Source organism: Gobio gobio (assembly GCF_949357685.1).
Source record: "Gobio gobio genome assembly, chromosome: 16".
NCBI classification, from domain to species: domain Eukaryota; kingdom Metazoa; phylum Chordata; class Actinopteri; order Cypriniformes; family Gobionidae; genus Gobio; species Gobio gobio.
The window spans coordinates 3,192,971-3,265,059 of record NC_137109.1 but is presented as its reverse complement, the minus strand read 5'-3'; the positions used below and the strand labels follow the sequence as shown (position 1 = coordinate 3,265,059).

The following is a 72,089-nucleotide window of genomic DNA, read 5'->3' as shown; positions in this document are numbered from 1 at the left end:
TTGCATAGCGCCGTCCTATAGCCTAAAAAAGCCCGAAGCCTGGCCCGCGTCTGAGGTAGGCTATGACTGGAAAATTGGCCCGAAGCCCGGCCCTAGGGCGTAAAAAAGTCGGGGCCCGTCGGGCTCGGGCAGAAATGTAGGGCTCTACTTTGAGTAAGGCTGAAAGCGTCTTTCTTTTTAATACATTTCTTGAATGTCTCAATTACAGTAGGCCTAGCCTATAGATAATTATGCTATTTGTGGCTGCACCGGGGTCCGTCATTACGCTAAATCATGAGCGGTCCATGGCACCTGCTACCCATGGCTGTTAACAACTGTATAGGCTACATCAATCCATTACAACAATTTCGTGTTATGGGCACTGCCACTGATACAGGCAGCGGAAGAGCCTATTTTACGGAGCTTGCTTCTGCTTTTCAAACGTTTTTACAACAAAAGATGTCGTTAAAACGACATAAGATCTCGTTATTATGAGAAAAGATGTAGTTAAAACGACATAAGATATCGTTATTACGACACAATTGAGTGGAAAAAATTATATGTGTGTATCAGCAATGCTTCACCGCAAAATTGAACTCGAGGTTTAAAAAAAAAAAAAAAAAAAAGTGGTGGGTACAAAAGGACTCATGACGAAATCTGGTGGGTACGCGTCCCCCCCGCCCCCCCCCCGAAATCGACGCCTATGAGCTTAGCATACATCATTGATTCTGATCAGTCCATTAGCATCTCATTCAAAAAATGACCAAAGACACTTTCAATATTTTTCCTATTTAAAACGTGACTCTTCTACAGTTACATCATGTGCTAAGACCAACTGAAAATGAAAAGTTGTGATTTTCTACACCTGTATGGCTAGAACTACTTTCTCATTCCTGCGTAATAGTGGCGGATCTTCACGGCCGTACCATTGCAATGATATTACAGCGCCTGAAAGTAGCCCAGCTAGGGAACTTTCAATGTGACCGGCACTAAGTTCGTGTAGTTGCAGAGAAAGTTTCAGGCTTGTAGCCGACAAATTGTGTTGTGTATTTAGCTGTGTGATTAGCCATGGTTCTGTGTGTTGTAAAGGGCTGTGATAGTAAGTCGAAGGTGTTACTACCACCATGTTTCACAGAATACCAACCAATCATTGCACCGCTGCAGCCATGGTACGGCCGCGAAGATCCGCGACTATTACGCAGGAATGAGAAAGTAGTTCCTAGCCATATCGGTGTAGAAAATCACAACTTTTCATTTTCAGTTGGTCTTAGCACACGATGTAACTGTAGAAGAGTCAAGTTTTAAATAGGAAAAATATTGAAAGTGTCTTTGGTCATTTTTTGAATGTGTCTTTGGTCATTTTTTGAATGAGATGCTAATGGCCTGATCAGAATCAATGATGTATGCTAAGCTATGCTAAAAGTGCTACAGCCAGATACAAAGATCGGCTGAATGGATTCAAAAATGGTAAAACTCAACTATTTAACTCTAGGGGACTTGTAAAATGAGCCTATTTTCAAAAAAAGCGGAGTGTTCCTTTAAGTGCCACAGTCGTACTGACGGAAACACATTCACTTTCTATAGTCGCGGACACAATTAGATTAGAAAAAAATCTATGAGTTTTAACTCAAAGTGATGATATGGTTGTCTGTAGCTTACAGTGGGCAAACACAACTACAGCTGTAATCTCAGGAGAATGCGATGCCTGGCAAGGGTTAATGTTGATTGAATAGCTTGTGACATCAACTGGACATTTCGTGACCTTTGCTTCCTTGTATGTGATTGGTTTAAGCCTTTTCTGTTGCTGCGAGTGTTAAAAAAAATCGACATTGAAACTAAACAAATAAGCGTTGTTTTTTTCGCCGCAGCACATTCGCGTTCCGTGTGGAAGCTCTCATTACACAAACAGCTGATCAAAAAATAAAACCAATTTGCGCGTCAAAATCGCGTCCAGTGTGAAAGGACCTTAACGCTTCATTCGCATCTGGTGTGAACGCACAATAAAAAGTCCCACAATGCACCGTGAGAACCAGGGAGATGTTTTTAAAAATACAAACCATTATTTTATTAATTTCATTATTTCATTATTTTAAGCCTTTCTCAGCATCAGCTTTACACTAAAATATCTTCATTTGTGTTCCGAATATGAACGGAGGTCTTACGGGTGTCCAACGACATGAGGGTGAGTAATTAATGACAGAATTTTCATTTTTGGGTGAACTAACCCTTTAATCTCAAATTCACATGGATCCCATTAAATCTTCTGATGCTTAAGCCCTGTTTAGAACACATGGCTTCATTCCAGTGGTGTTCAAAAGCCGAATTCTCGGGAATAACAGCATTGAGTAGCATCTGAGTGGGAGGGGAATTACCATCAGTCCTTTGTCTTCAGGAAGGGCCGCACATTACATATGTAAAACTGGTGTAGGACAGCTCTCCCTCAGAGAAATGGGAAACCGCCAGATGCCGTTCCACCAAGGATGTCATGTGTTATTTATGCTGGTTCCCACGTTAACCGCCCTTTGACCTCAAGAGATCAGATGCCGTGGTTTGGGCATGTTGTTGTTGGTGTCTCGCTGGAAAAGCAAGTCAAGTGGAAACATCCAAGGACGTAGACACTTGAGTGAACGTAAACAGTTGGGGGAATATCGGATGTGTATCAGTGTGTAGGATTTGTGCATTCTGCCTTAAAGGGACAGCAGCTTTGTAAAAAGCTTTGTAACTTTTAAGTATTTAAATGAGTTCAAGGTAGTCGTATGCTAGCATGTCGGATGGAGCATCACTGAAGGGCTTAAACCACCATGGCATAGCGTGCATTTATACAACAATGCAACAATAATAAAATAATGCATTGACATAAAAAAGGAAATTTACTTTTGATACTTAAGTACTTTTAAAAGCAAGTACTTCTGTACTTTTACTTAAGTAAAAATTGTTTTTAACAACTTTCACTTGTAACAGAGTAATATTTGACTAGCAGTACTTTTACTTTCACTCAAGTAATGGAGTTGTGTACTTTGTCCACCTCTGATCACAGCAAGCGTTCAGATCTGTGTTCTGATCCAAACAGTCTTTTAAAGCACACCGTATCATTATTTCTGACTTACAATCATTCATATCATCACAGAAGTACTGGAATAAAAGTAGTTTGGATGTAGTAGCAATCAAAATAGAGTAAATCAATTTTGAAAGGAACTTGAAGCATCAAATAAAGATTGTATCAATTACATCGTTACACCAGTAAGTGGAGACAATGTCATTGAATCATTCATTCAAGAGATTCGTTCAAAAACACTGATTCATCCAGTAATGAAACAAGTGAAGTCTTTATGAGTGAGTCATTGAATCATTCACTCTAGAGATTCGTTCAAAAACACTGATTCATCCATTAATGAAACAAGTGAAGTCTTTATGAGTGAGTCATTGAATCATTCACTCTAGAGATTCGTTCAAAAACACTGATTCATCTATTAATGAAACAAGTGAAGTCTTTATGAGTGAGTCATTGAATCATTCACTCAACAGATTTGTTCAAAAACACTGATTCATCCATTAATGAAACAAGTGAAGTCTTTATGAGTGAGTCATTGAATCATTCACTCAAGTGATTCGTTCAAAAACACTGATTCATCCAGTAATGAAACAAGTGAAGTCTTTATGAGTGAGTCATTGAATCATTCACTCAAGAGATTCGTTCAAAAACACTGATTCATCCAGTAATGAAACAAGTGAAGTCTTTATGAGTGAGTCATTGAATCATTCACTCAAGAGATTCGTTCAAAAACACTGATTCATCCAGTAATGAAACAAGTGAAGTCTTTATGAGTGAGTCATTGAATCATTCATTCAATTCATAAATATTTTTAAATATACTGCAGCAACTAACATTTCGTAAGAACCTCATCCAATCAGCTTTCAGAGTCTGGTTACTATAGGACAATTATAAACTGAGCAATGATCTTCACCATCACTAGGTGGTCTGCCACACTTAGACTGTTCTTCCAGGTTGGGGTCAGTTATGTGTTCTCTGCATGGAAAAAGACCTCTTTAGGTGCGTGATTAAAATATTCCTTTGGTATTTGACCCCTGTTGACCTCAGGGGTTTGTCAGGCAGGTCGACCTCTGTTGTCAAGGTTCACACTGTCTTCTGTCCGTTTATGTGTTGCGGCACTTTAGAGAACATGACACTCCAATGAAACCTCTGATACTCTACAAACTCGTAACTTGAAATGCAAGACCTCAAGGACTGAATTTTGGGCATATTTGGGTAAATGCCCGTTTTGCCCATCTGGATATGTAAAGCAGTTTCCCAGCGGATATCCATTGGACATCCATTCATCATGGCGTTCTGAGTTAAAAAGGTACGAGCACTTCCTGCATTTCAGTTTAGATCTCAAATATTGAGCTTTGTTTTTCTAATCGTGTATTGGCTTTTGAAACTCATTTGAACAGAAGTACTGTATTTTTCTACAGTAGGCCAAACTGTGTAATTAGCTATAATCTTATGGAGAGCTTGAGTGTCCAAATACAAGAATGATGACCGTCATTATTTGTAAAATAAGGTGAGATCAGTTAAAAGTGATCTATAGGGCGGGGGAAACTGAAGTGGCCCTGTCTTAACCTCAACATCACGGCATCTTGAGAACTTGTGATTCATTTAAAGGGCATATTCTGAGAGTCTGAATAGTCCCCAAATAAGGCTGTAAATGTTAATGACATGGCTAAAAGACTTGTTTGATGTTAACCACTAAACCAACCCCGCCACAATACTGCTATATTATAGTTAAACGATGGGTTTTGAATAGACTTCAGTAGATCAGAATAAGAATTGATATCCAGTCCAGAAATGGCCTCCAGTCAGTCTTGTCTTAGCTTTAGCAGCAGAACCATTGGGAAGTTGGTCATCTTGTTTATGTTTCTATCGATGACTGCTTTCATTGACAAAGTTATATATAATATAGTATATCCATAATGATGCATTGGATTTTTCTTCATTGTTTTACTGTTCATTTCCACTCCAGAGAAACTTCTCACACTGCAACTCTAGCCTGAGAGCAGATGCCCTACATGTTCTTTAACGCAAGGATAAGAATCAGCTGTGAGAACTGACATCTTTATTCTAATGTGACCGCATTTATTCATCTTCTACAAAGTCTTAAAGGTGTTAGGGATAGCAGTTATTATGCAGATATATTTGACCTCAGAACGCCCCCGCTTGACCAGTCATAATCAACTATGCCAGGAAATCATGCAATAAATAAAGGCCCCACCCCCCATGAGACAGAACTGAAGTTTTTTTTATAACCGGGTTTTTCAGTTTATGAGTAAAATAAGGTCTGTGGTAAGTGCTATGTAGGTCAGTAAGAGCTGTGTGTGTAAACCTCACTCCCCTGATCTCAAGGGGTGCATTAGCGACTGATGCTAGCGGCTGTGGTCTTTAGCATCCTTGTTAGTGCAGCCTTTTCCTATGCCAGAGACCCCAGTTTGAATCCCGCTCGGAGCAGGTTGAGTAGGACCGGTTATATTTGGTGCCGTGACCCGGATGGGAGTGAGTGTAACGGACGACCAGTAAGAGCTGTGTGTGTAAACCTCACTCCCCTGATCTCAAGGGGTGCGTTAACGACCGACGCTAATGGCTGTGGTCCTTAGTGTCCTTGTTAGTGCAGCTTTTTCCCACGCCAGAGACCCCGGTTCGAAACCCGCTCAGAGCAGGTTTAGTAGGACCGGTTACATAAGTATACATTGACGATACTTGGATGTTTTGTTCTACAACGTAAACTACACACACTCACACTTCTTATTTAGTTACTTATTAGAAACATACGTTTTTTTAAAATAAGCATAACAGCTTCAAAATGAGCATTTTCAATATGGTTGTGTGTAATTTACATTGTAGAACAAAACGTCCAAGTATTGTCAAGTTATGTTTACCACAGGCTTTATTTTTCTCATAAATTGAATAAACCCATTATAAAACCCATAGGCAAATCACGGCATTTGGTGCCGTGACCTGGATGGGAGTGAGATCTCAAGAGGCGCTAGCAAATGATGTTAGAACATTTGAGGGAACCAGTGGCGAATCCATGCTGTGGCATAACAGCTCAGCCAAGGCAACAGCAGTTGCATGATTTTTTTATCATGTGTTATTTAGGGGTGCTCCGATTGATCGTCTACCAATCGCTATCGGTCGATAATCGCATTGGGATGATTGATCGTCTACCGATCGCTATCGGTCGATAATCGCTCACTAATGGTCGATAATTGCTCACTATCGGTCGATAATCGCGTTGGGATGATTGATCGTCTACCGATCGCTATTGGCCGATAATCGCATTGGGATGATTGATCGGGTACCAATTGCTATCGGCCGATAATCGCATTGGGATGATTGATCGGTACCGATCGCTATCGGCCGATAATGGCTTTGGGATGATTGATCGGCTACCGATCGCTATCGGCTGATAATCGCGTTGGGATGATTGATCGGTACCGATCGCTATCGGCCGATAATGGCTTTGGGATGATTGATCGGTACCGATCGCTATCGGCCGATAATGGCTTTGGGATGATTGATCGGTACCGATCGCTATCGGCCGATAATGGCTTTGGGATGATTGATCGGGTACAGATCGCTATCGGCCGATAATGGCGTTGGGATGAATGATCGGCTACCGATCGCTATCGGCTGATAATGGCGTTGGGATGAATGATCGGCTACCGATCGCTATCGGCTGATAATCGCGTTGGGATGATTGATCGGCTACCGATCGCTATCGGCTGATAATCGCGTTGGGATGATTGATCGGGTACAGATCGCTATCGGCCGATAATCGCATTGGGATGATTGATCGGGTACCGATCGCTATCGGCCGATAATCGCATTGGGATGATTGATCGGGTACCGATCGCTATCGGCTGATAATCGCATTGGGATGATTGATCGGCTACCGATCGCTATCGGCTGATAATCGCGTTGGGATGATTGATCGGCTACCGATCGCTATCGGCTGATAATCGCGTTGGGATGATTGATCGGGTACCGATCGCTATCGGCCGATAATCGCGTTGGGATGATTGATCGGGTACAGATCGCTATCGGCTGATAATCGCGTTGGGATGATTGATCGGGTACCGATCGCTATCGGCCGATAATCGCATTGGGATGATTGATCGGGTACCGATCGCTATCGGCTGATAATCGCGTTGGGATGATTGATCGGGTACCGATCGCTATCGGCCGATAATCGCATTGGGATGATTGATCGGGTACCGATCGCTATCGGCTGATAATCGCATTGGGATGATTGATCGGCTACCGATCGCTATCGGCTGATAATCGCGTTGGGATGATTGATCGGGTACAGATCGCTATCGGCCGATAATCGCGTTGGGATGATTGATCGGGTACAGATCGCTATCGGCTGATAATCGCGTTGGGATGATTGATCGGGTACAGATCGCTATCGGCTGATAATCGCGTTGGGATGATTGATCGGGTACCGATCGCTATCGGCTGATAATCGCATTGGGATGATTGATCGGGTACCGATCGCTATCGGCCGATAATCGCATTGGGATGATTGATTGGTACCGATCGCTATCGGCCGATAATCGCGTTGGGATGATTGATTGGCGGTCTCTATAAAGGCCGATCTTATAAACCGTTCTCATGCTGACGTCTCATAAAGACATAAAGACTGAAGATTTTGCATTTCTCCTAAAGTCTCGCCCGTGTTTAAACCACTCAGAGTCACAAGAGTCACTTCATTTTCAGAAATGAAATTCGGGCCCTGAATGAATGTCTTTATAGATCCTGATCGGAGCATCCCTATAAATAATTCTTCATGATAAATGAAGGCATCAGCAGATACTGTGATCGATGAGCGGCTCCACAGATCCTGATCGGAGCACCCTCAGTGTTATTGTATTATAAACCGTGGCTGTTGTGTTTGGCCCCTGTGCTTAATGAAAGCGTTCTGCCACTTAGACAGTGGTTGTGACTCATGCCATTAGATCTGTGAGTTTGGCTTTGGACAGATTCCCCTGCTGCTCAGACAACCACATGCAGTCCTCCCAGTCGGCCATCTGCTTAACATTTCTGCCGCGTCTTTGAAACCTGCCGGGAACACTGCTAATGCAACACTTCACAATCCACGGACTACTCACTCCACCGCATGCCAGCAGTGTGACTGCATCCTCTCCTGAAGAACATCATGCTTACACTTTTATAATGCTTACACTTCCATCATGCTTACACTTTTATAATGCTTACACTTCCATCATGCTTACACTTCCATCATGCTTACACTTTTACAATGCGTACACTTTTATAATGCTTACACTTCCATCATGCTTACACTTTTATAATGCTTACACTTCCATCATGCTTACACTTCCATCATGCTTACACTTTTACAATGCGTACACTTTTATAATGCTTACACTTCCATCATGCTTACACTTTTACAATGCGTACACTTTTATAATGCTTACACTTCCATCATGCTTACACTTTCATAATGCGTACACTTTTATAATGCGTACACTTTCATAATGCGTACACTTTTATAATGCGTACACTTTTACGCGCCATTTTCCTGCACACTTAAAGGGCCAGGCCAAATCGAATGTGCCTTGATCTGTTGATATATAAGATGTCTTGGAACCATTATAACACCCTGCGAGTTTCAAGGCTCGTTTTGACACACAAGCAAACACATTTGCATATGCCCCGCCTCCAGAGCAAGACATCGACCAATAGTTATGCAAGATCACACCATAGGCCCCGCCCACTGGTGTTCAGTCGCTTAATGGCTGATATTTGCCAACACTGGATGTGTGTCGCGTCTAAAGCAATCAGAAGCCATTATAATGACTGACGCTGTCTACACTGATACAGTGTGTGTGTGTGTGTTCAGTTTCTGATGGACTCCACGTGCTTGAGTCTGCCGACAACAGGATAAATGGACGAGTGAGAGAGTTCACTTTGATCGTCCAGTTTAAACAGCTCAGTCGGAAACATGTGATGGGTTATTTAATGCCGTCCCGGATTGCGTGGGAGGATTATATGTTTGTTCGGAGCATTTTGTAATGGAGAGTTCTCAAAACTTTTGTTTTGAGAACAAAAAAAAGATTTTGTGTGAGTGTGTGTGTGTGTGTGTGTGTGTGTTCCTCCAGAAGCGTCTCACATGATTGAGTTCCCAAACACCAGCATGTGATGTGTGTGATGTGTGTGAGCTGTTCCTTCAGCCTGACAGATGTGTGTGAGCCGTTCCCTCAGCCTGACAGATGTGTGTGAGCTGTTCCTTCAGCCTGACAGATGTGTGTGAGCTGTTCCCTCAGCCTGACAGATGTGTGTGAGCTGTTCCCTCAGCCTGACAGATGTGTGTGAGCTGTTCCCTCAGCCTGACAGATGTGTGTGAGCTGTTCTCTCGGCCTGACAGATGTGTGTGAGCTGTTCCCTCAGCCTGACAGATGTGTGTGAGCTGTTCCCTCAGCCTGACAGATGTGTGTGAGCTGTTCTCTCGGCCTGACAGATGTGTGTGAGCTGTTCCTTCAGCCTGACAGATGTGTGTGAGCCGTTCCCTCAGCCTGACAGATGTGTGTGAGCTGTTCCCTCAGCCTGACAGATGTGTGTGAGCCGTTCCCTCAGCCTGACAGATGTGTGTGAGCTGTTCCCTCAGCCTGACAGATGTGTGTGAGCTGTTCCCTCAGCCTGACAGATGTGTGTGAGCTGTTCCCTCAGCCTGACAGATGTGTGTGAGCCGTTCCCTCAGCCTGACAGATGTGTGTGAGCCGTTCCCTCAGCCTGACAGATGTGTGTGAGCTGTTCCCTCAGCCTGACAGATGTGTGTGAGCTGTTCCCTCAGCCTGACAGATGTGTGTGAGCTGTTCCCTCAGCCTGACAGATGTGTGTGAGCTGTTCCCTCAGCCTGACAGATGTGTGTGAGCTGTTCCCTCAGCCTGACAGATGTGTGTGAGCTGTTCCCTCAGCCTGACAGATGTGTGTGAGCTGTTCCCTCAGCCTGACAGATGTGTGTGAGCTGTTCCCTCAGCCTGACAGATGTGTGTGAGCCGTTCCCTCAGCCTGACAGATGTGTGTGAGCCGTTCCCTCAGCCTGACAGATGTGTGTGAGCTGTTCCCTCAGCCTGACAGATGTGTGTGAGCTGTTCCCTCAGCCTGACAGATGTGTGTGAGCTGTTCCCTCAGCCTGACAGATGTGTGTGAGCTGTTCCCTCAGCCTGACAGATGTGTGTGAGCTGTTCCCTCAGCCTGACAGATGTGTGTGAGCTGTTCCCTCAGCCTGACAGATGTGTGCGAGCTGTTCCCTCAGCCTGACAGATGTGTGTGAGCTGTTCCCTCAGCCTGACAGATGTGTGTGAGCTGTTCCCTCAGCCTGACAGATGTGTGTGAGCTGTTCCCTCAGCCTGACAGATGTGTGTGAGCTGTTCCCTCAGCCTGACAGATGTGTGTGAGCTGTTGCCTCAGCCTGACAGATGTGTGTGAGCTGTTCCCTCAGCCTGACAGATGTGTGTGAGCTGTTCCCTCAGCCTGACAGATGTGTGTGAGCTGTTCCCTCAGCCTGACAGATGTGTGTGAGCTGTTCTCTCGGCCTGACAGATGTGTGTGAGCCGTTCCCTCGGCCTGACAGATGTGTGTGAGCCGTTCCCTCAGCCTGACAGATGTGTGTGAGCTGTTCCCTCAGCCTGACAGATGTGTGTGAGCTGTTCCCTCAGCCTGACAGATGTGTGTGAGCTGTTCCCTCAGCCTGACAGATGTGTGTGAGCTGTTCCCTCAGCCTGACAGATGTGCGTGAGCTGCTCCCTCAGCCTGACAGATGTGTGTGAGCTGTTCCCTCAGCCTGACAGATGTGTGTGAGCTGTTCCCTCAGCCTGACAGATGTGTGTGAGCTGTTCCCTCAGCCTGACAGATGTGTGTGAGCTGTTCTCTCAGCCTGACAGATGTGTGTGAGCTGTTCCCTCAGCCTGACAGATGTGTGTGAGCTGTTCCCTCAGCCTGACAGATGTGTGTGAGCTGTTCCCTCAGCCTGACAGATGTGTGTGAGCCGTTCCCTCAGCCTGACAGATGTGTGTGAGCCGTTCCCTCAGCCTGACAGATGTGTGTGAGCTGTTCCCTCAGCCTGACAGTTGTGTGTGAGCTGTTCCCTCAGCCTGACAGATGTGTGTGAGCTGTTCCCTCAGCCTGACAGATGTGTGTGAGCTGTTCCCTCAGCCTGACAGATGTGCGTGAGCTGTTCCCTCAGCCTGACAGATGTGCGTGAGCTGCTCCCTCAGCCTGACAGATGTGTGTGAGCTGTTCCCTCAGCCTGACAGATGTGTGTGAGCTGTTCCCTCAGCCTGACAGATGTGTGTGAGCTGTTCTCTCAGCCTGACAGATGTGTGTGAGCTGTTCCCTCAGCCTGACAGATGTGTGTGAGCTGTTCCCTCAGCCTGACAGATGTGTGTGAGCTGTTCCCTCAGCCTGACAGATGTGTGTGAGCTGTTCCCTCAGCCTGACAGATGTGTGTGAGCTGTTCCCTCAGCCTGACAGATGTGTGTGAGCTGTTCCCTCAGCCTGACAGATGTGTGTGAGCCGTTCTCTCAGCCTGACAGATGTGTGTGAGCTGTTCCCTCAGCCTGACAGATGTGTGTGAGCTGTTCCCTCAGCCTGACAGATGTGTGTGAGCTGTTCCCTCAGCCTGACAGATGTGTGTGAGCTGTTCTCTCGGCCTGACAGATGTGTGTGAGCTGTTCTCTCAGCCTGACAGATGTGTGTGAGCTGTTCCCTCAGCCTGACAGATGTGTGTGAGCTGTTCCCTCAGCCTGACAGATGTGTGTGAGCTGTTCCCTCAGCCTGACAGATGTGTGTGAGCTGTTCCCTCAGCCTGACAGATGTGTGTGAGCTGTTCCTTCAGCCTGACAGATGTGTGTGAGCCGTTCCCTCAGCCTGACAGATGTGTGTGAGCTGTTCCCTCAGCCTGACAGATGTGTGTGAGCTGTTCCCTCAGCCTGACAGATGTGTGTGAGCTGTTCCCTCAGCCTGACAGATGTGTGTGAGCTGTTCCCTCAGCCTGACAGATGTGTGTGAGCTGTTCCCTCAGCCTGACAGATGTGTGTGAGCTGTTCCCTCAGCCTGACAGATGTGTGTGAGCTGTTCTCTCGGCCTGACAGATGTGTGTGAGCTGTTCCCTCAGCCTGACAGATGTGTGTGAGCTGTTCCCTCAGCCTGACAGATGTGTGTGAGCTGTTCTCTCAGCCTGACAGATGTGTGTGAGCTGTTCTCTCAGCCTGACAGATGTGTGTGAGCTGTTCCCTCAGCCTGACAGATGTGTGTGAGCTGTTCCCTCAGCCTGACAGATGTGTGTGAGCCGTTCCCTCAGCCTGACAGATGTGTGTGAGCTTTTCCCTCAGCCTGACAGATGTGTGTGAGCTGTTCCCTCAGCCTGACAGATGTGTGTGAGCTGTTCCCTCAGCCTGACAGATGTGTGTGAGCTGTTCCTTCAGCCTGACAGATGTGTGTGAGCTGTTCCCTCAGCCTGACAGATGTGTGTGAGCTGTTCTCTCAGCCTGACAGATGTGTGTGAGCTGTTCCCTCAGCCTGACAGATGTGTGTGAGCTGTTCCCTCAGCCTGACAGATGTGTGTGAGCAGTTCCCTCAGCCTGACAGATGTGTGTGAGCTGTTCCCTCAGCCTGACAGATGTGTGTGAGCTGTTCCCTCAGCCTGACAGATGTGTGTGAGCTGTTCCCTCAGCCTGACAGATGTGTGTGAGCTGTTCTCTCAGCCTGACAGATGTGTGTGAGCCGTTCCCTCAGCCTGACAGATGTGTGTGAGCTGTTCCCTCAGCCTGACAGATGTGTGTGAGCTGTTCCCTCAGCCTGACAGATGTGTGTGAGCTGTTCCCTCAGCCTGACAGATGTGTGTGAGCTGTTCCCTCAGCCTGACAGATGTGTGTGAGCTGTTCCCTCAGCCTGACAGATGTGTGTGAGCTGTTCCCTCAGCCTGACAGATGTGTGTGAGCCGTTCCCTCAGCCTGACAGATGTGTGTGAGCTGTTCCCCTCAGCCTGACAGATGTGTGTGAGCAGTTCCCCTCAGCCTGACAGATGTGTGTGAGCAGTTCCCTCAGCCTGACAGATGTGTGTGAGCTGTTCCCTCAGCCTGACAGATGTGTGTGAGCTGTTCTCTCAGCCTGACAGATGTGTGTGAGCTGTTCTCTCAGCCTGACAGATGTGTGTGAGCTGTTCCCTCAGCCTGACAGATGTGTGTGAGCTGTTCCCTCAGCCTGACAGATGTGTGTGAGCTGTTCTCTCAGCCTGACAGATGTGTGTGAGCCGTTCCCTCAGCCTGACAGATGTGTGTGAGCTGTTCCCTCAGCCTGACAGATGTGTGTGAGCTGTTCCCTCAGCCTGACAGATGTGTGTGAGCTGTTCCCTCAGCCTGACAGATGTGTGTGAGCTGTTCCCCTCAGCCTGACAGATGTGTGTGAGCTGTTCTCTCAGCCTGACAGATGTGTGTGAGCTGTTCTCTCGGCCTGACAGATGTGTGTGAGCTGTTCCCTCAGCCTGACAGATGTGTGTGAGCTGTTCCCTCAGCCTGACAGATGTGTGTGAGCTGTTCCCTCAGCCTGACAGATGTGTGTGAGCTGTTCCCTCAGCCTGACAGATGTGTGTGAGCTGTTCCCTCAGCCTGACAGATGTGTGTGAGCCGTTCCCTCAGCCTGACAGATGTGTGTGAGCTGTTCCCCTCAGCCTGACAGATGTGTGTGAGCAGTTCCCTCAGCCTGACAGATGTGTGTGAGCTGTTCCCTCAGCCTGACAGATGTGTGTGAGCTGTTCTCTCAGCCTGACAGATGTGTGTGAGCTGTTCTCTCAGCCTGACAGATGTGTGTGAGCTGTTCCCTCAGCCTGACAGATGTGTGTGAGCTGTTCCCTCAGCCTGACAGATGTGTGTGAGCTGTTCTCTCAGCCTGACAGATGTGTGTGAGCCGTTCCCTCAGCCTGACAGATGTGTGTGAGCTGTTCCCTCAGCCTGACAGATGTGTGTGAGCTGTTCCCTCAGCCTGACAGATGTGTGTGAGCTGTTCCCTCAGCCTGACAGATGTGTGTGAGCTGTTCCCTCAGCCTGACAGATGTGTGTGAGCTGTTCCCCTCAGCCTGACAGATGTGTGTGAGCTGTTCCCTCAGCCTGACAGATGTGTGTGAGCTGTTCCCTCAGCCTGACAGATGTGTGTGAGCTGCTCCCTCAGCCTGACAGATGTGTGTGAGCTGTTCCCCTCAGCCTGACAGATGTGTGTGAGCTGTTCCCTCAGCCTGACAGATGTGTGTGAGCTGTTCCCCTCAGCCTGACAGATGTGTGTGAGCTGTTCCCTCAGCCTGACAGATGTGTGTGAGCTGTTCCCTCAGCCTGACAGATGTGTGTGAGCTGTTCTCTCAGCCTGACAGATGTGTGTGAGCTGTTCCCTCAGCCTGACAGATGTGCGTGAGCTGCTCCCTCAGCCTGACAGATGTGTGTGAGCTGTTCCCTCAGCCTGACAGATGTGTGTGAGCTGTTCACTCAGCCTGACAGATGTGTGTGAGCTGTTCCCTCAGCCTGACAGATGTGTGTGAGCTGCTCCCTCGGCCTGACAGATGTGTGTGAGCTGTTCTCTCGGCCTGACAGATGTGTGTGAGCTGTTCCCTCAGCCTGACAGATGTGTGTGAGCTGTTCCCTCAGCCTGACAGATGTGTGTGAGCTGTTCTCTCGGCCTGACAGATGTGTGTGAGCTGTTCCCTCAGCCTGACAGATGTGTGTGAGCTGTTCCCTCAGCCTGACAGATGTGTGTGAGCTGTTCCTTCAGCCTGACAGATGTGTGTGAGCTGTTCCCTCAGCCTGACAGATGTGTGTGAGCTGTTCTCTCAGCCTGACAGATGTGTGTGAGCTGTTCCCTCAGCCTGACAGATGTGTGTGAGCTGTTCCCTCAGCCTGACAGATGTGTGTGAGCTGTTCCCTCAGCCTGACAGATGTGTGTGAGCCGTTCTCTCAGCCTGACAGATGTGTGTGAGCTGTTCTCTCAGCCTGACAGATGTGTGTGAGCTGTTCCCTCAGCCTGACAGATGTGTGTGAGCCGTTCTCTCAGCCTGACAGATGTGTGTGAGCTGTTCTCTCAGCCTGACAGATGTGTGTGAGCTGTTCTCTCAGCCTGACAGATGTGTGTGAGCTGTTCCCTCAGCCTGACAGATGTGTGTGAGCTGTTCCCTCAGCCTGACAGATGTGTGTGAGCTGTTCCCTCAGCCTGACAGATGTGTGTGAGCTGTTCTCTCGGCCTGACAGATGTGTGTGAGCTGTTCTCTCAGCCTGACAGATGTGTGTGAGCTGTTCCCTCAGCCTGACAGATGTGTGTGAGCTGTTCCCTCAGCCTGACAGATGTGTGTGAGCTGTTCCCTCAGCCTGACAGATGTGTGTGAGCTGTTCCCTCAGCCTGACAGATGTGTGTGAGCTGTTCCTTCAGCCTGACAGATGTGTGTGAGCCGTTCCCTCAGCCTGACAGATGTGTGTGAGCTGTTCCCCTCAGCCTGACAGATGTGTGTGAGCTGTTCCCTCAGCCTGACAGATGTGTGTGAGCTGTTCCCTCAGCCTGACAGATGTGTGTGAGCTGTTCCCTCAGCCTGACAGATGTGTGTGAGCTGTTCCCTCAGCCTGACAGATGTGTGTGAGCTGTTCCCTCAGCCTGACAGATGTGTGTGAGCTGTTCCCCTCAGCCTGACAGATGTGTGTGAGCTGTTCCCTCAGCCTGACAGATGTGTGTGAGCTGTTCCCTCAGCCTGACAGATGTGTGTGAGCTGTTCCCTCAGCCTGACAGATGTGTGTGAGCTGTTCCCTCAGCCTGACAGATGTGTGTGAGCTGTTCCCTCAGCCTGACAGATGTGTGTGAGCTGTTCCCTCAGCCTGACAGATGTGTGTGAGCTGTTCCCTCAGCCTGACAGATGTGTGTGAGCTGTTCCCTCAGCCTGACAGATGTGTGTGAGCTGTTCCCTCAGCCTGACAGATGTGTGTGAGCTGTTCCCTCAGCCTGACAGATGTGTGTGAGCTGTTCCCTCAGCCTGACAGATGTGTGTGAGCTGTTCCCTCAGCCTGACAGATGTGTGTGAGCTGTTCCCTCAGCCTGACAGATGTGTGTGAGCCGTTCCCTCAGCCTGACAGACGTGTTTGAGCTGTTCCTTCAGCCTGACAGATGTGTGTGAGCTGTTCCCTCAGCCTGACAGATGTGTGTGAGCCGTTCCCTCAGCCTGACAGATGTGTGTGAGCTGTTCCCTCAGCCTGACAGATGTGTGTGAGCTGTTCCCTCAGCCTGACAGATGTGTGTGAGCCGTTCTCTCAGCCTGACAGATGTGTGTGAGCTGTTCCCTCAGCCTGACAGATGTGTGTGAGCTGTTCCCTCAGCCTGACAGATGTGTGTGATGCCATCACACCGTCTCTCACTGAGATGAACTCATAAATGAGGGCATGAACGTGACCAAAGGTTAGAGTAATGTCATTCCTAAAATAATGGAATATAGTATTTGCAACAGGAGCATCCCATTACAAATGATCGTTCTATCCTGAACAAAGCGCCTCTGTGCTGTTGCTCATGTGATGTTTAGTGTTCACTGGCCTCAGACGCTCCTCCTGTGTGATCAGTTATTGCCGGCTGTCCTTCTGGAAGCGTCTCAGATGTTTCATGAGCATGTCATCGTGCATTACTGAATAAATCCCTCGATGCGCAACAATAAACTCAGATGACTTCTCCTCAGCAGAGGCTGTGATTGGATGACTGGACTATCCAGTGGACCAATGGCGTCGCAGCATCTCAAATGTTGTTTTGGTGTCTCCGCCTGTGATCAAAATGATTTTGTTTAATTCCTCCAGAAGTGTTTAGTGTTTAGTGTGTGTGTGTGTGTGTGTGTGTGTGTGTGTGGGCATGTTTTTGTGAAATATCAGGACACAAATGTGTATAATGACATGGGTATTACAAAAAGAGGGTGAAATATGAGGACGTTCCCCATGTCCTCACTTTTCAAAATGCTTATAAATCACACAGAACAAGTTTTTTTTCACAGAAAGTGAACTGCACAGTCTCCTGTGAGGGCTAGGTTTAGGGGCAGGGGCAGTGTGTGTGTGTGTGTGTGTGTGTGTGTGTGTGTGTGTGTGTGTGTGTGTGTGTGTGTGTGTGTGTGTGTGTGTGTGTGTGTGTGTGTGTGTGTGTGTGTGTGTGATGGGTAGGTTTAGGGTCAGTGTAAGGGGATAGAAAATACGGTTTGTACGGTATAAAAACCATTACGCCTATGGAATGTCCTCACATTTCACAAAAACAAACGTGTGTGTGTGTGTGTGTGTGTGTGTGTGTGTGTGTGTGTGTGTGTGTGTGAGAGAGAGTGTGTGTTTCGTCTGCCACCCCTAACCCTCATATGATGGGAAAGTGCCTGATTGAGTAACTCAGTTTATCTCTGATATTTTGAGCCAGTTCCCAGGAAGTGATGATTGTGTTCTTGAACACATGGTGTGTGTGTGTGTGTGTGTGTGTGTTCTGCAGTGTTTTAATGCTGTGCATGAGCTACATGTGCAACTCTGAATGGAAACGGCCATTGTCAGGTCCACTGGTCTCATCCACTGCTGTACTTTCTGTCCCAAATGGACCAGATCACAGAGCGTAGCTGAAGCTCTGCAGGCAGGGGCTTTATGAGCTGATTCCTCATGAGTCTGGAGAGAGTGTGTCTCTGGTGCTGTGGCCACTCCAGGTGTCACACACACACACACCAGCCTCTCCTGAGGAGATCTGGGCCAGATCTGACCACAATCATGGGCTGGGTCTGTTTGGACAAGCCTCCTCAGAGACAGCTACAGCTCACAAGACAGGAAGCAGCTTGCACAGATCCCAGCGGTCAAGGTTGAGGAGATGGGAGAGAGAGAGAGAGAGAGAGAGAGAGAGAGAGAGAGAGAGAGAGAGAGAGAGAGAGAGAGAGAGAGAGAGAGAGAGAGAGAGAGAGAGAGAGAGAGAGAGAGAGAGAGAGAGAGAGAGAGAGAGAGAGAGAGAGAGAGAGAGAGAGAGAGAGGGGATTTCCTCATTTCCTCATTTCCAGAAAATACCCACAATTATTCTGTAGCCACGGAATATTTAGCCACTAATCTCTTCTTCATCTCGTTTTTTTGTATTTGAAGTTGATTTGGCGGGAATGAAAAATCCAATGTTTAAAAAAATCATTTAATATCCATTTCTGGATAAAAGGGAAATTATAAAAATGCATGACATTCAGACAAAAACATGTTTAATTCTTAAGAGCCTGGTGATGTAGATAAAGCAAGTCATCTTCTCAGAGCTTGTGTATACATTAGTTTATTTATTTATCTGAATTAAATAAGCTTGACCTGCATCTTTAGATATATATTTAGTCACTCACCAACAGGGTTGCCAGATCTGCGTTACTAAACCCATTCCAAATATCACAACTCAAAATATGCCATTCAGTGTTTGCCAAGATCATAATGGAAACCACTATAGTGATCATAACACAGCTCAAAGGCCCGACTTCACCGACATCAGCATCTAGCACAGCTTTATCATTTGTAGAGTACAAACATTTCCTTTAATTTAAAGGTGCAGTGTGTAAGTTTAGCGGCATCTGGTGGTGAGGTTGTGAATTGCTACCAATTGCCAATTGAGAAGCTACGGTGGCCCACACAGGACAAAGATGTGGTCATCTGAGACAGCAGAGAGTAGCTAGCGCTCTGTAGAGAACTTTGTCCCTTTAGGGCTACTGTAGAAACATGGCGGCACAAAATGGCGGCTTCACTGTAAGTGTGTGTAGATAGAAGCGGCTCATTCTGAGGTAATAAACACATAACGGTCTTTAAACTCCACTGAAAACAGAGTTATGTGTATTATATTGCATTTCTGTCAATAGATCCTCATAAATATTACACACTGCACCTTTAAAGGCACAATATGTAATTTTGATGACGCCTTGATTTGGTGTCGTCTTCACCTCTACAGCCGGTGGAAAATAATCAGACGGGACTCGGGCAGAAATCATATTCATGGATGAGCTCATGTATTACAGATTTATTAACGTTTTATGTGTGTGTGTGTGTGTGTGTGTGTGTAACGCAGCGCTGTTTGATCCTCTCACACACACGTGAGTGTGTTAAAGTGATGTTGTAATGCTACTATGAGACTCTTGTTCACACTGCAGTGAGTGAGATCATATGAGGCGGTAAAACATGGCTCATCAACAGCAGCAGATTTACACAATCAGACTAACTGTGTTGAGCTGGAGAACAATGAGGAGTTTCTGTCCATCAATGATCCAAACAGTGGCTAATAAAACACATCAGATATTAAAGCGGCGCTAGTGTTGCCATGGTTACCACACAATAACACCGGCGGGTGAATTTAAACATCCTTTGAAACATTTGGGATAATATACACAAGACAACACAATATTTAACACTGATCTAGTGGCTTCTGGATATGTCAAACCAAACATCTTACATATTGTGCCTTTAAATGCAATATGTCAAACATTTAATAGTAGCACAATTCGCGGGAAAACAGTGGACTTGGCAACCCGGATAAAAAATACAATAGCCTACCATGATTTTTGGACATGCATAATGATGGTATATATGTCATTCTTTGACCATATCATGAAATATAATAAGTAGCACACCAATATTATTTATATATTTAGTGAGTTTTCTTGTATTCCCCATACGTAGGAAGTGACAAATTACGCTCCCTTAATAAAAAAAAGAAGAAAAAAGCACACAATTCTAGTTTGTTGCACTGTGGTGTGTTTGTTGATTAACGCGTCTCCGGCCCTTGCGTCGCGTCTCGCGCCATGAGCGTCGCGTGTATCAAGTTATTAATAGTTCATGTTGAAAAAGCCCCGCATTCACAGCTGTTCTGAACACCACCGCGCGTCACGTGCGAGCGTCCTCGCTTTAAGCGCGGGGGGTCGGAGAAGAGATAGGCGTGTTGTTATCAGCGTTGCGTTTTAAGGCGCGTGGCAAGTGAAAAAATGTGTCTTGAGATCGCCGCGTTCGCACCTCCGTCCCTTTTATTATAACGCGAGAACGCGCCAGGCTTTACGAACCGACGCCGCGCGCTAGCGATGCCAGTTCCGCGGCTCTAACGCGAGCGTCCAGTGGACATGATGAGGCGTGGGCAGGGTTTGACTGACCAATGCGCCAATGGCTTGAAAAGCCGCTTCTGTGCGTGTGTGTATGTGTGTGTGAAGACGCCGTGACTCTCGGACGCGTTGAGATCTCACACAGATGTGATTGCGAATAAAATCCCTATATCTGATCATAAATGGACGGACCGGGCGCGATCCACTTGTCATCGAGGGAAAGCAATTACTGGGAATAATGGGGAATACAACACCCAAACCACTGATAGGTAAGATTGGTTGGCATGTCTTGCAACAGAAGATTTTAATGCGAGATGTTGAATATCTTGGTTTCTCGGGCGAATGTCAATGCATGCCAGCTTCTGAACTAAATTTGGGATGGCAGTGTGAGCTGCGTAGGAGTGAGAAGATGATGTTCAAGTTATTCATTGCATAAAGCAATCTCTACTTCTCTGAGTATTGCGCTCAACAAAGAAGATGATTATATCTCTAATAACAGACATTAGGTAATAACAGAGAGAAGACGAGAAGCTGAATTCATCTCTTCTACACACTCCTCCATCTCCCAGATTGACACCATATAGACACACAGTTTCCGTTTTAAACCTAGAGTTACCCTACTAGATCTGTGCAAATAACCCATTTCCATACCTTCAAATATATGCTGTTTACACATTGACAATATCGAACATATGCTAAAAAAAAAAAAAGATAGTATTGGAAGAAATAATGCAAATCTAAAATAATGCTGGGTTGTTTCAACCTATGTTTGGGTCAAATATGGTTGGGTTTAAAAATGCATTTAAAACGTCCATATTTGATCCCAACAATAGGTCATTATTCACATAAGAGAATGTGTGACGTTGATCATGTGATTTGCTTCGTATTGTGGCGTGTGCTCCATTGAAGCTCCAATGAAGATCAACAAAACAATGTTATTTCTTCACTGGACTTGTAAACAAAGTAAACAAAGAGTCGCATCCAATACGAAAAGATTGAGGGATCTGGAGGTCTGAGCTTTCAGGAAGAACGGAGGTTATTTCATTGGTAGATCCTGCGTTCTCAGTAAAACCTCGAGCACATGTTTGGGTCAAAAACAGTTGGGTTTGTCCATATTTTGACCCAAACATGGAGCTTCAATCACATCAGGACATTTGTGGCGTTGGTCGTGTGAACTGCTTTCGTATGTTCTCGCTCCACTGAAGCTCATCAAACCAAATATTAAGATGTTATTTTTTCACTGAACGAATACAATTTGTAATCGAAGAGTTGCTTCCAATAAGAAAAGATTGTAAAAGCCTCTGAATTTGGGATGTTCTTTGAAGGAAGACCGTGGGTTTAGTAATGAGATTCTGCATTGTCAATAATTCTTCTAACACATGTTTGGGTCAAATATAGACCCAACCGTTGGGTTTAAAAAAATGAATTTAAAAACCAAAAACATTTGCGTTTGTCCATATTTGGACCCAAACATGAATTGAAACAAGAGTGAGCAGACAAACTGCAATCCACCTGTCACTCAAAGTGGCCACGCCCTTAATTATGCAGAACTTTAAGGCTTTATATAATGTAAACGAATGAGTTATAAAAACATCCCCCCCCCTCACAGTCGTCATGAAGGGCAACATTAGCCGTACAGACCAAAAGCACAGTTTGTCCCAGACTGTAAACATGTGTTCTTCTGCTGTAAAGTTGGCCACTTTAACATGAGCTCAGTGAGATTCTGCTCCTCTAGTGGCCAGTCCATGAACTGCAGTTTAACTCACTTCCGTATCGGCTTCAGGAGAAACTGCGGGAGATGCTGTTTGCTAATCATTAGGGCTGCACGATTTGGGGAAAATATCTAATTGCGATAATTCTGGTTAAAATTGCGATTGCGATTTAAAATGCGATTTATTATTATTTATTCATTTTTACAAATGAAAAGTGTGTGTATATAACATTTTGTGTTTATATATTAATGTGACTAATAATAATAATGATTATTATTATTGCTAAATAAAAATAAGAAATATTACTATTACAATAACATTCATTATTAAAAAATGAAAATGGAGCATTTAAGAATAAATATAACAGTATAATAATAATAATAATAATAATATTTATATTTTACAGAAAACTAAAAATTATAGGTTACCTGTTAGTATACAGACAGCCTATGACTAAAAATCATTAGAAAGGTCTAAGGTTTTATTGTAAAAAAAACAACAATTATTATTATACAAATCTGCGCTTTTTATCTGTGATATCAATTTCTTAAAGTCTATGTCTTTAATATGAAATATGAGCCTCTTATGCCTCCACTGTGGGGATTTAAACTCCTGTACATTGGAGAAAAACATATGGATTGTCATATACATTTATTTAGAGAGAAGTTTTATTTTTCGTATTTTCTACCCAAAAGTTTCCTTCACCCTGGAGGCCAGAGGGCGCCCTCGAGCAGAAACGCCACATTTGTGCCAGAGAAGTAATGAATGGTTTGTTTTCAGGAAATCCCTGATGTGAAGCTGGCCCTGTAGGCTGAATAAAACGAAGATAGAAACGCTTTGACTGATCAAACATGAAGATAATACTTCTGCGACAAGATATGGTGTATTGAGTTCTTCAAGCCTTCTCGGGTATTTTCATAATAATAAAGTATGCAGTGCTGATTAGCATTCTGTGAACAGAAGCCACATCAGCTCGACTGACATCATGAAGTGAGTTAAACATGTTATTAAAGGTTGCATTTGGTTGGACAACAGGTTAATGAACTAGCATTACTAGTTTGTGAAGATGTTTGACACATGTTGCTCAAACTCGCAGTGCTTTCAGACGGAGCAGCGTTTCCTCCTGATCTCAGAGCCGCTCTTCACTGACACACTGGCCATTTATTTCATTCAAATCGCAGCCTTTGCGCTTTCATAATTGCACATAAGCCAAATCGCGATTGCCGGCTGATTTCGATTAATCGTGCAGCCCTAATAATCACATAAGAAAATGTGTGACATTGGTCATGTGAACTGCTTTCGTATGTTCTTGCTCCATTGAAGCTCAAATGAAGATCATCAAACCAAATATTTTTTCACTGAACGAATACAATTTGTAATCGAAGAGTTGCTTCCATTAAGAAAAGCTTGCACAAGTCTCTGATTCTCTTAAGGAAGGCCGTGGGTTTAGTAAGGAGATTCTGCATTATCAGACCTCGAGCACATGGTTTGCACATGTACGCTCACCACACGCGTGTACATGGAAAGGTCAGGAATGAGTCATGATGTGATTGAGTATTATACCCCACAGAATATTCTTTGTTTTCATATTCACAAATAAAGCTCTATCTGGTATCCATTATTTCTCATTGTGTGCTCAGTCCCCGCCCTAGGAACCAGTTCTGCCTGGAGCCATTGCTTCAACACAGCACAATGCATACATGACTGGCATGGTTGCTTCTGTTGAATGCTGGGATGTATTTTTAGGCACTGGTGAACTTGTGTCTTCAGTCGGGTTTAGTGGGCTTGAATGTAAAGCTGATGCATTGTAGGGCTGTCAAAATTGCTCAAAAATGACGTTCGAATATTCCCTCTAAAAAAAGCACGAATATTCGAACTATTCGAACATCTGGTTGCGCATTTTATCAATGACGCGCATTACGTCAATAACAGGACAAATGAATACAAAGACACATAACTACTTATATAGGTAGTCTAGTTAAGTTTGAACATATTTGACTATGTATTACCTACACAAAAACAAGTAAATCAACTAATGGCTAAAGACCGCAGACCTCACTCTCTCTCGCCCTCACGCTCTCTGCTCATAACGGTTTAAATGAACACACACATTTTGAGGCTGATCAAGAGTTTTGTGCAAGCAATTTAAGGTCGCGACTCTTGTCCCAAATATAGCAGGCTTCATTCAGTGATTGAAACAAATATTAATATAAGTTTTCCAGCATATTATTGAACGCTCCGAGCGAGCTGTGCTGTGGTAAACATGGAACTTTTCCTTGACATGAAACGGTAAATAATCAAACCAGTGGAAGCCGTGCATTTATCCTTTATTCATGCAATATCTCTTCAGTCAGTTCCTCGGTTCCATTGCTTGACAGAACTCACTGAAGCCGCCTCATCCACGACACTGATCGCTCTCATGTCCTTACAAATCAACTAAATTAATTTCTCCGTTATGGCCTCTTGTCGTGTTGCAGACAGAGAGCTTGTGGCGGGCGATGCAAAGTAAGGCTGGTCCAGTTTGCACATACATATAGTTGCTTATATTTACAAAACGAGCCTACAAAAGCATAAAAAAGCCCGTTTAATAAAGAAAAGTTCACGAAACTAAGTGAAAACTCACTAAAGTGTTTAGTGAAATTAGGAAACATTTAGATATCATAAATTGAGTTGTATAAGTTAACGTTACATTTCTACATACATTTGGTTCTCATGTCACAAGTAATATCAAGGTTTATTTTGATCTGTTTTACATGATTCTTTTGTGGTGTGGTTTTCGGTGAAGTGTACTAAAATAAATATCGTCACCTGTGTACATTAGCCCACTTCTTCTCGACGCTTTTCCTGATAGTTTATAGAACAATTACTCCGAGTCGCCATCTGTTGTTTCAGAGAATAGCACAGCGGCGAGCGCGTCGAGTATAAACACCTCGTCCGTTTGTGGAGGAGCGCGCGCAGTCAGCGGAGGCTCGCGCGGCGGAGACGGGCCAAAGTACACAAGGCTTCACTCGCAAAGCAGACAGACACGCCTCGACTACCGCGGGCGTTTTTCCCCCCACATTTTTTTATTTATTAGAATATTAATTTTCACCTTCGAAATTCGTTTTTTAAAAACTATTCGAATATATATTCGAATTTAGAATATTCGTTGACAGCCCTAATGCATTGGCACACAGTCTGGAAACACATTTCAGCTTGGGGTTTTCATCACTCTTTTCATGCATTAGATGCGATTGCCCAACTGGATCACATGGGGTTTGGTAAACATCTTAGACGATGAAAGACAGGAAATTCAAGATTTCTTCTTTACCCAGCAGGCTTGAGATCTGTACGAGTTAGCACATAGAATAACTCAAATGCAGAGTGACTTTTTTGCCTTCTCAGTCCATTGGTCATCTCTGTATATTATCTCACTTGTTGTAATCGTGGTAATGTAAAGTCCTGCAGTTTGGCTTAAAATAACAGCACAAGTTTTATGCATCTCGACAACAGACAAGAATTAGCCTATCAAGAAGTCAGAACAATAAGCTTTGTTGCAATATGTCGTTCTGTCATGCTAATTTGTAGCAAGACATGGCTAATATAGTCATTCAATTTATATTCTTATGCTAATTATCCATGATGCTGGCTTGTTTTGCAAAGCACACTAAAAGTCAACCGATATAAGCGTATGTGTCAGATCTGCCGTCCCACAGGCGATATATACTGCATCTGTGCTGCTTTATCATAGATACATATCCAATATCTGGACATCTGAGCCATGTTTAAACACATATTATATTTATATAATATATAATTATTATTATATTATTAATTATATGTTTATATATAGGTAAGAGATTATTGTTTTGAGCAGCTACCCCATGAATTGTATTAATAACATAGATTTGGTACATTGTGTTTTTCAGCGACGAGGTGATCTCTGTTTTTGAAGTAGTTAAACTCACGGCTTCACAAACTCATGGAAAAAGGCTAAATAGGTAGGAAAACTTCAACACCCATAATGCACTGGGCATGTTGTCCAAGGCCATGCCCACCAGTCTGCGATGGATACGCTTACAGAGTCAAATACTTGCTTTAGTAGGAAATACTACTTAGCAAACTTTAGTGTTGACTTGTAATAATAATAGTAATGTGTTACATTTATATAGCGCTTTTCTAGGCACTCAAAGCGCTTTACATATAGAAGGAGGGAATCTCCTCCACCACCACCAATGTGCAGCACCACCTGATGATGCGATGGCAGCCATTTTGCGCCAGAAAGCTATCCACACACCAGCTGATGGTGGAGAGGAGACGAGTGATGAAGCCAATCGTATATATGTATGGGGATGATTATGATGGACAGGGGCCAATGGGCAAATCTGTCCAGGATGCCGGGGTTACACCCCTACTATGTGTGTGTGTGTGTGCTGGGTAGGTTTAGGGGTAGTGTGTGTGTGTGTGTGTGTGTGTGTGTGTGTGTGTGTGTGCTGGGTAGGTTTAGGGGTAGTGTGTGTGTGTGTGTGTGTGTGTGTGTGTGTGTGATGGGTAGGTTTAGGGGTAGTGTGTGTGTGTGTGTGTGTGCTGGGTAGGTTTAGGGGTAGTGTGTGTGTGTGTGTGTGTGTGTGTGTGTGTGTGTGTGTGTGTGTGTGTGTGTGTGTGTGTGTGTGTGTGATGGGTAGGTTTAGGGGTAGTGTGTGTGTGTGTGTGTGTGTGTGTGCTGGGTAGGTTTAGGGGTAGTGTGTGTGTGTGTGTGTGTGTGTGTGTGTGTGTGTGTGCTGGGTAGGTTTAGGGGTAGTGTGTGTGTGTGTGTGTGTGTGTGTGTGTGTGTGTGTGTGTGTGTGATGGGTAGGTTTAGGGGTAGGGGTAGTGTGTGTGTGTGTGTGTGTGGGCATGTTTTTGTGAAATATCAGAACACAAATGTGTATAATGACATGGGTATTACAAAAAGAGGGTGAAATATGAGGACGTTCCCCATGTCCTCACTTTTCAAAATGAATTTTTTTCACAGAAAGTGAACTGCACAGTCTCCTGTGAGGGGTAGGTTTAGGGGCAGGGGCAGTGTGTGTGTGTGTGTGTGTGTGTGTGTGTGTGTGTGTGTGTGTGTGTGTGTGTGTGTGTGTGTGTGTGTGTGTGTGTGTGTGTGTGTGTGTGTGAGTGTGAGTGTGTGTGTGTGTGTGTGTAGGTTTAGGGGCAGTGTGTGTGTGTGTGTGTGTGTGTGTGTGTGTGTGTGTGTGTGTGTGTGTGTGAGTGTGTGATGGGTAGGTTTAGGGGCAGTGTGTGTGTGTGTGTGTGTGTGTGTGTGTGTGTGTGTGTGTGTGTGTGTGTGTGTGTGTGTGTGTGTGAGAGTGTGTGATGGGTAGGTTTAGGGGCAGTGTGTGTGTGTGTGTGTGTGTGTGTGTGTGTGTGTGTGATGGGTAGGTTTAGGCGAGTGCAAGAGTCTATGAACTGGTCAGTGGTATTGTCATCAGCTCTGATTGGTCAGTGGTATTGTCATCAGCTCTGATTGGTCAGAGTAAGCCACGGAGAACCTCTCGAGTGTGTTTATGGCTCTCATCTCTCTAGCCTGAACACCATCAGTGGAGAGCTGTTGTCCTCAGTGTGAGCAGGAGGAGCTGCTGTATTTCAGGACTTCTGCCTCAGATCTGTTGATGAAGACGCTCCAGGCCGTGCACAGACTCTAATGCTCTCGACTCCAGCTCGTGTGCCGGATTATACACCAGCTCTGCGCTGTTGCTGCTGGTGTGAAGGCCAGCATGAAACACATCATGTGGAAATGTGTGTTTTTAAATGCAACACTTATATTTCCCTGAGAGACAATGAAAATGTTGATCATAATAACAACAGTGCTGTGCGCACATCCTCAATAATTCTCACGAAGAAGTCCAATAAGTGACACACCCTGCAGAATGAAGCAACAGACGCTGTGTGTGTCGCTGGTGTGTGTAATGGCAGTCTCATGGCCAAACCGCAGTCAGATATAATGCTCACCTGGGGAAATGTGCCACTGATTAGAGCCAATCGCTTCAGCGTTTTACATGAGACATGAAACACTACTGCACAACCAAGGAGGAAATCATGGTCTTATGATACTATTTCCCCTTTTTTAATTGTGTGAATCTCCCAAAACATGGCCAGGTTGTATTTCACCCAGACAAAAAAAATTCATTCTTAAAGAAAATTACACTTATTAGGTCTATTCTTCTTCTTCTTCTTCTCCGAAATGAATGCTAAACAAGCTGGAAAACTCATGAGACTTTTGTCAGAAGTGCTGAAAATGTACGTCTGATATGGGTTTCGGAATTAGGTGTGGAAAAATGGCTCAATAGCGCCACCTACAGAGATTTCAATTAAGTGGCATTTGCACTACGTTTCACGTACAGGTATGAAATTCGGCTGACACATGTAACAGCCCAACACCTACAAAAAAGTCCATGGGAGCAAAAGCTGAAAACCAACAGGAAGTGAGTTATTTTGAATTTTCTCTGACATTTTTCTCTGTCATTTTGATTGACAGGCGATCTGACCAATCAAAATTCCATGACTGTAATGCAATACATTTTTTCATGGGTTATTTTTTCAAGGGTTCATCTTTATTTTAGTGTCCTTGTTACAGTGTAATTACACAATTGAGTACTGAGTAATATTAATAAACATGTACTTACTATAGGGTTAGTTGCTTATAATAATGCATCATTTACTCTTACTGCTATAGCACGCACCTGTAATGTGTAATAAGGACACTGTAAAAAAGGGTTTAACCAATGAAAGTGCAGAGTTGTCTTGAAAATTCAGCAAAAAATGCAAATACAAAAAACGTATAGCTCAGGCGTTGCTTCTGTGACAGAAGAGGTTAAAGTATGTTTGCTCTTGTGAAGAGCTATTTCAGACACATCCAGAGCTCATTCCTGGAGCAGAGAATCCCACTGCAGGAGATTTACTGCTGTCCATGTGATCCGGCGCAGTGCATCATGGGAGATCTGTCCTCACACTCTCATATGCCATCGTTTCCTGGAAGAATGCCTCTTTAGTGCCCTTAAAGTTTGGGATAAAGGGCACTTGTGTTGTTCACTACATTTTGAGGCTATACAATGGCATGCACAAGTGTCAGAGCACCAGTAAAAAGCTCTTATTCAGGATTGCATTGTAATTTGAGTGAATAGTTGAATTGAAAAAGGGCTAAATTACACAGTTTCTGTGTGAAAATCTCATCTTTTCAGTGTAGTCTTATACTTTGGACTCCTGCTGTATTTATTTAATTAAGCTATATGTATAGTAAAATCTTTTTTTATTTTACATCATACACTGCCGTTTTTGTTTGGTAAGATTTTTTATGTTTTTAGAAGAAGTCTCTTCTGCTCACCAAGGCTGTATTTATTTTATTAAAAATACACAAAAAACAGTAATATTGTGAAATATTATTATAATGTAAATCAGCTGTTTTCTGTGTGAATATACAGTAAAATGTAATTTATTCCTGTGATCAAAGCTGAATTTATTTGATCAAAAATACAGTAAAAATTGTGAAATATTATAATGTAAATCAGCTGTTTTCTGTGTGAATATACAATAAAATGTCATTTATTCCTGTGATCAAAGCTGAATTTATTTGCTCAAAAATACAGTAAAAATTGTGAAATATTATTATAATGTAAATCAGCTGTTTTCTGTGTGAATATACAGTAAAATGTCATTTATTCCTGTGATCAAAGCTGAATTTATCATCATTACTCCAGTCTTCAGTGTCACATGATCCTTCAGAAATCATTCTCATATGAGGATTTGAGCTCAACAAACAGTTATGATTATTATCAGTGTTGTGTAAACCATTTTTTTTAGGATTCTTTGATGAATATAAAGTTCAAAAGAACAGCATTTATCTGAAATTGAAAGCTTTTGCAACATTGCACTACCATTCAAAAGTTTTGTAACAATTAATGAATTAATTTTTTGGGGGAAAGAACGTAACAAATTAATACATTTATTCAGCAAAGATGCATAAAATGGACCAAAAGTGACAGTAAAGACGTTTATAATGTTGCAAAAGCTTCAGATAAATACTGTTGAAAATGTTTTACACAACACTGATAATAATCAGAAATGTTTGTTGATCATCATATCAGAATGATTTCTGAAGGATCATGTGACACTGAAGACTACATTTTTAAATATATTCAAATAGAAAACATCTGTTTTACGTTGGTATAATATTTCACAACATAACATACATTTTTTTGTATTTTTAAAGCTACACTGTGATATTTTCCCCCATCTAGTGGTGAACTTGTATATGACCATCCAGTGAATATTAGTTTCTGTTCCTCTCGTTTTAACTCCTACGGTGGCCGATTTAGTCCAAGATTAACATGGCTTCCAGCTCGACCTCGTCCACATTGGACACGGAGCCATCGAGTGTTAAAACGCCAAAGGCCAAGCTTGAGTTTACGGGTTTGTCCCTCTTTGGCTAATGTACTTTCAAGATGGAGGAGCAACATGGCGACCCGCATTCAAACCCTCACCCGTATGTGTTTACAATGGCATATTATAAACTTACGAGAATACTTTATTACTTGAAAGAAGTAAATAAACATTAATGAGCACATACATTTTTGAAAGAACTAAGTGTTTTTAGCTAAGAATAAACTAAAAAAGTTACACAGTGTAGCTTTAATAAAACAAATGCAGGTGATCAGACGGGAAAACATTCTTACCGATCAAACACTTTTGAGTGGCAGTGTCACGGTTGGCCTGTAATAATGCTGATAATATATGAGTAAGTCCTGTTTGTCATGGGTGTGTGTTGCATTAGTTCCAGTGCTGTTTGTAACGAGCTCTTCTGTGGAACAGATGCCGGCCTCCAGCACCGCCCAGTGTCCAGTCGGCAGTACTGCAGTGGAGTGGAGCGCCGCACCTCCGCCCCTCCGCCCAGCAGCGAGTCTCCGCGCTTTCACCCGCACGCCAAGGGCAAGAACATCCGTCTGGACGCACATCAGCGCCGGGCCACCCGCAAGAACAGCTTCTGCAACGGGGTGACCTTCAGCCAGCGTCCGCTGCGGCTCTATGAGAAGGTGCGCCTCCACCTCTCCGGGGTCCACACCGGCTGGAGCGGAGCGCTGCGCTTCGGCTTCACCAGCTCAGACCCTAGCGAGCTCGCCTTGGCCGACATCCCCAAATACGCCTGCCCTGACCTGGTGACCCGGCCGGGGTTCTGGGCCAAGGCCCTGCCGGAGAGGCTGGCCATGCGGGACAATGTTCTGGCCTTCTGGGCGGACCGGCACGGACGGGTCTTCTACAGCATCAACGACGGCGAGCCCATCCTCTTCCACTGCGGCCTGAGTGTGGCCTGCCCGCTCTGGGCCATCATAGACATCTACGGCATCACACAGGAAGTCACACTGCTGGGTGAGTCTTCAGATAATCTCACTCACAGTGCGGTTAACACACCAGTGCTTCTCAACTGGGTTTGCTTCAGGTGACACAAGATAGTACCAAAAAATATTGGGTAACACTTTATTTTGATAGTCCACTTTTGTCATTCTACTAACTGTAAGTAACTTTGCAACAACATGTTAACTAACTGTCATTAGAGTATTTGTAGACTGTCTGCTTAATATTTACTAAAACTTAATTTTGTTGGTCCCCCAACAGACATTCTACTGACTATAAGTAACTATAATTCAACTTATTCTACTAACCCGAACCCTAACACCTAACCATAACCTACTAATACTCTAATGACAGTTAGTTAACATTTAGTTGCAAATTTACTTATAGTTAGTAGAATGTTTAAAGTGGACTATTGAAATAAAGTGTAAGCAAATATTGAAGTGAATTAATATTACTAGGGATGCACTGATATGAACATTTTGGCCGATAACCGATAATTCTTTAGATTTGAAAGCCGATGACCGATATATTGGCAGATGAATCTAAATCCACATTTGTATATGATTTTTGAGAGTCTGATTACAAAACCTAAAGTCTCAGCATTAAAGCCACGTCCCAAACACACAGTTATGATGTTCTCATTATGATTTTATGTAGCTGATATGACACACATGTGGCTCTGAACTGTATTTCAATGATTTCAATCATATTTCAAGCCATTCATAACCCATCATAGTGAACAGAGCACATCTGAAGTGTCTCCACTGGAGGAAATTATACATTATTTATCAGCTTTAATATATCAGACAAATATTCTTATCGGGCTGTTTACATTAAAAATTAACATATATCGGCCGATACCGATATGGTGGCCGATATATTGTGCATCTCTAAATATTACCATGATGAACGCCCAGCAATCTGCAAAATTATAAAATGGATGACCCATAATCATAGTCATAATTACTTTTTCTTTGTTCTTTGTTACACAAAAGAAGACATTTTGAATAATATTGGGGTCCAAACAACATTGAATCCTCTCGATTTTCATCATATTGACTAAAAAATACACAAAATATCTTCTGATTATCAAACTCATCCAGTTCTCGGTTAACACACCAGTGCTTCTCAACTGGGTTTGCTTCAGGTGACACAAGATAGTACCAACATTTTTTTGATGAAATAAAATATGGAAATTAATTAATATTACTAGGGATGCACTGATATGAACATTTTGGCCGATAACGATAACCGATAATTCTTTATATTTGAAAGCCGATAACCGATATATTGGCCGATGAATCTAAATCCACATTTTTATATGATTTTTGAGAGTCTGATTACAAAAACTAAAGTCTCAGCATTAAAGCCATGTCCCAAACACACAGTTATGATGTTCTCATTATGATTTTATGTAGCTGATATGACACACATGTGGCTCTGAACTGTATTTCAATGATTTCAATCATATTTCAAGCCATTCATAACCCATCATAGTGAACAGAGCACATCTGAAGTGTCTCCGCTATTTTAAAGCATGAAGCACAGGGGAAAACATTTAAATATGTGAGTTTTAAGGGATAAAATGATTGACTACAGGGAGACTTTAAGATGATATTCCCAGGAAAACATACTAACAATATTTACATTAGAACAAAATCTGAGGACAGAAACAGAAAAAGTCTTCACAACAGCTATTTTATTCTTATTTTCTATTAACATAATACAGTTAAGAATATTTTGTATTCCCAAAACATTTCTTATATTTTTTCAAACGACAAACAATGTTTTTGAAAACCATCATAAATATCCTCTTAACGTTACAGTGGGATAACTCCACTGAAATCCTCAAAGATATGATGTTTAATGCATTTATCGGCTCAGTTCAAATATTAATCATCATCATTATGATTATTACAGTAATCAGCAAAAAGACTTTACAAATTTGATCAGCAAGAGCCATTTTGTTCTTGAGACAATATTTGAGAAGAATAGAATTGTCATCATCTTATGAAAAATAAGTTATTTATGATTTAATATTCACCCCAATGTTCACTTTACAGTGAAACTGAGATTAAAGAAACTAATGTGTATGATTTATGTTTATTACATTAAAAGTTACATTAATAATATTTAAAAATAGAATTTTTCTTAAAAAGTAAGTTTAATTTATTTTTTAGGGATGCACTGATATGAACATTTTAGGTGATAACCGATAATTCTTTAGATTTGAAAGCCGATAACCGAAATATTGGTGGATTAATCTAAATCCACATTTGTATATGACTTTTGAGAGTCTGATTACAAAAACACACAGTTATGATGTTCTCATTATGATTTTATGTAGCCAATATGACACACATGTGGCTCTGAACTGTATTTCAATGATTTCAATCATATTTCAAGCGATTCATAACCCATCATAGTGAACAGAGCACATCTGAAGTGTCTCCGCTGGAGGAAATTATACATTATTTATTAGCTTTAATATATCGGACAAATATTCTTATTGGGCCGATTACATTTAAAATGAACACATATCGGGCGATGCCGATATGGTGACCGATATATCTCTAAATATTACCATGATGAACGCCCAGCAATCTGCAAAATTATAAAATGGATGACCCATAATCATAGTCATAATTACTCAGGCTCATGCCTGTATGTCTTTCTTTGTTCTTTGTTACACAAAAGAAGACATTTTGAATAATATTGGGGTCCAAACAACATTGAATCCTCTCGATTTTCATCATATTGACTAAAAAAGACACACAATATCTTCTGATTATCAAACTCATCCAGTTCTCCTTATAGCTGGAGTTGTAGGGTTGTGGTTTCACCGGCTTCTTCTTATTAAACCGTGTTTATCCTGATTGCAAGAGAACAGGAATTTAACAAAATTCCCCAAATTTAATCTGAAAATCTTCTTTAGTGTTCATCTCTGATGGCATGAGGGTGAGAGAATGTGCATTTAATTAATCTTCTGCTCATAATACATTACCTAATATTCATTTATACAACTAAAGCTGATTTACATTGCAGAAGAAGCCAGATAATACAATGCTGGGTTGTTTCAACTCATGTTTGGGTCAAATATGGACAAACCCAATGGTTGGATTTAAAATTTAAACCCAAATCCATATTTGACACAAACATGAGTTGAAAGAACCCAGCATTTGTTTAGAGTGTATACACACACACCGACCAATACTCGATATCGGCCGATAAAATCTATTATTTTCCACTATCGACCATTTTGTTTGAAAAGTCAATGATCAGGGCTGATTATAACCTGTCAAACAAAAGGAGGAGACAAACCGTCTCAAACTGCAACTCATTCTGTGTGAAGATAATCTCTCTTGTGGTGAATTTAGGGCTGTTGAAGTGAACATGAGGCATTAACAGTTAAAAACAGAGATGTAAAAGCTCTATTTGAGCCTCTGAATCACCCGTAGTTCATGCCAGGGCTGCGGTTTTACTACAATAAACATTATTGGCAGCTTTATTTCTGATAAGAGACCAATTCTGTCCATTTTATCACCAAAATAAAACATTCTTAAATGTGACAGACCTCAGTTCAAGCGGCTTTACTACTAGTTATAGCAACAAATAACCACGAATGAACATCAGAGGGAACGTTAAAGAAACTGAGGTCAATCATGTCTCATGTAATCCATCAATCACATACATGTACCAAGTTGTACAACTCAATATATCACACACAAACCATATAGACCACCAGATTTAAATTTCAGATATGACAGAAATGTGTCCAGAGAAGCTGGAGAAGAGAGCTCTGCAGGCTGCTCTGAACAACACAGTGTCCTCCACAAACGCTGATGTCCTGCGGGACGGCCCGCGGGTTTGCCGTATGCCACTGGTGTTCATAATGTTGTGCTGCTGTAAGTAGGCCAGAGAAGGGTCATCTGGGACACGTCACTCCGGCTGTCACACTTAAAGCTGCTCTTCAGATCAAGCTAAATGTGGGTTTGGTCCCTCATAGTCACAGGCTGCCATGAAAACCAGGACACTTGAGAGACTAGATCACTCGACTAAATCAATTAAACATGAAAAAATTACACTAAATATCTGTATAATGGACATCAGTGCCTATAAGGTGTTTGTAAAGTTTCCTATCTGGAGATGCTAAACATCCTAAGTCTGAGAATGTGAGTGACTGAACTGATCTGTGCTTTTGTGCCGAGCTGAAGGCCTGTGCTTGGCTTCAGTCTGGCGGATTATTGACCATGTTTGGTCAGGGCTGGAGAAAGAGTCCCAGCTGAACACAGACCTATAGCCGTGTTTGTTTGGCCTGGGTTTCGGTCCCTTTGTTGGCTCATGAGGATAGATTTATAGGCAGAGAGATTTATCCGTCTGTGATGGGAATGAGTTCGTTCATAACACATTGTTAGACCATGAACCATATTACACCATCTGACCCAGTGGCTCTCAATGTGTTTGGGTAGAAATTGTATTTGGGAGGGGGGCCTTCAAATATTTTTGTGGACAATGGTGGGCCTTAAGGGTTAATTCACCCAAAAATGAAAATTATAATTTACTCACCCTCAAGTCATCCGAGGTGTATATGACATTCTTCCTTCAGAAGAAAACAATCAAGAGTTATATTAATAAATATCCTGGCTCTTCCAAGCTTTATAATGGCAGTGAATGGTGGATGACATTTTAAAGCCCAAAAAATCTATCCATCATAAAAGTGCATCTATCCATCATAAAAGTGCATCCATCCATCATAAAAGTGCATCTATCCATCATAAAAGTGCATCTGTCCATCATAAAAGTGCATCCATCCATCATAAAAGTGCATCTGTCCATCATAAAAGTGCATCTGTCCATCATAAAAGTGCATCTGTCCATCATAAAAGTGCATCCATCCATCATAAAAGTGCATCTATCCATCATAAAAGTGCATCTGTCCATCATAAAAGTGCATCTGTCCATCATAAAAGTGCATCTATCCATCATAAAAGTGCATCTGTCCATCATAAAAGTGCATCTGTCCATCATAAAAGTGCATCTATCCATCATAAAAGTGCATCTATCCATCATAAAAGTGCATCTATCCATCATAAAAGTGCATCTGTCCATCATAAAAGTTCATCTGTCCGTCATAAAAGTGCATCTATCCATCATAAAAGTGCATCTGTCCATCATAAAAGTGCATCTGTCCATCATAAAAGTGCATCTATCCATCATAAAAGTGCATCTATCCTTCATAAAAGTGCATCTATCCATCATAAAAGTGCATCTGTCCGTCATAAAAGTCCATCTATCCATCATAAAAGTGCATCTATCCTTCATAAAAGTGCATCTATCCATCATAAATGTGCATCTATCCATCTTAAAAGTGCATCTGTCCGTCATAAAAGTCCATCTATCATCATAAAAGTCCATCTATCCATCATAAAAGTGCATCTATCCGTCATAAAAGTGCATCTATCCGTCATAAAAGTGCATCTATCCATCATAAAAGTCCATCTATCATCATAAAAGTGCATCTATCCATCATAAAAGTGCATCTATCCGTCATAAAAGTGCATCTATCCATCATAAAAGTGCATCCATCCGTCATAAAAGTCCATCTATCCATCATAAAAGTGCATCTATCCATCATAAAAGTGCATCCATCCATCATAAAAGTGCATCTGTCCATCATAAAAGTCCATCTATCCATCATAAAAGTGCATCTGTCCATCATAAAAGTCCATCTATCCATCATAAAAGTGCATCTATCCGTCATAAAAGTGCATCTATCCGTCATAAAAGTGCATCCATCCATCCATCATAAAAGTGCATCTATCCGTCATAAAAGTGCATCCATCCATCATAAAAGTGCATCTATCCATCATAAAAGTGCATCTATCCGTCATAAAAGTGCATCTATCCGTCATAAAAGTGCATCCATCCATCCATCATAAAAGTGCATCTATCCGTCATAAAAGTGCATCCATCCATCATAAAAGTGCATCTATCCGTCATAAAAGTGCATCTATCCGTCATAAAAGTGCATCCATCCATCCATCATAAAAGTGCATCTATCCGTCATAAAAGTGCATCCATCCATCATAAAAGTGCATCCATCCATCCATCATAAAAGTGCATCTATCCTTCATAAAAGTGCATCCATCCGTCATAAAAGTGCATCTGTCCATCATAAAAGTGCATCTATCCGTCATAAAAGTGCATCCATCCATCCATCATAAAAGTGCATCTATCCGTCATAAAAGTGCATCCATCCATCCATCATAAAAGTCCATCTATCCATCATAAAAGTGCATCTGTCCATCATAAAAGTGCATCTATCCATCATAAAAGTGCATCTGTCCATCATAAAAGTCCATCTATCCATCATAAAAGTGCATCTGTCCATCATAAAAGTCCATCTATCCATCATAAAAGTGCATCTATCCATCATAAAAGTGCATCTATCCATAATAAAAGTGCATCTATCCGTCATAAAAGTGCATCTATCCGTCATAAAAGTGCATCCATCCATCCATCATAAAAGTGCATCTATCCGTCATAAAAGTGCATCCATCCATCCATCATAAAAGTGCATCCATCCGTCATAAAAGTGCATCCATCCTTCATAAAAGTGCATCTATCCATCATAAAAGTGCATCTATCCATCATAAAAGTGCATCTATCCATCCATCATAAAAGTGCATCCATCCTTCATAAAAGTGCATCTATCCATCATAAAAGTGCATCTGTCCATCATAAAAGTGCATCTGTCCATCATAAAAGTGCATCTATCCATCCATCATAAAAGTGCATCTATCCTTCATAAAAGTGCATCTATCCATCATAAAAGTGCATCCATCCGTCATAAAAGTGCATCCATCCTTCATAAAAGTGCATCTATCCATCATAAAAGTGCATCCATCCATCATAAAAGTGCATCTATCCGTCATAAAAGTGCATCCATCCATCCATCATAAAAGTGCATCCATCCGTCATAAAAGTGCATCCATCCTTCATAAAAGTGCATCTATCCATCATAAAAGTGCATCTATCCATCATAAAAGTGCATCTGTCCATCATAAAAGTGCATCTATCCATCCATCATAAAAGTGCATCCATCCTTCATAAAAGTGCATCTATCCATCATAAAAGTGCATCTGTCCATCATAAAAGTGCATCTATCCATCCATCATAAAAGTGCATCTATCCGTCATAAAAGTGCATCCATCCATCCATCATAAAAGTGCATCCATCCGTCATAAAAGTGCATCCATCCTTCATAAAAGTGCATCTATCCATCATAAAAGTGCATCTATCCATCATAAAAGTGCATCCATCCATCATAAAAGTGCATCCATCCATCATAAAAGTGCATCTATCCATCATAAAAGTGCATCCATCCATCCATCATAAAAGTGCATCTATCCATCATAAAAGTGCATCTATCCATCATAAAAGTGCATCCATCCTTCATAAAAGTGCATCTATCCATCATAAAAGTGCATCTATCCATCATAAAAGTGCATCCATCCATCATAAAAGTGCATCCATCCATCATAAAAGTGCATCTATCCATCATAAAAGTGCATCCATCCATCCATCATAAAAGTGCATCTATCCATCATAAAAGTGCATCTATCCATCATAAAAGTCCATCTATCCATCATAAAAGTGCATCTATCCATCATAAAAGTCCATCTATCCATCATAAAAGTGCATCTATCCATCATAAAAGTGCATCCATCCTTCATAAAAGTGCATCTATCCATCATAAAAGTGCATCTATCCATCATAAAAGTGCATCTGTCCATCATAAAAGTGCATCTATCCATCATAAAAGTGCATCTATCCATCATAAAAGTGCATCTATCCATCATAAAAGTGCATCTGTCCATCATAAAAGTGCATCTATCCATCATAAAAGTGCATCTATCCATCATAAAAGTGCATCTATCCATCATAAAAGTGCATCTGTCCATCATAAAAGTGCATCTATCCATCATAAAAGTGCATCTATCCATCATAAAAGTGCATCTATCCATCATAAAAGTGCATCTGTCCATCATAAAAGTGCATCTATCCATAATAAAAGTGCATCCATCCATCATAAAAGTGCATCTATCCATCATAAAAGTGCATCTATCCATCATAAAAGTGCATCTGTCCATCATAAAAGTGCATCTATCCATCATAAAAGTGCATCTGTCCATCATAAAAGTGCATCTATCCATAATAAAAGTGCATCTATCCATCATAAAAGTGCATCTATCCATCATAAAAGTGCATCTATCCATCATAAAAGTGCATCTGTCCATCATAAAAGTGCATCTATCCATCATAAAAGTGCATCCATCCATCATAAAAGTGCTTCTGTCCCTCATAAAAGTGCATCTATCCATCATAAAAGTGCATCTATCCATCATAAAAGTGCATCTATCCATCATAAAAGTGCATCTATCCATCATAAAAGTGCATCCATCCATCATAAAAGTGCATCTGTCCATCATAAAAGTGCATCTATCCATCATAAAAGTGCATCTATCCATAATAAAAGTGCATCTATCCATCATAAAAGTGCATCTATCCATCATAAAAGTGCATCCATCCTTCATAAAAGTGCATCTATCCATCATAAAAGTGCATCTATCCATCATAAAAGTGCATCCATCCTTCATAAAAGTGCATCTATCCATAATAAAAGTGCATCTATCCATCATAAAAGTGCATCTATCCATCATAAAAGTGCATCCATCCATCCTAAAAGTGCATCTATCCATCATAAAAGTGCATCCATCCATCCTAAAAGTGCATCTATCAATCATAAAAGTGCATCTATCAATCATAAAAGTGCATCTATCCATCATAAAAGTGCATCCATCCATCATAAAAGTGCATCTATCCATCATAAAAGTGCATCTATCCATCATAAAAGTGCATCTATCCATCATAAAAGTGCATCTATCCATAATAAAAGTGCATCTATCCATCATAAAAGTGCATCTATCCATCATAAAAGTGCATCTATCCATAATAAAAGTGCATCTATCCATAATAAAAGTGCATCTATCCATAATAAAAGTGCATCTATCCATCATAAAAGTGCATCTATCCATAATAAAAGTGCATCTATCCATAATAAAAGTGCATCTATCCATAATAAAAGTGCATCCATCCATCCTAAAAGTGCATCCATCCATCATAAAAGTGCATCCATCAATCATAAAAGTGCATCTATCCATCATAAAAGTGCATCTATCCATCATAAAAGTGCATCTATCCATAATAAAAGTGCATCTATCCATAATAAAAGTGCATCTATCCATAATAAAAGTGCATCCATCCATCCTAAAAGTGCATCTATCAATCATAAAAGTGCATCTATCCATAATAAAAGTGCATCTATCCATCATAAAAGTGCATCCATCCATCCTAAAAGTGCATCTATCCATCATAAAAGTGCATCTATCAATCATAAAAGTGCATCTATCCATAATAAAAGTGCATCTATCCATCATAAAAGTGCATCCATCCATCCTAAAAGTGCATCTATCCTTCATAAAAGTGCATCTATCCATAATAAAAGTGCATCCATCCATCCTAAAAGTGCATCTATCAATCATAAAAGTGCATCTGTCCGTCATAAAAGTGCATCCATCCATCCTAAAAGTGCATCTATCCATCATAAAAGTGCATCTATCCATCATAAAAGTGCATCCATCCATCCTAAAAGTGCATCTATCCATCATAAAAGTGCATCTATCAATCATAAAAGTGCATCTATCCATAATAAAAGTGCATCCATCCATCCTAAAAGTGCATCTATCCATAATAAAAGTGCATCCATCCATCCTAAAAGTGCATCTATCCTTCATAAAAGTGCATCTATCCATAATAAAAGTGCATCTATCCATCATAAAAGTGCATCCATCCATCATAAAAGTGCATCTATCCATAATAAAAGTGCATCCATCCATCCTAAAAGTGCATCTATCAATCATAAAAGTGCATCTATCCATAATAAAAGTGCATCTATCCATCATAAAAGTGCATCCATCCATCCTAAAAGTGCATCTATCCTTCATAAAAGTGCATCTATCCATAATAAAAGTGCATCTATCCATCATAAAAGTGCATCCATCCATCATAAAAGTGCATCTATCCATCATAAAAGTGCATCTATCCATCATAAAAGTGCATCTATCCATCATAAAAGTGCATCCATCCATCATAAAAGTGCATCTATCCATCATAAAAGTGCATCTATCCATCATAAAAGTGCATCCATCCTTCATAAAAGTGCATCTATCCATAATAAAAGTGCATCTATCCATCATAAAAGTGCATCTATCCATCATAAAAGTGCATCTATCCATCATAAAAGTGCATCTATCCATCATAAAAGTGCATCCATCCATCATAAAAGTGCATCTATCCATCATAAAAGTGCATCTATCCATCATAAAAGTGCATCCATCCATCATAAAAGTGCATCTATCCATCATAAAAGTGCATCTATCCATCATAAAAGTGCATCTATCCATCATAAAAGTGCATCCATCCATCATAAAAGTGCATCTATCCTTCATAAAAGTGCATCTATCCATAATAAAAGTGCATCTATCCATCATAAAAGTGCATCCATCCATCATAAAAGTGCATCTATCCATCATAAAAGTGCATCTATCCATCATAAAAGTGCATCTATCCATCATAAAAGTGCATCCATCCATCATAAAAGTGCATCTATCCATCATAAAAGTGCATCTATCCTTCATAAAAGTGCATCTATCCATAATAAAAGTGCATCTATCCATAATAAAAGTGCATCTATCCATCATAAAAGTGCATCTATCCATCATAAAAGTGCATCCATCCATCCTAAAAGTGCATCTATCAATCATAAAAGTGCATCTATCAATCATAAAAGTGCATCTATCCATCATAAAAGTGCATCCATCCATCATAAAAGTGCATCTATCCATCATAAAAGTGCATCTATCCATCATAAAAGTGCATCTATCCATCATAAAAGTGCATCTATCCATAATAAAAGTGCATCTATCCATCATAAAAGTGCATCTATCCATCATAAAAGTGCATCTATCCATCATAAAAGTGCATCTATCCATAATAAAAGTGCATCTATCCATAATAAAAGTGCATCTATCCATAATAAAAGTGCATCTATCCATCATAAAAGTGCATCTATCAATCATAAAAGTGCATCTATCCATAATAAAAGTGCATCTATCCATCATAAAAGTGCATCCATCCATCCTAAAAGTGCATCTATCCATCATAAAAGTGCATCTATCAATCATAAAAGTGCATCTATCCATCATAAAAGTGCATCTATCCATCATAAAAGTGCATCTATCCATAATAAAAGTGCATCTATCCATCATAAAAGTGCATCTATCCATCATAAAAGTGCATCTATCCATCATAAAAGTGCATCTATCCATCATAAAAGTGCATCTATCATCATAAAAGTGCATCTATCCATCATAAAAGTGCATCTATCCATAATAAAAGTGCATCTATCCATAATAAAAGTGCATCTATCCATAATAAAAGTGCATCTATCCATCATAAAAGTGCATCTATCCATAATAAAAGTGCATCTATCCATAATAAAAGTGCATCTATCCATAATAAAAGTGCATCTATCCATAATAAAAGTGCATCTATCCATAATAAAAGTGCATCCATCCATCCTAAAAGTGCATCCATCCATCATAAAAGTGCATCCATCAATCATAAAAGTGCATCTATCCATCATAAAAGTGCATCTATCCATCATAAAAGTGCATCTATCCATAATAAAAGTGCATCTATCCATAATAAAAGTGCATCTATCCATAATAAAAGTGCATCCATCCATCCTAAAAGTGCATCTATCAATCATAAAAGTGCATCTATCCATAATAAAAGTGCATCTATCCATCATAAAAGTGCATCCATCCATCCTAAAAGTGCATCTATCCATCATAAAAGTGCATCTATCAATCATAAAAGTGCATCTATCCATAATAAAAGTGCATCTATCCATCATAAAAGTGCATCCATCCATCCTAAAAGTGCATCTATCCTTCATAAAAGTGCATCTATCCATAATAAAAGTGCATCTATCCATCATAAAAGTGCATCTATCCATCATAAAAGTGCATCTATCCATAATAAAAGTGCATCTATCCATAATAAAAGTGCATCTATCCATAATAAAAGTGCATCTATCCATCATAAAAGTGCATCTATCCATAATAAAAGTGCATCTATCCATAATAAAAGTGCATCTATCCATAATAAAAGTGCATCCATCCATCCTAAAAGTGCATCCATCCATCATAAAAGTGCATCCATCAATCATAAAAGTGCATCTATCCATCATAAAAGTGCATCTATCCATCATAAAAGTGCATCTATCCATAATAAAAGTGCATCTATCCATAATAAAAGTGCATCTATCCATAATAAAAGTGCATCCATCCATCCTAAAAGTGCATCTATCAATCATAAAAGTGCATCTATCCATAATAAAAGTGCATCTATCCATCATAAAAGTGCATCCATCCATCCTAAAAGTGCATCTATCCATCATAAAAGTGCATCTATCAATCATAAAAGTGCATCTATCCATAATAAAAGTGCATCTATCCATCATAAAAGTGCATCCATCCATCCTAAAAGTGCATCTATCCTTCATAAAAGTGCATCTATCCATAATAAAAGGGCATCCATCCATCCTAAAAGTGCATCTATCAATCATAAAAGTGCATCTATCCATAATAAAAGTGCATCTATCCATCATAAAAGTGCATCCATCCATCCTAAAAGTGCATCTATCCATCATAAAAGTGCATCTATCAATCATAAAAGTGCATCTATCCATAATAAAAGTGCATCTATCCTTCATAAAAGTGCATCTATCCATCATAAAAGTGCATCTATCCATCATAAAAGTGCATCCATCCTTCATAAAAGTGCATCTATCCATCCTAAAAGTGCATCTATCCTTCATAAAAGTGCATCTATCCATAATAAAAGTGCATCTATCCATCATAAAAGTGCATCCATCCATCATAAAAGTGCATCTATCCATCATAAAAGTGCATCTATCCATCATAAAAGTGCATCCATCCATCATAAAAGTGCATCTATCAATCATAAAAGTGCATCTATCCATCATAAAAGTGCATCTATCCATAATAAAAGTGCATCCATCCATCCTAAAAGTGCATCTATCAATCATAAAAGTGCATCTATCCATAATAAAAGTGCATCTATCCATCATAAAAGTGCATCCATCCATCCTAAAAGTGCATCTATCCTTCATAAAAGTGCATCTATCCATAATAAAAGTGCATCTATCCATCATAAAAGTGCATCCATCCATCATAAAAGTGCATCTATCCATCATAAAAGTGCATCTATCCATCATAAAAGTGCATCCATCCATCATAAAAGTGCATCTATCCATCATAAAAGTGCATCTATCCATCATAAAAGTGCATCCATCCTTCATAAAAGTGCATCTATCCATAATAAAAGTGCATCTATCCATCATAAAAGTGCATCTATCCATAATAAAAGTGCATCTATCCATAATAAAAGTGCATCTATCCATAATAAAAGTGCATCTATCCATAATAAAAGTGCATCTATCCATCATAAAAGTGCATCCATCCATCCTAAAAGTGCATCTATCAATCATAAAAGTGCATCTATCCATCATAAAAGTGCATCTATCCATCATAAAAGTGCATCCATCCATCATAAAAGTGCATCTATCCATCATAAAAGTGCATCTATCCATCATAAAAGTGCATCTATCCATCATAAAAGTGCATCTATCCATAATAAAAGTGCATCTATCCATCATAAAAGTGCATCTATCCATCATAAAAGTGCATCTATCCATCATAAAAGTGCATCTATCCATCATAAAAGTGCATCTATCCATAATAAAAGTGCATCTATCCATAATAAAAGTGCATCTATCCATCATAAAAGTGCATCCATCCATCGTAAAAGTGCATCTATCAATCATAAAAGTGCATCTATCAATCATAAAAGTGCATCTATCCATCATAAAAGTGCATCCATCCATCATAAAAGTGCATCTATCCATCATAAAAGTGCATCTATCCATCATAAAAGTGCATCTATCCATAATAAAAGTGCATCTATCCATAATAAAAGTGCATCCATCCATCCTAAAAGTGCATCCATCCATCATAAAAGTGCATCCATCAATCATAAAAGTGCATCTATCCATCATAAAAGTGCATCTATCCATCATAAAAGTGCATCTATCCATAATAAAAGTGCATCTATCCATAATAAAAGTGCATCTATCCATAATAAAAGTGCATCCATCCATCCTAAAAGTGCATCTATCAATCATAAAAGTGCATCTATCCATAATAAAAGTGCATCTATCCATCATAAAAGTGCATCCATCCATCCTAAAAGTGCATCTATCCATCATAAAAGTGCATCTATCCATAATAAAAGTGCATCTATCCATCATAAAAGTGCATCCATCCATCCTAAAAGTGCATCTATCCTTCATAAAAGTGCATCTATCCATAATAAAAGTGCATCTATCCATCATAAAAGTGCATCTATCCATCATAAAAGTGCATCTATCCATAATAAAAGTGCATCTATCCATAATAAAAGTGCATCTATCCATAATAAAAGTGCATCTATCCATCATAAAAGTGCATCTATCCATAATAAAAGTGCATCTATCCATAATAAAAGTGCATCTATCCATAATAAAAGTGCATCCATCCATCCTAAAAGTGCATCCATCCATCATAAAAGTGCATCCATCAATCATAAAAGTGCATCTATCCATCATAAAAGTGCATCTATCCATCATAAAAGTGCATCTATCCATAATAAAAGTGCATCTATCCATAATAAAAGTGCATCTATCCATAATAAAAGTGCATCCATCCATCCTAAAAGTGCATCTATCAATCATAAAAGTGCATCTATCCATAATAAAAGTGCATCTATCCATCATAAAAGTGCATCCATCCATCCTAAAAGTGCATCTATCCATCATAAAAGTGCATCTATCAATCATAAAAGTGCATCTATCCATAATAAAAGTGCATCTATCCATCATAAAAGTGCATCCATCCATCCTAAAAGTGCATCTATCAATCATAAAAGTGCATCTATCCATAATAAAAGTGCATCTATCCATCATAAAAGTGCATCCATCCATCCTAAAAGTGCATCTATCCATCCTAAAAGTGCATCTATCAATCATAAAAGTGCATCTATCCATAATAAAAGTGCATCTATCCATCATAAAAGTGCATCCATCCATCCTAAAAGTGCATCTATCCATCCTAAAAGTGCATCTATCAATCATAAAAGTGCATCTATCCATAATAAAAGTGCATCTATCCTTCATAAAAGTGCATCTATCCATCATAAAAGTGCATCTATCCATCATAAAAGTGCATCCATCCTTCATAAAAGTGCATCTATCCATCCTAAAAGTGCATCTATCCTTCATAAAAGTGCATCTATCCATAATAAAAGTGCATCTATCCATCATAAAAGTGCATCCATCCATCCTAAAAGTGCATCTATCCTTCATAAAAGTGCATCTATCCATAATAAAAGTGCATCCATCCATCCTAAAAGTGCATCTATCCTTCATAAAAGTGCATCTATCCATAATAAAAGTGCATCTATCCATCATAAAAGTGCATCCATCCATCATAAAAGTGCATCTATCCATCATAAAAGTGCATCTATCCATCATAAAAGTGCATCCATCCATCATAAAAGTGCATCTATCCATAATAAAAGTGCATCCATCCATCCTAAAAGTGCATCTATCAATCATAAAAGTGCATCTATCCATAATAAAAGTGCATCTATCCATCATAAAAGTGCATCCATCCATCCTAAAAGTGCATCTATCCTTCATAAAAGTGCATCTATCCATAATAAAAGTGCATCTATCCATCATAAAAGTGCATCCATCCATCATAAAAGTGCATCTATCCATCATAAAAGTGCATCTATCCATCATAAAAGTGCATCTATCCATCATAAAAGTGCATCCATCCATCATAAAAGTGCATCTATCCATCATAAAAGTGCATCTATCCATCATAAAAGTGCATCCATCCTTCATAAAAGTGCATCTATCCATAATAAAAGTGCATCTATCCATCATAAAAGTGCATCTATCCATAATAAAAGTGCATCTATCCATAATAAAAGTGCATCTATCCATAATAAAAGTGCATCTATCCATAATAAAAGTGCATCTATCCATCATAAAAGTGCATCTATCCATAATAAAAGTGCATCTATCCATCATAAAAGTGCATCCATCCATCCTAAAAGTGCATCTATCCATCATAAAAGTGCATCTATCCATCATAAAAGTGCATCCATCCATCATAAAAGTGCATCTATCCATCCTAAAAGTGCATCCATCCATCCTAAAAGTGCATCTATCCATCATAAAAGTGCATCTATCCATCATAAAAGTGCATCCATCCATCATAAAAGTGCATCTATCCATAATAAAAGTGCATCCATCCATCCTAAAAGTGCATCTATCAATCATAAAAGTGCATCTATCCATCATAAAAGTGCATCTATCCATCATAAAAGTGCATCCATCCATCATAAAAGTGCATCTATCCATCATAAAAGTGCATCTATCCATCATAAAAGTGCATCTATCCATCATAAAAGTGCATCTATCCATAATAAAAGTGCATCTATCCATCATAAAAGTGCATCTATCCATCATAAAAGTGCATCTATCCATCATAAAAGTGCATCTATCCATCATAAAAGTGCATCTATCCATAATAAAAGTGCATCTATCCATAATAAAAGTGCATCTATCCATCATAAAAGTGCATCCATCCATCCTAAAAGTGCATCTATCAATCATAAAAGTGCATCTATCAATCATAAAAGTGCATCTATCCATCATAAAAGTGCATCTATCCATCATAAAAGTGCATCTATCCATCATAAAAGTGCATCTATCCATAATAAAAGTGCATCTATCCATCATAAAAGTGCATCTATCAATCATAAAAGTGCATCTATCCATAATAAAAGTGCATCTATCCATCATAAAAGTGCATCCATCCATCCTAAAAGTGCATATATCCATCATAAAAGTGCATCTATCAATCATAAAAGTGCATCTATCCATAATAAAAGTGCATCTATCCATCATAAAAGTGCATCCATCCATCCTAAAAGTGCATCTATCCTTCATAAAAGTGCATCTATCCATAATAAAAGGGCATCCATCCATCCTAAAAGTGCATCTATCAATCATAAAAGTGCATCTATCCATAATAAAAGTGCATCTATCCATCATAAAAGTGCATCCATCCATCCTAAAAGTGCATCTATCCATCATAAAAGTGCATCTATCAATCATAAAAGTGCATCTATCCATAATAAAAGTGCATCTATCCTTCATAAAAGTGCATCTATCCATCATAAAAGTGCATCTATCCATCATAAAAGTGCATCCATCCTTCATAAAAGTGCATCTATCCATCCTAAAAGTGCATCTATCCTTCATAAAAGTGCATCTATCCATAATAAAAGTGCATCTATCCATCATAAAAGTGCATCCATCCATCCTAAAAGTGCATCTATCCTTCATAAAAGTGCATCTATCCATAATAAAAGTGCATCTATCCATCATAAAAGTGCATCCATCCATCATAAAAGTGCATCTATCCATCATAAAAGTGCATCTATCCATCATAAAAGTGCATCCATCCATAATAAAAGTGCATCCATCCATCCTAAAAGTGCATCTATCAATCATAAAAGTGCATCTATCCATAATAAAAGTGCATCTATCCATCATAAAAGTGCATCCATCCATCCTAAAAGTGCATCTATCCTTCATAAAAGTGCATCTATCCATCATAAAAGTGCATCTATCCATCATAAAAGTGCATCCATCCATCCTAAAAGTGCATCTATCCTTCATAAAAGTGCATCCATCCATCCTAAAAGTGCATCTATCCTTCATAAAAGTGCATCTATCCATCATAAAAGTGCATCTATCCATAATAAAAGTGCATCTATCCATCATAAAAGTGCATCCATCCATCATAAAAGTGCATCTATCCATCATAAAAGTGCATCTATCCATCATAAAAGTGCATCTATCCATCATAAAAGTGCATCCATCCATCATAAAAGTGCATCTATCCATCATAAAAGTGCATCTATCCATCATAAAAGTGCATCCATCCTTCATAAAAGTGCATCTATCCATAATAAAAGTGCATCTATCCATCATAAAAGTGCATCTATCCATAATAAAAGTGCATCTATCCATAATAAAAGTGCATCTATCCATAATAAAAGTGCATCTATCCATCATAAAAGTGCATCCATCCATCCTAAAAGTGCATCTATCAATCATAAAAGTGCATCTATCCATCATAAAAGTGCATCTATCCATCATAAAAGTGCATCCATCCATCATAAAAGTGCATCTATCCATCATAAAAGTGCATCTATCAATCATAAAAGTGCATCCATCCATCCTAAAAGTGCATCTATCAATCATAAAAGTGCATCTATCAATCATAAAAGTGCATCTATCCATCATAAAAGTGCATCCATCCATCATAAAAGTGCATCTATCCATCATAAAAGTGCATCTATCCATCATAAAAGTGCATCTATCCATCATAAAAGTGCATCTATCCATAATAAAAGTGCATCTATCCATCATAAAAGTGCATCTATCAATCATAAAAGTGCATCTATCCATAATAAAAGTGCATCTATCCATCATAAAAGTGCATCCATCCATCCTAAAAGTGCATCTATCCATCATAAAAGTGCATCTATCCATAATAAAAGTGCATCTATCCATCATAAAAGTGCATCTATCCATAATAAAAGTGCATCTATCCATCATAAAAGTGCATCCATCCATCCTAAAAGTGCATCTATCCTTCATAAAAGTGCATCTATCCATAATAAAAGGGCATCCATCCATCCTAAAAGTGCATCTATCAATCATAAAAGTGCATCTATCCATAATAAAAGTGCATCTATCCATCATAAAAGTGCATCCATCCATCCTAAAAGTGCATCTATCCATCATAAAAGTGCATCTATCAATCATAAAAGTGCATCTATCCATAATAAAAGTGCATCTATCCTTCATAAAAGTGCATCTATCCATCATAAAAGTGCATCTATCCATCATAAAAGTGCATCCATCCTTCATAAAAGTGCATCTATCCATCCTAAAAGTGCATCTATCCTTCATAAAAGTGCATCTATCCATCATAAAAGTGCATCTATCCATCATAAAAGTGCATCTATCCATCATAAAAGTGCATCTATCCATCATAAAAGTGCATCTATCCATCATAAAAGTGCATCTATCCATAATAAAAGTGCATCTATCCATCATAAAAGTGCATCCATCCATCCTAAAAGTGCATCTATCCTTCATAAAAGTGCATCTATCCATAATAAAAGTGCATCTATCCATCATAAAAGTGCATCCATCCATCCTAAAAGTGCATCTATCCTTCATAAAAGTGCATCTATCCATAATAAAAGTGCATCTATCCATCATAAAAGTGCATCCATCCATCATAAAAGTGCATCTATCCATCATAAAAGTGCATCTATCCATCATAAAAGTGCATCTATCCATCATAAAAGTGCATCCATCCATCATAAAAGTGCATCTATCCATCATAAAAGTGCATCTATCCATCATAAAAGTGCATCTATCCATCATAAAAGTGCATCTATCCATAATAAAAGTGCATCTATCCATAATAAAAGTGCATCTATCCATCATAAAAGTGCATCCATCCATCCTAAAAGTGCATCTATCAATCATAAAAGTGCATCTATCCATCATAAAAGTGCATCCATCCATCATAAAAGTGCATCTATCCATCATAAAAGTGCATCTATCCATCATAAAAGTGCATCTATCCATCATAAAAGTGCATCTATCCATAATAAAAGTGCATCTATCCATCATAAAAGTGCATCTATCCATCATAAAAGTGCATCTATCCATCATAAAAGTGCATCTATCCATAATAAAAGTGCATCTATCCATCATAAAAGTGCATCTATCCATAATAAAAGTGCATCTATCCATAATAAAAGTGCATCTATCCATAATAAAAGTGCATCTATCCATCATAAAAGTGCATCCATCCATCCTAAAAGTGCATCTATCAATCATAAAAGTGCATCTATCAATCATAAAAGTGCATCCATCCATCCTAAAAGTGCATCTATCAATCATAAAAGTGCATCTATCCATAATAAAAGTGCATCTATCCATCATAAAAGTGCATCCATCCATCCTAAAAGTGCATCTATCCATAATAAAAGTGCATCTATCCATCATAAAAGTGCATCTATCCATCATAAAAGTGCATCTATCCATAATAAAAGTGCATCTATCCATCATAAAAGTGCATCCATCCATCCTAAAAGTGCATCTATCCATAATAAAAGTGCATCTGTCCATCATAAAAGTGCATCCATCCATCATAAAAGTGCATCTATCCATCATAAAAGTGCATCTATCCATCATAAAAGTGCATCTATCCATCATAAAAGTGCATCTATCCATCATAAAAGTGCATCTATCCATCATAAAAGTGCATCCATCCATCATAAAAGTGCATCTATCCATCATAAAAGTGCATCTATCCATCATAAAAGTGCATCTATCCTTCATAAAAGTGCATCTATCCATCATAAAAGTGCATCTATCCATCATAAAAGTGCATCCATCCATCATAAAAGTGCATCTATCCATCATAAAAGTGCATCTATCCATCATAAAAGTGCATCTATCCATCATAAAAGTGCATCCATCCATCATAAAAGTGCATCTATCCATCATAAAAGTGCATCTATCCATCATAAAAGTGCATCTATCCATCTTAAAAGTGCATCTGTCCATCATAAAAGTGCATCTGTCCATCATAAAAGTGCATCTATCCATCATAAAAGTGCATCTGTCCATCATAAAAGTGCATCTGTCCATCATAAAAGTGCATCTGTCCATCATAAAAGTGCATCTGTCCATCATAAAAGTGCATCTGTCCATCATAAAAGTGCATCTGTCCATCATAAAAGTGCATCTGTCCATCATAAAAGTGCATCTGTCCATCATAAAAGTGCATCTATCCATCATAAAAGTGCATCTATCCATCATAAAAGTGATTATGGTTACTCAAAAGAAAAAGAAAGTTCTAAATACTCAAAAGGTCATTTGAACTAATGTGTTTAATCTGAGTTGGCTCTACTCAAACTAGTTCATTACTTTGAGCGTTAGGGTTCACAGTGTGTGGGCTAATTTTCACTTTTGGGGAGAACTAACCCTTTAAAGTCAAAAAGGTCGAGCTCCATCACTAGAGATGCCAACAGACGCTTCACAAACAAGTCGAGAGTTCATAGACTCTGGTTCCCTCCAGATCTTCCTAAGGGGTTTTATAATGGTTCTGTAGAACAAAACGTCCAAGTATAATGTTTAGCACAGACCTTATTTTACTGCTGAACTGAAAAACCCCACAGGAGAATCTGGAGTGGCCAAGTGGTCTTGGGATGCACAGCTGTTATTGGAGCAGAAAGTGCTGTCAGTTGTTAGCATTGGTAAGGACTGACGGGTGTGCTTTCCTCTGTCAGAGAGCACGTTTGCTGAGAGTGTGGGCTCCAGCTGTCTGAGCGCGGCGCGGCTATCGGCCTATCTGCCCCAGAGCAACCACGACTCGGCCAACTACAGCAACAACCAGCTGGAGAACAACCAGGCGGCCGCGGCCAAGTTTGCCACGCTCCAGCTCAGCAGCTACAACCAGCTGATCCCCTGCTGCTCCACCTCCTCCTCCGTCCAGCGGGCGGCCCGCGGACTCTCCTCGCCCCTGGACACCGACCTGCACTTCCACCCGGTGCGAGGGCCCGATGTGGTGCTCTCCAACGACCGCACGGTGGCCTGCACACACTTCCTGGACAGCAGCCGGACCCTGATGTTCAGCGACAGGCCCATCCGCGCGGGCGAGACCCTGTATGTGGAGGTGGGCCATCTGGGCCTGCCCTACTTCGGGGCTCTTCTCTTCGGCATGACCTCTTGTGACCCTGCCACTCTCAGTGCTGGGGAGCTGCCCGCCGACCCGGAGGTGCTTCTGGACCGTAAGGAGTACTGGGTGGTGTACCGGGGCTTCCCTGTGCCAGCGGCGGGCGACGTGCTCAGCTTCACCTTTCTGCCCAATGGAGAGGTGCATCACGGGGTCAATGGGGGCCCGCGGGGACGGCTCCTGTGTGTCGACTCCTCTCAGGTTCTGTGGGCCTTCTTCACGCTCCATGGGGCCGTCAACCGACTCAGGATAATAGGTAGGATCTCATCAAAATCATGCTCTTTACACTACCAGGCAGAAGTTTGATTCCCTTAGATCAAAAAGTTTTGGACTGGTGCTGTATATTTGATCATATCACACTGCTGTTTGGGTATATGTCTCAGTTTACTTTATTTTGCTCTCCTCACTTACATAAATTAACTATAGTGTCCTCACACACTCTAGAGAAACACTATATCTGTGTCTGAATGACTGTATAGCTTCTTTAACCCTCTGGGGTTTTTCGGGTCAAAAATGACCCGAAGCGTTTTATACATTTTTTTTTTTTTACAACAGAATGGTCTGAAACTTGGTGACTTTATTGGTACTTGGTATATGAACACCCCAAACAAAAATGGGACAGGATTTGAAAAGTCTAAGTGGTCTTAAAAAAAAATAGTCACACTCAGGACCTTCGGGTCAAAAATGACCCCCATAGGAAATGAATGGGAGATTGGCAAAAATATGAAAATACAGAGTTTTTTTGTGCATACAATCTACAAATCAAAGGACTCAACAGTGAAGGGGTGAATCTCTAAAACATCAAGAGTGCAAAACAGACAAAAAAAACACACACACACACACACACACACACACACACACACACACACACACACACACACACACACACACACACACACACACACACACACACACACACACACAATTGTCTGTTCCTGGCTGATTTGTAGATTGTATGCACAAAAATACTCTGTATTTTCATATTTTTGTCAATCTCCCATTCATTTCCTATGGGGGTCATTTTTGACCTGAAGGTCGTGAGTGTGACTATTTTCTTTTACGACCACTTAGACTTTTCAAATCCTGTCCCCAATTTTTGTGGGTGTTCATAAACCAAGTACCAATAAAGTCACCAAGTTTCAGACCATTCTGATGAAGCTGCGATTTCTTTTATAAAGCGCTAGATTCACTATAGTGGTAAAAATAAAATGGTCAATGTGTCCACCGGATGGCACTGATCTCAGTTAAAAAACTGCTTTCATGAGGCCTAGGCTTGACTCTAAAATGAAATACAGCTTTAATTCAATTTTTTTATATACATTTTTTAGTATATTCAATGGGAAAAAATGGGTCATAATTATTGCATAAATATTAATTATAAATAATACAATTATCTCAAAACACCAAAAAAGAAAAGAAAAAATATTATTGAACAAAAATATATTTCATTGATTTTACTCAAATCTTTTTTATCTTAATCCCTAATCATTTTTGAGCCGAAGGTCGTGAGTGTGGCCCATTAATGAAGGACCCCAGAGGGTTAAAGAGATCTCACTCCCAGGGTTCATCCTCCAGAACTAATACACTCAAACAGGTCCAAAACTCAAGATGACACTTTTCCTTTAATGGTTTCCGATTATATGATTCAGAACAGCTGGAAAAAAAAAGGATTAATTTCAGTCCACATGATTATTTCAGGTGAAGTGTATGCAGTCCTAACCATGGGACAATTGCAAAGATTTGCACACATTAATGTCTTAATATTCCTGTATCGAAAACAGAACGTGATTTTCCTACCTGGAATGGAAAATGGAATAAGCTGCCAACTTTTATTTAAGTCATAAGGCACAGGACGCCATGCTATATTGCAAGTATAGATAAATATATTTTGATGAACATTTGATTATTGTTTTTCTTTGGAACAATAATAAGAGTGCTATGCTAATGTAATGACGGACCTCACTCTCCTGATCTAATAAGGGGTTTAGCGTCCTTGCTAGCGCGCCTGTCTCCTACTCCGGAGACCCGGTTCGAATCCCGCTCTGAACGGGTCGAGTTAAAGGACTGGTTAAATTTGGTGCCGTGACCCGGATGGGAGTGAGGTTTAGTTGGGGAGTGTACCAGTAAGACCAGTAAGAGTTGTGTGTGTAAACCTCACTCCCCTGCGGTCCGTTCTTCCCGCTCATCTGAGATGATTTGAAGATCTTCTAATCGTGATAACTGGTCTCTGGCTAATTTGGTTCTTCAAACGAATTTGCGGATTGGATTAAAATATCAATGATCTAAAATCACTGTGTGTTCTTGTGTTCCCTGAAGAGGGCAGACGCATCGATAATCCAAACCACGATCAGCAGTGCAGCGATTGGCTGGCGGCAACTAATGACATCATATAATTAAAAAAGCCACCTGGCAAAAAACTTGACAAATTATACAAAAAACCCCCACAAATTTCTGGACCTTTATAAGGAAACCGCCAAACCACCAAACCAACATAAACGTTATAATAGATCACTGATAAAGGTTTTTTTAACATGATTACCAATTATTTATATTCACGATTTTAAACAGTATTTGTACACCCTTTACATTTTTTATTTCAATGTTGTAATTTAATTTTTAATTCAATTTGAAGCAGATTTGTAACGTGACAGTATTAAAGTTTCTTAAGGGTCAAGATCAAATTCTCTGCATCAAGCCATCCCATAATATCCGTCATCACTTAAATTAATGCACGGCTCAGAGTAACTGTACAACGTGTGTGTAAACCTCCAATAAAATTATAAAGTAATTATTCCATCACAAATAAATCGCTCAATCAAGTGGCTGTCTAAAGTAGCCTATTATAAACAACATTATACATTCTCATATACAATATGACATTTTTATATTATTATTTAAAATGATTATTATTGCCCCTGGTTCAGTAATGAACTCTTGTAATAAAGTAGCAGTGGCTGGGACAGATTTTAAGCATCACCTCAAGATGAATCTAATCCTGTTTCCATGAAATAAGCCGCTCGAGCAGGTTTAAGCTCACGGAGCTGTTGCTATGACAACAAGTCCAGGATGAGTTGAAGAACCAAACAATCCAAGATCATGTCAAATCATCAACAATCAAACCCGAACTGTAATAAAATAAAGCCTAACATACATGCAATATAGTTTATCTCCGCATTCTTTAATATGGGGTTGGGTCAGCTGAAGGAGATTTGTTGGTGGTTGTTGTAATATATTAAAAAATATGAAATGGTGCTGTTTTTGTCCATCAGGAACTGTTCAGGCCAGCCCCCCCACCTCCCCATCAGCGTCTCAAGGATCATCGCCTGATGACAGTGACTCTGATCTGGCTTTCAGTGTCAACAGATCCTCATCCGCATCTGAGTCCTCTCTGGGTGAGTCTCAACAAGCTCATCATCAGCTCACAGTCACAAACGTAATGCTAATGTGTGCTAACAGGTGTAATGTGTAATGTTTAACTGAAATGAAATGCAGGTCTCCAATCATTCACTCCTCTTAAAAACGCTCCTGTAAGCTCATTGAAAGCCACGCCCACATCTCAACATCCAATCAACAACAGACACACAGAACCAAGTCCCGCCCTACTTTTTTTCCGGTTACACTTGATTGTATCACAATACGGAAGAAAAGATCTGCTTTGCGGTTTTACGAGACAAATTTTGACTAAAAACCGGCCACACCTGGGTTTAATCGTCTCTTTTGTCCACTTTCAGTCACTTGTGTCCTGATTTCTTCAAGGGGAGGGTCATGGGCGGTAAATGTATGGGTTTTTTCAGACCAAACTTGGGTCTACAGCCGAGAATTTAAATCCTGCCTGGCTAGCGCGCATCCCATAATGTTTATACAATAGGTCAGTAGATGGAGAGGAGGGGGTCTTTAGCAGGGTTCAATTCGTTGATGAATAATTTTCGTCATAATTTTCATCAACAACCTTTTTTCACTGACGAAAACGAGACGATAACTAAATAAAAACTAGTGTTGGACGACAAAAACTATGAGGAAAATCTACTGTGATTTTCGTCAACAAATAAAAGCGAGAGAAATGTTAGTGAGGGAGGATTAGGGCAGAGATGGGGTCAGAACTGATGACCTGTGTCACAGATGCTGATCTAACCTCTGGAAAACACGGCTCATCCCCAATCCAGCTCCAGAGCGGCTCAATCAATAACACACATTTATGCCAGACCAGTGTTTATCAACTAATGCTGATGAATAATGACACTGTTCACTTTACCATGTTTATATAGTAATGTGTTTTAGACGGTTGTAACAATGCAGATTTTATCTCCTGAACTTGAATGAGCTCCTGCAACTGCAATAGTAAGCCGAGATTTCAAAATAAGAGTCCCGGTGTATTTCCAGCTGGTTTATAATTAAAAGTCACGCATTATATATTCGTTTTTGGTTACACAATAAACTGTGTTTAATTTCATTCCCATTTAATTCATAGTCAGGAGGAAAGACCAGTATTTGACACATACTCAATAAAGTATCAGGGTTATAATAGTTCACTAAAACCATCAAAACAATCTTCATTACTTGAAATGAAATAAACAAACTTATTTGAAGCTTTAGCTTAACCTGATATGGCCTACTGACTAAAACAAAAATACAAAGTTATAAAAACTATACAGATGTTTTTAAAAAACAAACAAAAAAGTGAATTGAGCTCTTTCGTGTATTTTTAATGTCAAAAACAAAATGATGTCAATGTCAGTTCAAGTGACAGTCGGTTATGTAACGCTTAAATGCTTAATGTATTACAATTTAACTAAACTCTTTCGATTTTAGGAGACTAAAACTACTGTAGATTATACTAAAATATGACTAAAACTAAATGGCATTTTAGTCAAAAGACTATGACTAAAACTAAATCAAAATTTGCTGTCAAAATGAGCCCTGGTGTTTAGTGGCTGTGGTCAAAAGTGGACAAGCTCAAAGCGTTTCAGACCCTGTTTACTTTACACCTGCATTTAGTCTCGTCCACTTGTGAACCGATTGACCAAATCGCTTCTACATAACACTTCATACCAGGTGGTCCTGTGCCTTAAACAACAACCACCTGGGAACAAGCCAGAACACCCTAGCAACCACAGAGCCATACCCTAGCAACCGTGCAGAACACCCAAACAATCAGACTGCAACATGAAGCATTGCGAGTGATGTTATTGAATCAGTCACCTTACAGTCTTAAACAAGTTGTGTGTTTGTATATTTAAACATTTTGCAATACACTTATTTTGCAATAAATAAAAAAAATATGCTTTTTAATCCTTTTTTTGCTTCTAAATGTCTATAAATCAATGTTGTATTGTGTTTTTATAGGTTTACTTTATTTGCTGTGCTATGGGTTGTTGTGTATTGCCTCATAAAAACTGAAGTACACAATCAAATCCTTTTCTACTAATTTATTCTAATTTTATTATTCTCGAATCTCAGAGCTGGTCGGTTTGGTTCATGGCTTAGAACTCCAGAGAATTAAAGAGTTTTACATATTATTTTTCTATATTTAGTTTCTAATTTAATTAGGGGTCAAGCACCGAAAGTCATAAACGTTCCTCTTCTTCTTCCGCTCTTGGGTCTAAGGCATCCCATTGACCCGTATGGTGTAAAGTTATGACCTTTGGCACACAGATAGAAGACAGTCTGAACATCAGCCACACCAATTCTGGAGTCTCTAACTCAATCCCTCTAGCGCCACCAACTGTCCAAAGTTGCACACATAACTTTTGAACCATAATGGCTGGGACAAAATTGAATTTATGAAAACTTCTCCAAGACTGTTGCTCCAATTTTCACAAAAATCGAACCAGATCATCTTCAGAACATGATGACAAAATGTTCCGGAGTTTAAGTTGATTAGTCGAACCGATCTTAAATACCGCGCAAATGAATTTAACAAGGAGCGCACCAAACTGAACGAGAAGCTATATCTCCAAAATGCTTTAGCATATTCTGACCAAAATTGGTGTGTGTTATGACAAGCATGACCTGAGGCGACCTGCAGAGCTTCAGCACAGTGCCACCTAGTGGTCAGGAGATATGGAAAATGGCTAATTTTGCTTATAACTTTAGAACGGTTTGGCCAAAACTGGTCTCTTTAGATTTGGTGTGGCATACCAAGTTCCATCAATATCCAAATTTCCCAAGTGTGCGTTTTTCTTTGTTTGCATTGGCCATTTTGTATTTTGCTGTAAAATGCTCTATCTTTTATATACACATTGGCGTATCATTACGAAACTTGGTATGTGTAATCTGCACCATGCCCTGAAGCTACTCAAATTATGATATTTTAATGCTAATAGTGATTGATTAATTTTGCCTATTGTAATGAAACTGGTCTTAATAGATTCCATGGGTCATGCCGAGAAACCAAATTTACTATAGTTGGCCGAACTTCCTGTCCGCCATTTTGATTTTCTTTAAAAACCTACTTTTTTTTTACTCCTCCTAGACCGTTTGTCTGATTTTCACCAAATTCGAGTCAGATTATCTTCAGACCATGCTAGCCTAAAGGTATAAATTTCATGTTGATAGACGAAACCATTTCTGTACCGTATCAGCGAATGTGATGGTATAATGCAAACTGCAGCTGAGGCTGTATCTCAGGAAATATTTCACATATTGACTCTAAATTTGGTGTGTGTAAGGGTTACCCAACACTGACCACACCACATCAATTTGGTGTTAGCGACACCTATTGGTCAAAAGTAATGAGCAATTTTGCTTAAAATCATCTAATGTAAATTGAATTTATGAATTTATGAAAACTTCTCCAAGACTGTTGCTCCAATTTTCACAAAAATTGAACCAAATCATCTTCCGAGCATGATGACAAAATGTTCTGGAGTTTAAGTTGATTAGTCGAACCGATCTCAAATACCGCGCAAATGAATTTAACAAGGAGCGCACCAAAATGAACGAGAAGCTATATCTCCAAAATGCTTTAGCATATTCTGACCAAAATTGGTGTGTGTTATGACAAGCATGACCTGAGGCGACCTGCAGAGCTTCAGCACAGTGCCACCTAGTGGTCAGGAGATATGGAAAATGGCTAATTTTGCTTATAACTTTAGAACGGTTTGGCCAAAACTGGTCTCTTTAGATTTGGTGTGGCATACCAAGTTCCATCAATATCCAAATTTCCCAAGTGAGCTTTTTTTTTTTTTGCATTGGCCATTTTGTATTTTGCTGTAAAATGCTGTAGAATCTTTTATATACACATTGGCGTATCATTACAAAGCTTGGTATGTGTAATCTGCACCATGCTCTGAAGCTACTCAAATTATGATATTTTAATGCTAATAGTGATTGATTAATTTTGCCTATTGTAATGAAACTGGTCTTAATAGATTCCATGGGTCTATAGCAGTGGCGTAGGCAGAAAGTTGATGATGGGTGGGCCTCCAATAGTGTGGGTGGGCCGGAATAATTCGCATTACCCCCTTAATTTGGAAGAAAAATCCAACTGAAACATAGCTAAAAGTATTCCGTAGCCTATATGTTGGACCTTTTATTGTCTATTGTCTTTTAATATAGTCAACTTCTACATGTTGATGCCTTCTCAAGCCCCCGTACGAGCTGTGTTTGTAATGTTTGAGCGCGACGTGCGGATGGACCGTTTGCAAGGTTGCTTTAAAATTCCGCTATTGCTACTAGTGTCGCAGAAACTAAATACTGTAAGTGCTAAGCTCCGTGCGATCAATCAAAGTGTGGGCGGCCGTAACGTGTAACGCTGTAACCTGATAACTATATCACGAAGAGAAATCACAATGTCCTGTATCGACAACCTGCCATTAACAAACGTGCTCACAAATATTACACGCAAATATATGATTGCCATGCCACGGCGGGCCAGACTAAAAACCTAGTAAGGCTGATGTCTGTTCTAAACAAGTCGGAGTTGACAATATCACTTATCAGTTAGTTCACTTTCAAACGACAAAAGTGGTATGTTTTTTTCTTAAACTGTCATAACTGACAGTTTAGCCATTTTTTCAATGATAAAAAAGGCGCTGCTGGTTGGATTTGAATCCGCATATTGCAGCGAACATAACATTACTACTGGCGTGACGTAACTGAAGAGACATTAATATTAAGATATTAATATTAGAATAGAGTTCTAATGCATGACAAAATAAATCACATTTAAAATAATTATTGAAGAATTGTTAAACGATAAAAATGTATTTCCCTGGATCTGACAGGATGGGCAAGCTGTCAGGCCCACCCGTAGCTACGCTAGTGGTCTATATTTGGCCGAACTTCCTGTCCGCCATTTTGATTTTCTTTAAAAACCTACTTTTTTTTTAACTCCTCCTAGACCATTTGTCCGATTTTCACCAAATTCGAGTCCGATTATTTTCAGACCATGCTAGCCTAAAGGTATAAATTTCATGTTGATAGACGAAACCATTTCTGTACCGTATCAGCGAATGTGATGGCATAATGCAAACTGCAGCTGAGGCTGTATCTCAGGAAATATTTCACATATTGACAGTAAATTTGGTGTGTGTAAGGGTTGCCCAACACTGACCACACCACATCAATTTGGTGTTAGCGACGCCTATTGGTCAAAAGTAATGAGCAATTTTGCTTAAAGTGTTAGTTCACCCAAAAATGTAAATTGTGTCATTAATGCCTGAGCCTCATGTGGTTGGACACCCGTCAGACCTCCGTTCATCTTCAGACACAAATGAAGATATTTTAGTGTAAATCTGATGCTCTGAAAGGCCTCCATTGGCTCAACTTTACACTCTCAAGACCCTTAAAAGACACTAAAGACTAAAGTTACAAAGTCCATCTCACTACAGCGGCTCTACAATAACTTTATGAAGACGAGAATAGTTTCTGTGCGCAAAAAAACCCTAAATAACGACTTATATAGTGATGACGATTTCAAAACACGGCCTCATGAAGCTTCGAAGCGTTATGAATCAGTGAGTCGATTCAGCAGTTTGGAGCGTTATGAATCAGTGAGTCGATTCAGCAGTTTGGAGCGTTATGAATCAGTGAGTCGATTCAGCAGTTTGGAGCGTTATGAATCAGTGAGTTGATTCAGCAGTTTGAATCGCCAAATTTCAGCAGTTTGACACACGATCCGAATCATCATTCGGCTCACTGATTCATAACGCTTCAAACTGCTGAATCGACTCACTGATTCATAACGCTTCAAACTGCTGAATCGACTCACTGATTCATAACGCTTCGAAGCTTCATGATGCTGTGTTTTGAAATCGTCATCACTATATAAGTCGTTATTTAGGGTTTTTTTGCGCACAAAAACTATTCTCGTCTTCATAAAGTTATTGTAGAGCCGCTGTAGTGAGATGGACTTTGTAACTTTAGTCTTTAGTGTCTTTTAAGGGTCTTGAGAGTGTAAAGTTGAGCCAATGGAGGCCTTTCAGAGCATCAGCTTTACACTAAAATATCTTCATTTGTGTCTGAAGATGAACGGAGGTCTGACGGGTGTCCAACCACATGAGGCTCAGGCATTAATGACACAATTTACAATTTACATTTTTGGGTGAACTAACCCTTTAAACTCATCTCTCTCATTGTTGCAGTTGGTCTGATGCTCAATACATTGATTCATAGCTTGTTATTCTGCCTCTGTGGTGCTATATTTGACGTATTCTTTCAGTTATTTGTTGGTTTAACATCCAGAAGTGGTGTTTTGTGCTGTGAATCAGGCTTTTCCCCACCGCAGCAGGTTTACAGTGTTGTTCAATGTGTTTATTTCAGTGACGGCTCCCAGCTCTCCTCTCAGTCCTCCCGTCTCTCCGACTCTGTCCTCGCCGGACGCGGCTCTGAGCAGCAAGAGCAGCGAGTGCACCGTGTGCTTCGACCAGGAGGTGGACACCGTCATCTACACCTGCGGACACATGTGCCTGTGCAACGACTGCGGACTGAGGCTCAAGAGACAGATCAATGCCTGCTGTCCGATCTGTCGGAGACCCATAAAGGACGTCATAAAAACCTACAGACCATGAACATTTTCTATCCAATGATTCAGTGCAAAACTCGGTAGCTGTGGTTGAATATCTGGACTAAACTTGTATTTAAGACTGTGTATGTAGCTTTGATTTGTGTAGCATTAAGCTCTTGTCCGTATTTCTCTCACCTCATATTTGAAACGCCGATCAGCTGAAGCCAAATGTTACTGAAGATGACTTATGGTTTTATGAGGATTAACAGAAGTTAATCTCAATTCTGATCAGATACTTCTAGTGCCTTTAACAGTGTTTATTGTTCCTAAAGCAGCAGATAATGGATAAGACAATCATATCTGAGACGGATCGCATATAAAGTAAGAAGTAATTCAGAGGGACCTCAAGATAAAAAGGAAAGAATGCTACAAATATGATTTGATATGCTATTTTATAGGAGCTATTGTTTCACGTTCTGGTTGCTGTGTTAAAGTGAAGAAAGATTTGCATTATGAAGGGTTTGGAGATTGTTGCACTTATAACTAGAGGTAAACTCAGCACTAAATCTGTCCTTCTGACTGAAGTCAGTTCAGATGTGGATCAGGACGACTGCATCTTAAGAACGAACACAAATCCTTTGTTTATATAATAGAGTGATGTGCTATTGTATTGTATTTAATGTCAGATTTTGCTTTTTTTCTTCTTTGGAAATTATGACATGGAAAATCTCATTTTCTTCTTACCAATGAGAAGTTTAACATTAAACAACAGGTTTATTCTTTACAGGAAAAGCTAGAAAAGCAAATAAAAATACTGTCGAAATTGCAATCAATCCACTTTTACATACGATTAAATGTACAGATGCTATTATTGATCACTCCAGTGAGGATCACAGCTGTTTGACATGTTCATCAGGGGATATTATACTTAATATAGTAATGTTGAAGTAAATGGCAATGGTGATGATGGGAGAAATTATGTAAAACGATTTGCATAAATACAAGTGCTTATGTAATGGACCGTCCTTTACTCGCTGTAAGTTTTCTACCAAATGTAACTTGGAAAATCTGCCAGTGATGACAAACCGTATGATCATTTGAGTTTCATATTATTGTCAATAAAACTGGCCACAGTTCTCATTCTCATTTATTTATTTTTATATAGAAATAATGGAGATTTCCTTATTCTTTACTTACAATGAGAAACTGAATTAATGTTTGTAGTGGCATAAAAATACAACAGAACCCTTTGATTAAAAGCATCAAATATCATTGCATTACATTTTACACGCGTAAACAAAAGCTTTCTTAGATAATAAATCAGACATTAAACCAAAACGAATATACTCTAATACAAAAGCAAACCTTTTTTTTTCATAGAAATGTCTTTATTTGTACAAATTGCTGAACATTTATTTCATTCTGAATTTTGCACACACACGTTGAAAGGCATTTGTTTGTGGATAGTGAAACATCTGCAACATGTGTCAAGTTCATGGATAATTGTGCGCGCATTTATTAATCATTATGATACTAAAATCATCCCCAATGGGGTAAGAAAAATAGTCTTGTTTCTGATTGAATTGTTTCTGTCCCAAATAGAAACAAGATTATTTTTCTTACCCCGATTGCCAGATAATTTAGCTTGTTTTAAGCAAAAACAAGAAAAAACAAGAAAAAATATCTTATGTCATTTTAAATGCATCTTGATAAAATAAGTTTTATATATTTGGACTGGAAACAAGAAAAAAATATGTAAGAAATGCATTCCAGTGTAGCGAAACTGATAACAGATATACGATTAAAATAATATCAGATTTGTCTAATTTTAAATAAACACAAAGAAATTAACTTAAGTAATAAATGCACATTTGCTATGGTTATGTTCAGTGACATCTTCCAAAGATTTCTGAGTTTTGGCGCATTCTCTCTCTAGTGTTGATATGGCTAGTCATGCTACATGTCTGCAAGTGACAGTATGACTTTATTTGCGTTTTTGTTAAACAACTTTTGCCGTTACAAGTAATGAAATCCCTTATTAATATTTGAAATAATACCAGCATCATGTAGAGCAAATGTTTGATTGTTATGGACAGGTTTTGCACAGGCTTTCGGGATTGACGAATCTGCGGATGATCGTTCACATCTGGCGGAACGGCACACCTGAACACGGTAAACGGTTAAACCGAAACACCTGTTATTGGAAAAGGGCCAAACGCTATAAATATCCGGATCATTGACCCCTGATCATATCGTCAGTTTCAGTGAGAGACTCTCAGGTTGGGAATAATGTTTGCTCGAGGAATCGTCCTTCTCTGCGTCCTAGGTCAGTAATAATGATTTAATTCACTAAAACTACTGATATTAGGATGTTGCTCATTTGTAGGGATGGAGAAATGAAGCCTCGTCTTGAATCCCTAGCGCTTTTCTCTGATTGTTTCGGGAAAAGGAGCATCAGGAGTGCCGGAAACGGCGCCATCTTGTGGCAGGGCGAGTTATAGCAGAGCCGACGTGTTTTCATTAAGAACTAATAAAAGCCTGACAACCTTAGTTTTCTGCTCATATAATTCGCATATTAAAGTTTGGCAATAAATGTAGGTATACCAATTATAACAATACTAATTATAATACCAACAGAGTATGCAAGTAGCCTAATGGTGCTCTGTTTTATTGGTTTAATACTGTTTATGGTAGAATAGGCTTATGTTAGTAAATGATTCAGTAGTGGCCATGCAGGCTTTAAACATCCGGACATGAAAAGTGAAGCGTTCACGAGAGCGGAAAGAAAGTGAGGCACTGATTATGCGTCCCAGAACCAGAGACTCGTGATCTGCTTTATCTGACAATGGCTTGTAAGGCAGCGTTTATACATGAAGGCACCTCACAAAACTAATGTCGGACAGACTGTGTAACCGTTTAATGATCTACAGCAAAATAGAGAGCGCTTTGGTGAACAAAACAAATATTTAATTACTGCACTAGTAATTTCTCGCTAGAAATGACATAAGAAGTAGAAAATGTTGTTTAAAAATTGTTCGTTTTACACAAACTGACCAGCGAACGCAACTTTCGGACGCTTTTTTTTTCAGCTAAACTGTCACAGAATGGAAAGCACAGGATTGTGGGATATCAAAGGCAGTGACGGATACAGATATGCTGCCTTCAAAAATCGATCAGATGAAGGTCTCTCTGGAGACAGGAGGATTAGATGCGGACCTTCTTGCCTTGAAATGTGTCCTCCAAAGGCAGAGCATTTTGCAGATTTCGGGCGCAGCCGTAGTGTTTCTCTGAAAACGGGACGAGTTCCGACATGGAGCTTCATGTGACGTTGCGCTGCGTGCTCGTGCTCGACACGCGTTTTGAAGCTTGCGCGGCAGGTTACATCACATGAGGACCTGCAATACACACTAATGCAGTTTACTAATACTACTGTGCTTCATATTGAAGTTTAATTTCGATAAAGTCTGCACATTATTTAGTCTGAATTCACCTTTTCCAGAGTTGGACAAGAGAAATGTGTTGCCGTGTCAAACTTTAATCCTTGTTTTCCTTCTTGAATCAAACAGTGGCCATATCTAAAGGAGGAAGACCGGTGAGTAAATGAAGACAATAGTTTTTTGCACTTGGATGAAAGCAATTCTACAATGTCATTGTCTTTGTGACCCAGCCTATTTGCAACTACCCGCCTAACGCATGTCCGAAGATCTATAAACCCGTGTGTGGAACCGATCGAGTAACATACGCCAACGAGTGCCTGCTGTGTGCGGCGAGGTGAGTCTACATGCACTTTAAAACGAAGTAGGTTTAAAACTCGTTTATTCACTTTCAAAGTTTAATCTTCATTTTATCTTTGTTTGTTTTTTAAGCGCTTCAGACCCCCAAATCTCAGTCCGGAATAATGGCCCATGTCCCAGAGTGTGTGGGAATAGGCCGGCGGCCCCTGGGCTTTGACTCCTTCTCGGGCCCTTTACTCGACACATGACTCTACAGAATCATCGCTCAAGCGCAGAGGACCAGTCAAACACTCAATCATTCATGACCACTGGTTGAAGCTTGAACGTTTTTCCCAATAAATGAAGGAAGAAAAAAGTGACCATGAGTTTTTTTTTTTATAATGCACGAGTTAAATATTTCTTTTGCAGAATGATGAGAACTTCTTTCTTCCTTGTAAGGTTGCCGTCATGACAGAATTTCTACTACATGAGTGTTAAACTGTTCCTGCAAGGGCTGAAATATTGTCTAGATTTTGTCATCTCCAGATAGAACAAAAATAAATGAGGTTTCCTCATCACAGCATTTTAAAGATCATCAGGTGTAATCCAGTGCTGTTACATCATGTGTAACAGATGGCAATTATACAACAACAAGTGCATTAAGGCATCAAAACAACACATGGAACAAAGAGGAAGATAAAGTGTGTGTGAGCTTTATAGACCTCTGAAAAACTTAATATTTTGATTATTTCAGGTAACCTTTTAATCTGTCATGATATCACCTATGGGGCATGTTGTCACATTTCACTTCCATTCTCTTGGTGTAAGTCAAGAAAAATTAAAAACAACCACATAATTGTACAAGACGTGGGGAAATGAAATACTTTGACCCAGGGCGGGACTTCCTCTTGAATGTTTTAACTGGGGTTAGGGCCTTAAATTGGAGTAAATAAATAAATCTATAGGACAGGGACAACTAATGATGGATATTATCGAATTTACTGCAAATGCAGATAACAAACGTAATATTGCACTTTTGTCACACAGAAATGCACTTGACAGTAAACCACTGATTTTGAGCTAGGATACATTAAAGTTAATTTACTGCTTTTAAAATCTGTCATTTACTCACTCTGATGTCGTTCCAAACCTGTATGACTTTCTCTCTTCCGTGAAACAAAAGATATTTTGAAGAATGTTGGCAACCAAACCATAGGCTATACCATTGAAGAGCCTATTGTATGGACAAAAAAAGACTCTAATGATTTTCTTTTGTTACACAGACATAAATTCATTGAGGTTTGGAATGACATTAGGGTGAGTAAACGTTCACATGTTTTGGTTGAAAAACTGATTAGGGATTGTTTGCGCCGGAACACGCCTCCTTTTTTGCGCTGAACCGCCCAGGTAGCGCAAGTTCATTCACTAGTTTAGCGACGTGCTTCTGTCAAGTCCTCGTGGTCAGTGAGGAACCTGTGTAACTAATCCTAAGGAAAGTGTAAATTTGGTGCCTCCTAGTGGATCGTTAATTTTTGCATCTAAAGGGCTGAATTATTGGTTTGTTGAGACGCATGCAAGGAAGTAAGGATGAAGATCACATGTCGCTCGGAAATCGTATAAATAAGAGGATATTTAAGCACCTAGCTGGAACGGGAACAAGGTATTATGTGTTTGATTTGTTTCATGTTTATGTCAGTAATATGTGTGTGTTAATCTATTCATCTGTGAAAAGGTGTTTAAAGGGTAACTAAACCCCTGCTCAGAGCTTAACTCCACCCACTGGCAAATTTTGAAAAATGCTGGAAAAGTGGGCAGAGCCCGGCGGACACAGAGGGGATGAACCGAGGGCGGGGCTGAGCGGAGGGTGTGCACCTGAGACCCGCAGTAACTGGTTGATTGACAGCTGTCTGACTCGCAAGGCGCAGAGATGGAGAATGACTGGAGTAACGCCAGCTTTGCAACAGAGCGGTCATTTCTCCTACCTTCACCTGAAGTGGAGGAGGGTGAACTATCTGTAGACACAGGGTCAGAGCATTATCAATGCAAGCCGCTGCTCAAACTGCTTTAACTCCCGATGCCGACGATGCTAGTGAAGCAGCCGCGCAAGAGCACTGACCTAATCTATCTGCGTCCGCGGCAACCACTTGCGTGTCAGGGTTTGAAAGCGCGTCTCATGTATGAAAAGTATCTGTACACATGACGGGCGGCAATAATATCGCAAGAAAAGCCTGACGTGTACTCACAACTGCAATATTTAACCGTATATTCTTCAATACAATGTTAAAGCAAGTGTCAAGTGAGTTTCATTCATAATGTTTCTACTTCATGTAATATGACAGTTCATACTGGAGTGAAGCCGTTCTCATCATGTGATTGGGGGAAACATTTCTGAGGGCGTGGTGAGCTCGTGCTAGGGGCGCGGATAGTGAGCCGTTGGAGGTACCATCCTACGTCACGATGTACCACAACGTCCAATAGGAAAATTCAACTGCAGTAGCCACCGTTCAACCTTAAGAGGGCAGCACTTTGGCGGTTTTACACCATATTTTATAGAATTAAAACACTTTATACTCAAATGTCAAAACATTTACTCGAATCAATGAACAGCATTAATAAAGCCCCAGTATTACAGATCATTAACTAAAAAAAGTTGGTTTAGGGTTTAGTTACCCTTTAACTGTATTGTTATCCCTCGTGTTTCAACGTGAAGTCATGCTAACAAAAGCCTTTAGCATTGTTAATACTGTCAGAGGTAATGTCACAGAAAGTTGTATTTTTATAAAGTGCTATTTGTAAGGTTAATGTGGACTTTGTGAAATGTGTATGATTATAAGAGCTAATTTTATGTTATTTATCTGTTCTGTAGCTCTTACGGTGTTTCACGGGGAAACGGTGTAAGAAAGGAAAGATATATTTGTGTTTCAAACCAAGGCTGACGGCTGAACATAAATAAAGGCTTCTGGAAACATCAGTACGCTTCACCATTGTCTAGCTTGGGTTTTGCTACAGTAAGAGCTTGACTCGCATCGATACCAACGACTTGTTGTCTACGACGGGCCACGGAGGGTCTTCACGGCGCCGGCTACAGCTTCCGCTACATCGCCACAAGGTGTCAGCATTAACCCATCAAGCTGACATCCTCACGCCTCGTGCTTGACCTACTTTGGACAGCGGTCTCACGGAATCGGTGCAATGGTCGAGTACAGCCATACTCACAGACATTGAAGAAGGACTGTGAGTATTAACCCATTATTATACAGTCTATAGTGCAGCAATAAGGCGAGCAACGGATGAATTGCTTCTTGGACTGAACATTTAATACTCACCGGCTCAGCAAGGAGAGCAACAAAAATTGTGGTTGCATCTACACTCATGCCTGCACGCATACACAAGGACATATATGCATTTTATTTTGGACTTTGCACTTATCAACTTCGTTAACTGTGTTTATTGAGGCTCACATTTACATTTCTCGCTCTTTGGATTTAAGAACTTATATAACTTTGTTTACGGTGGTATTTTCAGTGACGTGCAGTTATTTGAGTGTTTATATGTAAATGCATATTTGCTAGCTATTTTTTACACTAATGTTCTGATATTTTATGTTTATGCTGTTCATAACAAGGGCTTAATCATATCTGCTAAGGGGTCTTCTTCCGCCATTAGAGTTAAATTTAAATAGAGAGAACATTTTAGGTGATAATGTCAGAGTCAGGTAATGAGAAGGAGGTGGAGGAGCAGATGGCTGATTATCAGCATGAAGATTTACAAAGTGAAGTCCAGACAATGGTAGACTCATCAGAGAGGCTGTGTCTGAAGGAAACAAATGAAGCTAAACAACAAAGTCCAACTGATCTAAAGGAGCAGTTTAATGAGGATGATAATGCTCTTGAAGGTCCTAGACGCTCTGAACGCACACGCCATCCTACAGAGAAGATGCGCGCGCATCAATATGAAGAGGCCAAAAAAAAAGAGAAAAGGCTGTATGCCATGTACGAGCAGTGGAAGCTCCACACACGCAAGGCAAGAGATCAGCTAAAGACTTATATGTCAGAGAGTCAGCTCTGGCCTCTCATTGAAGAGCTTAAGAAAGATAAAGAAGACATAATGAAAATTTATTATGAAATTCGAAATCTCACCACACCTTCCACCGACATAAGAAGAAGAGTTGATACGTGTGAATCGGTGACCACAGAAATCACCAACATTGCCTATAACAGGGCTATAGATGATGAAAGCGAGTTTAATGAGCAGCAGGAAAGACGCCGCCTTCATGAACTGCTCCGCCATGACTATGCAAAGTCTGTCTATGGATCTGCAGCTTCTTTGATAAGTCACAGCCAGTCTGACAGCAGCATAACTACATCCATGTCAGCAAAACGCGCGGATGCAGCAGCTGAACTAGCAGTAAAGGAAGCAAATTATCAGATGCTGCTAGAGGAGGAAAGGAAAAGGGAATCCATAAGGGAGTTAGAGGAACAACAACGCAAAGTTCTAGAGGCACAAAAGCGTGAGTTGGAGCGATTGCAGGCGGAGAAAGAGATAAGGGCAGCTCAAGCCAAGTTGAGGATCTACGATAAGGAGACAGAACACAAGGATGCTAACTATGTTAAAAGGGAAAAGAACATGGAAGCAAAGAATGTGTCTGTAACTACAGTACCCCTCTCACAAGTTGCATCGCCCCGTTATACAGACATTCCCTCTCTCGCTCAGATCCTTCAAGACAACATGGTCTTAAATAGGCTTCCTGTTCCTGAACCATTTGTTTTCAATGGTGATCCCATACAATTCATTGAATGGAAGGCAGCATTCACCTCACTTATTGACCAAAGGGCAATCACACCAGCTGAAAAACTATACTACCTGAAAAAATATGTTGGTGGCCCAGCACGGCAGGTTTTAGATGGCAACTTCTACCGAAATGACAATGACGCCTACCAAGACGCCTGGGACAAACTAAATCGTCGCTTTGGCCAGCCATTCGCCATTCAGAGAGCATTCAGAGAGAAGCTCACCAACTGGCCGAGAATTCCATCAAAGGATGCTGAAGGACTGAGACGCTTCTCAGATTT

General features: G+C 40.3%; 1 protein-coding gene and 1 long non-coding RNA gene across 2 annotated transcripts; both read left to right on the top strand.

Annotated features, from left to right (window-relative positions):
- Positions 1 to 19,916: 19,916 nt before the first annotated feature.
- neurl1b (neuralized E3 ubiquitin protein ligase 1B) lies at positions 19,917 to 64,440 on the top strand. Its single transcript, XM_079838928.1, has 5 exons — positions 19,917 to 20,392; positions 30,665 to 31,219; positions 52,913 to 53,614; positions 56,628 to 56,750; positions 63,121 to 64,440. Exons 1-5 carry the CDS (start codon positions 20,362 to 20,364, stop codon positions 63,366 to 63,368), a joined length of 1,659 nt encoding a protein of 552 aa, XP_079695054.1. The 5' UTR covers positions 19,917 to 20,361; the 3' UTR covers positions 63,369 to 64,440.
- A 1,637-nt stretch (positions 64,441 to 66,077) lies between these two features.
- On the top strand, positions 66,078 to 67,384 carry LOC307140402. Its single transcript, XR_013818243.1, has 3 exons — positions 66,078 to 66,896; positions 66,972 to 67,075; positions 67,171 to 67,384. It is a non-coding gene; the product is annotated as an uncharacterized lncRNA (long non-coding RNA).
- The last annotated feature ends 4,705 nt before the right edge of the window (positions 67,385 to 72,089 follow it).

What these genes read in the sequence shown, in the direction of transcription:
- neurl1b (XM_079838928.1), top strand. Translation starts at nt 20,362, where the DNA reads ATGGGGAATACAACACCCAAACCACTGATAG. An exon ending in ACAGGAAGTCACACTGCTGG is followed by an intron (nt 31,220 to 52,912) that starts GTGAGTCTTCAG and finishes TTCCTCTGTCAG; the next exon opens with AGAGCACGTTTGCTGAGAGT. An exon ending in CAACCGACTCAGGATAATAG is followed by an intron (nt 53,615 to 56,627) that starts GTAGGATCTCAT and finishes TTTGTCCATCAG; the next exon opens with GAACTGTTCAGGCCAGCCCC.